The 60,948-nt window shown below is 40.0% G+C and overlaps 1 protein-coding gene across 2 annotated transcripts; it reads left to right on the top strand.

Annotated features, from left to right (window-relative positions):
• The first annotated feature begins 37,091 nt into the window (after positions 1-37,091).
• Positions 37,092-41,151, top strand: CER10 (3-oxo-5-alpha-steroid 4-dehydrogenase family protein). Of its 2 annotated transcripts, none has more exons than XM_087680533.1 (5): positions 37,092-37,110; positions 37,469-37,539; positions 39,549-39,588; positions 39,956-40,704; positions 40,816-41,151. In XM_087680533.1, the coding sequence occupies exons 2-5, from the start codon at positions 37,471-37,473 to the stop codon at positions 40,882-40,884; spliced, it is 927 nt and encodes a 308-aa protein (XP_087536659.1). In that variant the 5' UTR covers positions 37,092-37,110; positions 37,469-37,470; the 3' UTR covers positions 40,885-41,151. The 2 variants fall into 2 exon arrangements, with proteins under 2 accessions (XP_087536659.1, XP_087536653.1); XM_087680527.1 differs by lacking the exon at positions 37,092-37,110 and adding an exon at positions 37,217-37,361.
• The last annotated feature ends 19,797 nt before the right edge of the window (positions 41,152-60,948 follow it).

Genomic DNA, 60,948 nt, shown 5'->3' on the forward strand with positions numbered 1-60,948 from the left:
CTATAGGGATCTCAACAAGATCACAATGAATAATAGGTATCCAATACCTAGAGTTGATGATTTGATTGATGAGCTCAAGGGGGACTAGAATCTTTACCAAGATTGATTTGAGATTCACATATCATCAAATTTGCATGTGAGAGGGTGATGAAGTTCAAATATCATTTCCTAGTGATGCCACTTGGGCTTACTAATACTCCAGCTACCTTCCAGAGTCTAATGACTAAAATTTTGTAGCCTTTCCTCTTCTAGCTTGTCCTAGTCTTCTTTGATGGCATATTGATTTACAATGAGACTCTACATGATAATTTATCATATATGAAGAAGGTTTTTGATGTGTTGAGACATCACAGACTCTTTGTTAAGGAGAAGAAATACTCTTTTATGTAAACTGAAGTAGAGTACTTGGGCCATATTGTTAATGAATGTAATGTGCCCGTTTGTCCAATTGCGGGATACGTCTTATCAGCCCATCGAGAGGGGGATCTAGAAGGCTCTACCTGGCACTCGCAGGGAATGACACAGGATTTGCAATCTAGGTCTTCCCGAGTCTGCCCCGAGCGGAAAAGTCCAGCCGTTCCCACTTGGGATCGACCCGAGGTCAGGGTTCCTTTCCTAACGGCAAAGTCTCAACCTTTCTACTAAATAGCATAGACCCATTCCTTTGTCCTAAAACAGAATGAACCAAAGATTCTACATCCACTGATTAGGTCTTTATTATCTCGATGTTTGAGGAAAGTTCCAAGCTAACCGGGACCACCCTTCCGTAGGACGGACCTAAGTCACGTCCACCGCACTTTCCTCAATTTGATTTAGTTATCTAATTACCTAACACATTACGTTTTGACATGCAAAATCAGCTCCCTTAATTAAACAAATTAATCACGGGTTCCTTCACGTAACTTAGGCACTAACACAAAAACAATGTCAAGCAAGTTCCTTTTTCTCAAGCATATGTTCTTTATTTATCATAATTCCAGATTACATCCAACCTCATGCCCGAAGGCCATCCCAGCAATCCACAAAGATCGCTATTCCAAGTTCCACCCGTAGACTAGTACACGGGTCTCGAGATCCCATCTCGAGTCACGTCGGCCTCTTGTACGGGATCTAGAGGCAAGGGATTTACAATCAGAGCCTCCCCTGGCACCCAAGCATCCTCCCGCTCCATGCAGTACCCACGGAGAAACCTCTCGCGGTGGGTTAGGTCCATATACCCGGTGCGGCTAACAACCCCCTTGGATAGGGTCAGGCAGACAGTCGCAGATAATTGTTTCTGCCTCTCCCTCCAGGCTTTCAACTTGAAGCATTTAAGATTTTTCCTTGAATTAGTTCCTTGATGAAAGAAATCAAATACTGTATCTAAGTACAAGCACGAACATTTTGGAGGTCGTTTGTACGACCGACTGCTAAGGTGTGACTCCTTTTTCCCCGAATGCCCAGCACTCGATCTTGGGTCTTTCCGCGACTTAGCAAAATCCCCATTAATTTCAACATGAGCAAATGGTCTTGGTAAGCTGACTTATACTTTCTCAGGGTATCTTATTCCCTAACTGAAGCACTAGCTGGTCAGTCAAGGCCATGGACATGCCTTATTCGCAACCCAACCAGGGGTCATATAATCTCTAGTTCCAGCCAAGCTCAGTTAACACACATGGCAATACATGATTCCTCATTTAAATTTTCAAGATGCGGTTCAGATGCATGCGTCCCTTCCAATTCTCTTAGTGCGGCTCTATGCAGGAGTTCCCAATCATCATGCACGTTGTGCGTTTAGTATAGTTGTCCCCTAAATAGTTTTTATCTCCCTTTATTCTTGGCAATGAGTACTTATTTCTAATGCACCGGATCACGCGTAACTTGCGTCTATGGAAGTCTAGGGTTTTATTTTCCAATGATGCAAGTGTATCTTATGAATAGAAATTAACATTTCATGTGTTTCTTTTAACCATGATTGTGCAATGTGAATTCAAAATGACTCTTCATGCATTGAACTGGTTAAAAAGCTATCATTTTATGTGAAATAAGGTGATAACCCTATCATTTTATGCGAGTAAAATCTTAGGTGAATTCAACCCACCATTGCATGCAACTTAGTTCTTAGTATAAACAAAACCTTGAGCATGACATTAATCCTTCCATGAGATCTAAGCCCTAAATTATCTTTTTTAATGCTTGGAACCTGGGCTTGATTCGTGTGTGTTGCGTTGGTCGTTCTGCTCGTCCCTCTAGCATTATCGGTGGCTTGAGCGCCTATGCTTCCCGCGACTTTCTTCTTGGGAGCCATTTGCCTCGCGGAGATTGGATAGTGACGGGTTTCAGGTAGATATGTTTGGTTGGGGAAAAACCCACTGAATGGGGTTCGTTGTCGAGAGAGTGGTTCGGGTGGCTCGTTCTGCTCCTTCCTCTTTTCCTTCCTCTATCACTTCTCACCTATCTTCCTCTATCTCCTCTTCTTGTTCCTCTACCTCTCCTTCTTGTTCCTCTTCCTCTCTCCTTTCCCTTCTTCTTCTCCTCTTCCACCTCCTTCTCCTTCTCTACCCACTTCCTCTTTCCTCCTCTTTTTCTTCCCTCCTACTTCTCTCCTCCTTCTACCTCTTATCCTCTCCTTCCTCTACTCCTTACCCTCTCCTCCTTCTTCTCTCTCTTTACTTCTTCTCCTTCACTCCTACTCACTCCTTCTCCTTCTCTGCTTCCTCTCCCTCCTTCTTACTCTTCCACCTCCTCCTTCTTTTCTCACTCTTTCTTCCACTCCTTCATCTCACCTTCTTCTCTTTATCCTCTTCCTCCTCTTCTGTCTCTCTCTCTCACCTTCTTTCTCTTCTCCCACCCTCTTCTTCTTATCCTCTCCTTCTCTCTCTCTCCTCCCTTCTCTTGCTCCTTCTTTTCACCTCCTCCTTCTCCTTCTCTCTCTCTCCTCCCTTCTTCCACCTCCTCCTTCTTTCCACTCCTCCTCCTTCTCTCTCTCTCCTCCCTTCTTCCACCTCCTTCTTTTCTTTTCACTCCTCCTCCTTCTCTCTCTCTCTCCTCCCTTCTTCCACCTCCTCCTCCTTTTCTTTTCACTCCTCCTCCTTCTCTCTCCCTCTTCCCTTCTCTTCTCTCTCTCTTCCTCTTTCCTTCTTCCTCCTCCTTCTCCTTCTCTCTCTCTCCTCCCTTCTTTCACCTCCTCCTTTTCTTTTCACTCCTCCTCCTTCTCTCTCCCTCTTCCCTTCTCTTCTCTCTCTCTCCCTCACCCTCTCCTTCTTATCCTCGCCTTTTACCTTTTCACCCTACGGCAAGAAATATCCTTGGGCGGGGGGGGAGGGAGAAGGTTGACCAAGATCAAAGGCCCCCTGAATGGCCTGCGTCGAGTTGACGGGGGAAAAAAAAGGTGCCACGTGGGAGGGGGAATTGGGTGGTGGAGCAGCCGTCGATAGCGTTCTGCCGCCGCTGTTGCAGACAATCACACCGGGGGGAAAGAAGACCCGTTTGAAAGGGCACAGGGAGGTGGCGATGCCTGCAGTCCTGGCAAAGGGGGGCTGGTGTGTGGACGAGGCCCCAGGGGGGTTGTGAAGCAAGACGGCGGCCGAGTGATGACAACGGCATATCCTTTTGTCCTCGAGAGGGGAGAAGCCCAAGGGGAGGGAATAGCTAGCATGGCTACCCTCCACCTGGAGGGTGCATGCATCCCTTGCCAAACCACCACTCCCACTCCCTCTCTCTTCCCCGACTGCTATCGGCGGGGAGAGAGGGGAAATAAAAAATTTTGAACTAAAATAAAGAAAATTTTCCTTTTAAAATTCTTGGGAGGGTTCCTATGGCCCATTACATCCTCTCCCCCTTAGAGGAATCGAGATGTCCTCATCTCGAGAGGACCTGGGTGTATTGTTGGTTGAGAGTATCTTCGTCTATCCAGGTGGCATCCTCTTTGGGATAATCTTTCCACTGGAGAGGTATTCTCTCAAGGTCCTTGACCTCAAATGCCTTTCCCTGACATCTAGGACTCTATCAAGCCATAGCTCAATGACTCCTTGGCTAGGCATTACAACTTGCCGATCATCAAGTACGTGATTTGGATTAGGTAGATACTTTTTCAATAGGCTAACGTGGAATACATTATGAACTTTTAGGGTTGCGGGCAGCTGTAGTCTGTAAGCATTAGGTCCTAGGCACTTAGTGATCTTATAAGGTCCGTGCTTTAAAGCTTCAACCCTCAAGGTTGGATCCGAGAAGCTCAAAGGAATACAACAATCGTACCCATACAATACTTGGAAAGGGGTCATCTGAATACTTTGTTGGTAAGAAGCATTGTAGGCAAACTCAACCAGTGGCAAATATTGAATCCGCTTTTTGCCCTGAGTATATCTTCAATGACTTAGTTGACTCGTTCCATTTGACCATCAGTTTGGGGATGGTAAGCCGTACTGAAACAGAGCTGAGTCCCAATGGCCTCGAAGATAGCCCTCCAGAGGTGTGATGTGAAGAGAGAGTCATAATCACTAATGATCCTTCTGGGTAACCCATGCAGTTTGAATATCTCCTTGATGAATAATCTTGCAATGTCTAAGGCTTTATAGTTTGTCTTGACAGGGATAAGATATGCAACCTTGGTGAGCATATCTACTACAACCATAATAGAGTTGTATCCTCCCTGAACTTGGGGTAAGCCAACAACAAAGTCCATGCTAATGAATTCCCATTTCATTTGGGGAATGTCAAGTGGTTGCAATTTCCCTGGCATTTTGACATTTTTTGCTTTAATGTGTTGACAAGACAAACATTACGTGACATATTTGAGAACGTCGCCTTTGAGCCTATCCCAATAATAGCTCTTCATGACTGTATTAAGGGTCTTGGCATAGCCAGGATGTCCTAAGAAAGGGGAGTCATGGGCTTCCCAAAGTATCTTCTGCTTGAGAGATTGGCTTGCGGGGATACATAATCTTGTCCTAAAGTAGACAAGTCCACTACTGACAGAGAATTCTTGATACTTTGTCTTTAGCTTCGGGTCTTGACCTTTGATGGGGATCTCCCTTAGCAATTTATGATAGACTAGGTCATGACATGCCTCTTCTCTAGCTAGCTCAAGAATTGGGTTGTTTGGCATTGATACCTTTGTGGCTAGAGATCTTGCTGTTGATGGATCTTGCAAAATCAAAGAATTCAAAAATGCCTTGTGGTGACTGAGTGCATTGGCAACTACATTCTCTTTTCCCAGCCGGTATTTGATTTCAAAATCATATTCTTCCAGCACTTCAATCCATTGATGTTGCCTCATATTGAGCTCATTCTGGGTGAAGTTCCATTTAAGACTTTTGTGGTCCATCGCTAAGGCAAATTTGGTACCCAGCAAGTATGTCTCCAAAGTTTGAGAGCATGGATGATAGCCAACAGCTCCAGATCGTGGGTAGCATAATTCATTTCATGGCTCTTCAATTTCCTTGAAGAGTATGCTACGGGATGACCTTCTTGTATAAGCACACATCCTAAGGCAAGTGTGCTTGCATCTATTACCACTTCAAACTTCTTACTAAGATCAAGAAGTTTCAGGATGGGTGCTGATACCAAGCTTTGCTTTAGTTTGTCAAAGCTGGTCTGTTTAGCAGGTGACCATACAATTGCTACTTGCTTCTTTAGTAGATCAGTCAAAGGCGCTGCAATCAAAGCATAGTTTTTGATAAAGATCATGTACCATCCCATCAACCCAAGAAAACTACGTATTTCTTTGACAGAAGTTAGTGTTGGCCATTCCAGAATGTCTTTGACCTTGGCCGAATCCACTGAAATTCCTTTCGCTGATACAATGAATCCTAGATATTCAATCTGTCGCTTGAAAAATTCACACTTCTTCTTCTTGGCATAAAGCTTGTGTGCTCTCATTGTTTCAAGAACAATGCGAAGCTGGGGTTCATGATCTTTTTCCTGCTTAGAGTAGACTAGGGTATCGTCAAAGAAGACGAGTACGAAGTCATCAAGATAGGGCCTAAAGATATCCTACATTAATCTATTGAAGATAGCAGGAGCATTTGTCAGCCCGAATGACATCACTAGGAATTCAAAGTGTCCATACCTTGTGCTGAATGCAGTCTTCGGGATATCTTCTTCCTTGATCCTTACCCGATAATATCCAGACCTGAGATCTATCTTAGAGAAGATCTTTGCACCTTGGAGACGATCAAGAAGTTCATCTATTCTTGGAATGGGATATTTGTTTTTAATGGTCGATTGATTCAACCCCCTGTAGTCAATGCATAGCCGAAGCGTTCCATCTTTCTTCTTCTAGAACAGCACTGGAGCTCCCCATGGTGAGCTGCTAGGACGGATGTAGCCTTGGTCTAATAGTTGCTTGAGTTGCTCTTTCAGTTCAATTGCTTTCGAGATAGACATCCTATATGGTCTCTTTGCGACTGGTGCAGCTCCTGGCGCCAGCTTGATTTTGTGGTCAACTTCCCTTTGAGGAGGAAGTTTTGTTAGCTCCTCAGGAAATACATCTGTGTATTCCTTTAACCAGGAGGGTTCTTCCTATTGAGAATCTGCCAATCACACCCTATGTATGCCCCTTTGTATGGAACAACTAGGCTAGGAAGATGCAGTTCATTCTAGGAAGAGAGACAGATCCCATAGGCACAGTGATGAAATGTGCTACCAAGCAATCCTATGTAATGATGTACTTGACTATCACTTTCATATGATGATAATGCAATAGTACTTGTCTCTTTGTGTCAAGTCTCTGTGTCATTGTCAGTCCTACACAAGATTGTGTTTATGAGTTCAAGTCTCAATCTTGAAACCTAATTCACTTGTGTAACAAACAGTGTCTTTTCCATCATGAGTCCACACTTCTCCTTCCATCCTCCATAGCTTCCGTCTTTGCCATGCTCTAGATCCCGCATTTCTCACACTTCTCTAGATTCTTGATTTTGATCTAGTTTATTTAGTTTAATCAGATAGATAGGTAGACCCTTTCTAACTCCTTTTATTATTCGTGTTGCTTTTGCTTAGCTGAATTTTTGGCTTACCAGCCTCTCCTTGAGTTGTAACTAGATTCCCTTCAGAATTTCGAAAGGAGACTTGGCCCTTTCCATAGTGGATGTGGGCATCATTGGGTATTAGCCAATCCATTCCGAGCAAACATTCGTGGACACCTAGGTTTATTACCCTGAATCTCACCGAAGTCGGCTTCCCACCATGTAGGAATTTCACCTTAGCAGTTTGCCTGGTACAAGAGACTTCACGACCATTTGCCAATTCCACAAGTAAAGTAGGTGTGTCTATTGTGGCTATCCCTAATCTTTTTGCATAGATCGGTGAAATGAAGGAATGTGTACTGCCACAATCGATTAGGGTTTTGAAGCTTTTACCGTCATAATCCATTGGAGTTTGGATCACCAAGAATTGGCGATTCGGACCCTTCTTATGAAGAGCGGCGTGAACCGTTGCCCTCTCAATGTCAGTTTGGGCTATGGGCGGTTCTTCATTGCCCCGTTTCTTATTGGCAACACTGGAGGTTCTCCCTCTGGCCATGGCGGTGGCTCCTTGGCTATGGGCGGCTCCTTGGAATGGCCCTTGGTGTTGTCCTCTACTAAGCTTGGGATACTGCCTCTTGAAGTGTCCGGGCTCGTTGCAATGGAAGTAACGGAGATTGCAGCCATTACCTTGTGTAGGAACAAAGTTGTTGACATCGTTGGTCCTAGCTTTCTTCCTTTGTCCCTGATTTTGACCTTGCGCCCTCTTAGACTGGGCCCTATACATTCCCTTGTTCTGATCCCTGTAAGACCAAGTCATGTTGTTCCTTGGCTTGGTCTGCACCTCCTGTATTATTGGTGCAGCTCGAATGAGTGCGTCTTGTAAGTCCTTGGGCGCATTGATTCCAAGCGGGTGTTTATGGGGTGGATTTAAACCAACACAAAACTTTGACACCTAATGTGTCATATCCATTTGTGGCGCATACTTTAAGAGAGACGAACTTTGAATAATATGCATCAAGGGATAGTCCAAGATACTTCAATTCATAGAATTCATTCATCTTCTATGTGCGGTAGGCAGGTGGCAGATACCTCCCTCACACAGCTTCCTTAAGCTTCTCCCAAGTGATTGTCCCTTCCGAGATCCCTTGGTCTCTGCACCATTGTTTCCACCAAAGTCTTACTTCACCTATAAGCTTAAGTTTGGCGAGCATAGCTTGGTTAGCAGGTGCAGTCCTGCTACCTCAAAATAGTCCTCCATGAACTCGATCCAGACCTCAGCGTCAGTTTGAACAATCCTTCCCTTACCATCAAATTCAGGTGGCTTGATTTGTTTGAGAAGGAACTTCTTCTCTTGAATTACAACTGTACTTGGTGCAGGGGTCGGACTTGGAATCTGCACTTGGGGTTGCGCCTGGGCGATAAGATTCTTTATGTTAAAACTTACCAAATGTTTCTCACATTACATTAATATGACCAGTACAGCTTTTAGCCAAGTGACCTAATCACTTAACTCCTTTGCCAACATTTATAGCCAAGATAGACAGTAAAAATCTTATTCATTCATGAGGGCATAGCCCTTTTGAGTACATTTATTTTGGGAAAGTAGAACAAGCTGATTGGCACATCAGTTTAGGAAAAATAGGATTGTGTTACATTTGGCTACAAGGACTGAGTAATAATATGGAGAGGGGGCATGGATTTTCAGGAATCGATAGGTCATAGGAAGCTTGGGATATCCCTTCCTTTGATACCCGTTCTTCTCATAACGCCCCAACACTTTGATTCTGTCGGCAGGGATCACCCGAGTCACTTCTTTGTACACATACTTGTTCTGCTTGACTTACCAATCGTCGACATGCAGGGTTGCGTTGGTGTGAGCCTCGACAAAGATGAACAGCTTCATGATCTTTAAATCCTCCATCCACTTGATTCTCTTCAAGTTGGGCTGAAGGTATGCCAGTCGGTGGGCTACTATGTAATATATTCATGATTCTCCCATCCATCTCCATTCCACGTACAGGGGTGAAGGATTGTAGATGCGGTCTAGAATATTCATCATGCCTAGCCTTCATCGATAATCCAAAGCATGCATTGCAGTCATAAACATAACTTGGAACACCAAGAATTTGTTCCATGCTTCGTGACTCTGCAGCGCAACGTCCATAAGTAAGTAAGGAAATATTCTCAACATCAAGCATTGCTCTAATTTTCCTTCCTCCATTAAGTTCCTTTGTAAATATTAGATTCCGTTGGTTTGCTCTAATACCAACTGTAACTTGCCCCTTTGTCCAATTGCGGGACACGTCTTAGCAGCCCATCGGGAGGGGGGGTCTAGAAGGCTCTGCTTCGCACTCGTAGGGAGTGACGCATGATTTGCAATCTAGGTCTTCCCAAGTCTTCCCTGAGCATAAGAGTCTAGCCGTTCCCACTTGGGATCGACCTGAGGTCAGGGTTCCTTTCCTAACGGCAAAGTCTTAGCCTTTTGTCAAACAGCATAGACCCATTCCTTTGTCCTAAAATAGAATAAGCCGAAGATTCTACATCCACTGATTAGGTCTTTATTATCTCGACGTTTGAGGAAAGTTCCCAGCTAACCGGGACCACCCTTCCGTAGGACGGTCCTAAGTCACGTCCATGCACTTTTCTCAATTTGATTTAGTTATCTAATTACCTAACACATTGCGTTTTGACATGCAAAATCAACTCCCTTAATTAAACAAATTAATCACGGGTTCCTTCACGTAACTTAGGCACTAACACAAAAACAATGTCAAGCAAGTTCCTTTTGAAAAGCATATGTTCTTTATTTATCATAATTCCAGATTACATCCAACCTCATGCCCGAAGGCCATCCCAGCAATCCACAAGATTGTTGTTCCAAGTTCCGCTCGTAGACTAGTACACAGGCCTCAAGATCCCATCTCGAGTCACGTTGGCCTCTTGTACGAGATCCGGAGGTAAGGGATTTATAGCCAGAGCCTCCCCTGGCACCCAAGCGTCCTCTCACTCCAAGCAGTTTCCACGGAGAGACCTCTCACAGTGGGTTAGGTCCATATACCCGGTGCGACTAACAACCCCCTTGGATAGGGTCAGGCAGACAGTCGAAGGTAACTCTTTCTGCCTCTCCCTCCAGGCTTTCAACCTAAAGCATTTAAGAGTTTTCCTTGAATTAGTTCCTTGAGGAAAGAAATCAAATACTATATCTAAGTACAAGCACAAACATTTTGGAGGTCGTTTATACGACCGACTGCTAAGGTGTGACTCCTTTTTCCCCGAATGCCCAGCACTCGATCTTGGGTCTTTCCGCGACTTAGCAAAATCCCCATTAATTTCAACATGAGCAAATGGTCTTGGTAAGCTGACTTATACTTTCTCAGGGTATCTTATTCCCTAACTGAAGCACTAGCTGGTCAGTCAAGGCCATGGACATGCCTTATTCGCAACCCAACCAGGGGTCATATAATCTCTAGTTCCAGCCAAGCTCAGTTAACACACATGGCAATACATGATTCCTCATTTAAATTTTCAAGATGCGGTTCAGATGCATGCGATCCTTCCAATTCTCTTAGTGTTGTTCTATGCAGGAGTTCCCAATCATTATGCACGTTGTGCGTTTAGTATAGTTGTCCCCTAAACAGCTTTTATCCCCCTTTATTCTTGGCAATGAGTACTTATTTCTAATGCACGGGATCACACGTAACTTGCGTCTATGGAAGTCTAGGGTTTTATTTTCCAATGATGCAAGTGTATCTTATGAACAGAATTTAACATTTCATGTGTTTCTTTTAACCATGATTGCACAACGTGAATTCAAAATGACTCTTCATGCACTGAACTGGTTAAAAAGCTATCATTTTATGTGAAATAAGGCGATAACCCTATCATTTTATGCGAGTAAAATCTTAGGTGAATTCAACCCACCATTGCATGCAACTTAGCTCTTAGTATCAACAAAACCTTGAGCATGACATTAATCCTTCCATGAGATCTAAGCCCTAAATTAGCTTTTTTAATGCTTAGAACTTGGGCTTGATTTGTGTGTGTTGCATTGGTTGTTCCGCTCGTCCCTCCAGCATTGTCGGTGGCTTGAGTGCCTATGCTTCCCGCGACTTTCTTCTTGGGAGCCATTCGCCTCGCGGAGATTGGGCAGTGACGAGTTTCAAGTAGATATGTTTGATTGGGGAAAAACCCACTGAATGGGGTTCATTGTCGAGAGAGTGGTTCGCGTGGCTCTTTTCCTTCCTCTATCACTTCTCACCTCTCTTCCTCTACCTCCTCTTCTTGTTCCTCTACCTCTCCTTCTTGTTCCTCTTCCTCTCTCCTTTCCCTTCTTCTTCTCCTCTTCTACCTCCTTCTCCTTCTCTACCCACTTCCTCTTTCCTCTTCTTTTGTTCGCTCCTTCTACTTCTCTCCTCCTTCTACCTCTTATCCTCCCCTTCCTCTACTCCTTACCCTCTCCTCCTTCTTCTCTCTCTTTACTTCTTCTCCTTCACTCCTACTCACTCGTTCTCCTTCTCTTCTTCCTCTCCCTCCTTCTTGCTCTTCCACCTCCTCCTTCTTTTCTCACTCTTTCTTCCACTCCTTCCTCTCACCTTCTTCTCTTTATCCTCTTCCTCCTCTTCTCTCTCTCTCTCTCACCTTCTTTCTCTTCTCCCACCCTCTTCTTCTTATCCTCTCCTTCTCCTTCTCCCTCTCTCCTCCCTTCTCTTGCTCCTTCTTCTTTTCACCTTCTCCTTCTCCTTCTCTCTCTCTCTCCTCCCTTCTTCCATCTCCTCCTTCTTTTCTTTTCACTCTTCCTCCTTCTCTCTCCCTCTTCCCTTCTCTTCTCTCTCTCTCCCTCTTCCCTTCTTCTACCTCCTTCTTATTTTCACCTCCTCCTTCTCCTTCTCTCTCTCTCCTCCCTTCTTCCACCTCCTCCTTTTCTTTTCACTCCTCATCCTTCTCTCTCCCTCTTCCCTTCTCTTCTCACTCTCTCCGTCTTCCCTTCTTCCACCTCCTCCTTCTTTTCTTTTCACTCCTCCTCCTTCTCTCTCCCTCTTCCCTTCTCTTCTCTCTCTCTCTCTCCCTCTTCCCTTCTCTTCTCTCTCTCTCTCTCCCTCTTCCCTTCTTCCTCCCAATCCTTCGTTCTCTTCCCTCACCCTCTCCTTCTTATCCTCAGCTTTTACCTTTTCACCCTACGGCAAGAAACATCCTGCGGGCGGAAAACGATTTGTCTAGGCCCAGGGTGGCGGCTCGTTTTGGGGCCCATGGAGGGTCCACGACATCACGAAATGGGGGGGGGAGGTTGACCAGGATCAAAGGCCCCCTGAATGGCCTGCGCGTCGAGTTGACGCGGGGGAAAAAAAGTGCCACGTGGGGGGCAGGGGGGGGATTGGGTGGTGGAGCAGTCATTGACAACATTCTACCGTTGTTGTAGACAGTCACACCGGGGGGGAAAGAAGACCCGTTTGAAAGGGCGCAGGGAGGTGGCGACGCCTGCAATCTTGGTGAAGGGGTGATGGCATGCGGACGAGGCCCCAGGGGGATTATGAAGCAGGACGGCGGTCGGGTGAGACGATGGCGTATCCTTCTGTCCTCGGGAGGGGAGAAGCCGGAGGGAATAGTTGGCATGGCTACCCTCCACCTGGAGGGTGCATGCATCCCTTGCCAAACCACCACTCCCACTCCCTCTCTCTTCCCCGATTGCTGTCAGCGAGGAGAGAGGGGAAATAAAAAATTTGAGCTAAAATAAAGAAAATTTTCCTTTTAAAATTCTTGGGAGATTTCCTATGGCCCATTACAATGAACAAGGGATACATGCTGACCCTAAGAAGGTGCAGTGTGTCAAAAATTGGCCAACACCTACCACCACTACTTCACTTAGAGGGTTTATTGGTCTATCATCATTCTATCACAGATTCATTGAGCATTATGCGGCTATAGTAACTCCTTTGACTAATAGATTGAAGAAGGAAGCTTTATTTTGGGATATATTTGCAAACATTAGCTTCAACCAATTATAGAAAATACTTACTATATGCGATGGCACCATTATTTGCATGACAATCGGTTTAGAGTTCAAAGCGATCACATGGTCCTAAAGTATTTCTTTAGTCAAATATTATCCCTAAGCATAGCACAAGTGGGTAGCTACCTTGCAAAACTATGATTTTGATACCACTCATACAAGGGGCAACAACAATGTGGTAGTTGATCCTCTATCTAGAATGTGGGCATGTCAGATTTCAACTATAACTGAGTTACATGGTGACTAGATTAAGGAGTTAAAGGAAGCTTATCTTTTGGATGATGACCTCAACCATGTACTTCAGAAACTATAGCAAGGTCTTATCGAGGAAAACTTACATTATAAGCTTAAAAACAACCTCATTGGGCTTAATGGCAAGATTGTTATTTCCTCTACTTCTTCTTTTTAGCTGAAAATTATTGAAGAGTTACGTTCTTCGCCCATAGCTAACGCCCATAGCTAAATGCTTTGGAGTGTTTAAGACCTATGATAAAATCAATGAGCTTTCACTAGAAGGGATTGTGGAAAGATGTTAAGTACTATGTCATAAAGTGTATGCCTTGTCAGTAGAACAAGGATAGTACCTATAAGCCAGGTGATTTATTGCAGCCATTGCCTCTTCCAAAAGGCAAATGGACACATATTACCTTGGATTTCATTACCAATCTATCTTTTACCAAAAAGGATTAGAATAGCATTTATGTAGTGGTGGACAAACTCACTAAGGCATCCCATTTCATTCCTATAAAAACTCAGTTCACTACTTCATAAATGGCTAGTCAATTCATGGAGTAGATGTTTAGATAACACGGATTACCGCATGTGATTGTGCATGATAGGGATACTAAGTTTATGAGTAACTCTTGGTAGGCTGTATTTCACTCTATGGATACTGAATTGGCTAATTCTATAGCCTATCATCTGCAAATCGATAGTCAAATAGAAAGGGTTAATAAGTGGTTGGAGACTTGCCTTTGCCATTTCTATCATGATGTATAGCATGCATGGGATTCATAGTTATATTTTTCTGAGTTTGCCTATAATGACTCCACTCATGCTAACATTGGAGTTTTACCTTTTGAGGCTATGTATGGTTGCGAGGTACTTTACCCACAATTATTTTCAGTGAGAAGATTCATCCTCATGGAAAGGAAGAATTGGAAAGAATGCATCCCCTCCTTCAACAATGTAAGATGAATCTTAGAAAAGCTCAAGATTAGATGAAGGTGCCTGCTGATGAGAAGAGGCAACCTTTGGAGTTTCAGGAGGGAGAGTTAGTTCCCTTGAAAGTACCCAAGTCTTGATATTCTGCTCTAAAGGATGGCTCTAGCAACAAACTTGCTCATAGGTTCTATGGGCGTGACACGATCTTGAAGCATATTGGAGACTTGGCATATTGATTGGAACTTTCCTCTTCCATTAAGATTCATAATGTATTTCATGTTAGTCAACTCAAACCCTTTTATGGTATCCAGGTGGAAATAGTTCATGAGCTACCTCTTATGGATGAAGACAGACTTATTTAGTACATTCCTAAGGAGATTATAGATCAGCATGAAAAGAAGCTTTCCTCTTGCTCCATAATTGAGTATTTGATCAAATAGAAGGGTTTAGCACTTGAGAAAGCTTCTTGGAGGCCAAAATCCATTTTGGATGAGTTTTCCTAGCTATGTGATGCATTGGTGGTTGGCTAAGATATAATCACATGGGAGCCAGTTGCACTCTAAATAGGGTTTAGATAGCACAAATTTTACTCTACTTAATTTTCAAAATTTAGCCACCTACATAGGATCAAAGTACTCTTCACTAGAGCTATGTTTTGATATGTTGCATGCTCTATTTGGATACTTCTATCAAACGTTATGGTAGTTTTCTTCAGTATGCCCTATTTTTTTTATAGCAAGCTATCTATTCTTTATAAAGGTTGTTTCTTGAAGATTTAAAGGCTTCAATTCCTTTTGAAGACATCTAGATTATGTTATCTCATGTTTTGTAGAGCTGAAATCAAAATAATACTCTATTTCATCCATCCTTCTTTGCCATTGTAAATTTAATTTTTGTGGACAAAAACCTTTCAGCAAGGATGGATTGTAAGAAGCTCCGAATACACATGTTAGTGAGAGAGAGTAATTATGTCATATTGACACAGGTATAAAAGGTGTGAGACATGTCATTTCTGGCATCTTTTATCAATATACAAATATTGTGTCTCATCTCACCTGCTTGCACTCAGCTTTCATGGCTTCTCTCTCTTATTTTCTATCATTCTAGTATTTCTCTTTCCTCTTTTTTCTCTCTTCTGCACAGTTTCTTTGGTTATACAACTAAAATCGTTATGGCTCTCAAATACATGGAGAGCATTTTAAACTTATAAAAGCAAGGGTACTCAAAGGGCTTTTGAAATTAAAAGAGGTATCAATAATCTTTTGACAATGCAACCACTTGTTTGCAATAATTTTCATTATCACGAACTATAGTGAGATGACTCCTTACTCTCTCAATTACCATTTAACTTTTCTCTCCCTACCATCTCTGTAATATTAAGAGGTGGGCAAGGGGTGGGCCATGTGACATGCGTGGAGCCCTCCTGCGGTGCTACCCTTTCATGTCACCACATGGCACATTCTCCCACTCACCTACACCAACAACATGCACCCCCCACTTCCATGAACAACAAACACACATGGCATGTGCTCTTGCTCAACGAAAGAGGGAGAGAGAGAGAGAGAGAGAGAGAGAGAGAGAGAGAGAGAATATATATGTGTGTATAACAAATTAAAATAACTACTAACATATTTTGTGTGTGTGTGTGTGTGTGTGTGATGCCCTCTCCCCTATGTCACCAAAATGCAAGTCATGACCCCCTAGCCCTCGAAATGCCAAACCAGACCCGAGAGAGAGAGAGAGAGAGAGAGGCATTGAAAGAGAAGATAACAATTTAGAGAGGGAGGGGGCATGTGGCACGCATGGAGCCCCTCCCATGCTTCCCCTCCATGTCACCATATGGCATTTACCCCTGCTCACTTGCACTAACATCACAACCCCCACACATGCTCTTGCTCATCAAAAGAGAGAGAGAGAGAGAGAGAGAGAGAGAGAGAGAATATGCATATTTATATATGTTAATGTATTTATAATATGTAGCATATATATATACATATTTATTTATTTATATTTATAGTTATATTTATATTTATATTTATATTTATATTTATATTTATATTTATATTTATATTTATGTTCTATAATATTATATATTATATAAATGTATTGTTATTACCATATTTTGTGTGTGTGTGTGTGTGTATGTGTGACCTCTCACCAAGCTTAACTCCCTACATAAAAAGGCCAATCTCCCTAAGTTTTGATACCCTCTCTTGTGTGGAGCCCCTACCCCTAAAAGCCCTCTCCTGAGAGAGAGAGAGAGAGAGAGAGAGAGAGAGAGAGAGAGAGAGAGAGAGAGAGAGAGAGAGAGAGAGAGAGAGAGAGAGAGAGAGAGAGAGAGAGAGAGAGGGGAGGAGAGGAAAGAAAAACAAAGATAGATAGATAGAGAGAGGGGGAGAGAGAGAGAGAGAGAGAGAGAGAGAGAGAGGGAGGGAGGGAGGGAGAGAGAGAGAATATAAAAATTAAAGAGATAATAAAAGATGCTTAAAGCATCGAACTAAAGTAAATGTATAGTATTGACGTAACGCCCATGCAAAGCACTAGGAGAATACAAAGAAATCCTTAGCTCACCAAAAACCTTTGCAATCTCTCACAATTAGTTTCTTTGTGACTTATGCATCCACAGATCCTCTTGCCATTTGAAGCATGCCTTCAAATTTCGATGCAAAGCATCAAAGAATACCAATTCTTTGAGAATACCAGTGCAAAGCATGGGGAGAATATTGGCACAAGGCACCGAAAGAAACTAGACATGGAGCACTTAGTCTTTATTTATTTTCAAAATAGCTTTAGGTGGCCTAGCTATGTTTGTACACAAGAACCACCCCTAAACTAAACTATGACAACTTACCTAGCATTGCTTGCCTGAAGTGGCATAGGGTTAGGTGAACTATGTTCATACCTTAGGTTGGTATAATAATAGATAGTTAACATGATAAATTAGTATAGATAATACTATGCTAGAGTAATAGGAGGGTTAGTATGTTACTAGTTACATTTGTAGGTACAATTCTCTTTTCTTGACATGAAGATGCACTCCCTCAACTTGCTCGTTTAGTACAACTACTATATTCTCTTTTTTAGAGAATCCAATTCACTGTCTTAAAGGTATTTTCAAAGGTCTTCAATCTAGAATACATACTCTTAGCTCTAGATCCCCAACCTCTAGGTCATGGAGGAGTTTGTGAGAATCTTTGCCATTCACTCATACTCCATTGAGGAATCCAACATGTCTTAGTTACATTTTCAATAGTAGTTGAAGAATTTTCAAGAGGGAAAGAACCATTAAAAAAGGGCTTGCAATCCTCTATCATCTTGGCATGTAAGTGACAAGTTTAGTCAAACAACATTGCATTCCACAAGGACAACATTCTTAATACAATCATATCAATTATGAACGTATTAACTGACCTCAAATGTGTTTTACCACATGTCCTTTTCATATTGAACAATAAATTACTTTAAACTAGCTCGGTAAATAAATAATCCAATGCCATGTTCACAAGTGTGATTTTTACATGCGTGGTTTTTTTTGTCTTTCACCAATTCACACAGTTTGTGGCAATCCTCAAGAGTGATATTCTAGAACTAAAAGCATTCCTTCACTATCCATACTTCTTAATATTGCAAAACCAAACCATTCAAAAGCACAAGTCTAGTACTTTGATTCTTCAATCTTGATGACATAGCCTTGAAGTTAAAGTGTAGTTTCTTTTGTTTATAGTAATCTCATCTAGTGCTTGTTGGATCAAATGTATTAGAGTCCAAAAGTTTTTTCCTTTCAAACCAAACCTTTCATTTGTAGAATGAACAAGATGTTAGGTTGCATCCTTGTCTATCTCTAGAATAGTTTTGGCAATTACTAATGGAGCCTTCCTTTGTTTTTGAGCAAGAGAGTAGTCTTTCTCCATATCCACATAAAGATTATACATCCTTTTCTTGGTAAACTCCTCTATTCCATTACTAGATTGCAAGTAGCCATTATTGAGCCATTTGACTATAAAAGGCAGAACAATGTCATGAAAGGCCAATTTGGATAGATACCAAATATATGATAACAATGTGATGAAAGTTACTTAAAACACTCAAGGTTTAGTTGCATGCAGATATAACTATGTAAGATGTAGTGGAAATGCTATGGAACATTCAATTTTGATAGTTTGAATATGAGAAACATAGAGAAAATGAGAATTTCTTACATGGCCCCAAATGGCTCCTGAATTCTCCTAATGAGACCATGAGTCATGTAGACCATTGTTGGAGCCAAGTGGATGCATACCAGTTCTTGTTACATCAAATGGTAAGCTTTACATTGCATTCGTAAATGCAAGATAAATTCACTCTAAATGTTTACATGTTGATCAAGTGGGTGAGAAGTGCATGACATCGTGATAGCTCCAGTATTATTAGTGTGATGACTTAACCTAATACTTGGGCTAGATTATGAAAGAAGAAAATGTCTTTAAGTATGCCTTCACTTTGCTCCCAAAATAGCATTGGAACTATTACACCTTCTAAGAACTTACAAACATGTATTTGGATTATTAGAATTTTAGCCATAAGACTTGCAAAATACATGGATATGTTAGCAAGTCCATCCATCTACACTAAAGAGGCAAAGGTATGGAAAATGAGTGATTGAACGAGAGAGAGAGAGAGAGAGAGAGAGGGAGAGAGAGGGAGAGAGAGAGAGAGAGAGAGAGAGAGAGAGAGAGAGAGAGAGAGAGAGAGAGAGAGAGAGAGAGAGAGAGAGAGAGAGAGAGAGAGAGAGAGAGAGAGAGAGAGAGAGAGAGAGAGCTTATGAATCTATTGCATAAAATGAATGGAAAGTCACATTCATGTGGGTGGAGTGTGAGGGGCTATGAAGGAGAAGCACCTCTTGCTTCCATTCTCATCATAATTTTCTCCATCTCTTCCCTTGCATAACACTAATGTTTCTACATCTTGATAAATCATATGAGTGAGAGAAAAATAGTGAGGGAATGAGTAAGAGACCATGAGGAAGAAGCCTATTCTCCTCTTTCTCCATTCTTCTTTTTCTTCACCACTTAGAGAGAAGGGGATAGGTGGGGTTGAATGATGATTGGATCACAATAGAAGAATGCGTACAAATATGGGGCCATCAAGCTCTCTTTAAATGATGGACTCTAATGCAAAGTGTGAATCTAGGTAATCCTAGTACAAACTTTGAGCTTTCTTTGCATTCTTTCTTTCATGGGACTGAGGTAGAGAACAAAAATTCTATTTCATTTTTCATATTTTATGGTCATATTTATATATGATGATTATTTTAGTCGAGTATCTTTTTTTTTATCAAATGCATTAAATTAACATATTTTACAACACAGTTGCATTTGAAGAAAAAACATAATCATGCTTAGAAGTGTAATTTTCTTTATTCAAAATGCAATTTCATTTTGTTGTCTCCATAACAACTTAATATCATATTATTGGAAATAACAATGTGCAAACAAATAAATAAATGCAAACACATAATACATTCAAATACATATTTTGATATTGTTAATCCTACTACCATCTTCTACATATTTTGATATTGTCACCAGTCCTACTACCATCTTCTACTTATAGAAAAGAAAAGAGTTGAAGGTAAACTCCAAAGCAAGGTGAAGCCAACTGATCCTACATGGCCATTGCTCACTTTTTCTTCATTTTTTCTAACAAATATTTTGTCTATATTATTTTGAAATTGGCTAGCATGCCAAAAATAAAAGGTGAGTGATTTCAAAATCAAAACTAGAAAATGGAATGGTGCATTATGCACTTAGTATGATACATGATCCTCTCTCTCTCTCTCTCTCTCTCTCTCTCTCTCTCTCTCTCTCTCTCTCTCTCTCTCTCTCTCTCTCTCTCTCTCTCTCTCTCTCTCTCTCTCTCTCTCTCTCTCTCTCTCTCTCTCTCTCTCTCTCTCTCTCTCTCTCTCTCTCTCTCTCTCTCTCTCTCTCTCTCTCTCTCTCTCTCTCTCTCACACAAATCTCACACACACACAAATACGAGAAAGTGGCACATCTTTTATTTGGTGATAATGGTAGAAGATGAAGCTAATAAGGGTGAGGTAGACAAAAGACAAGACATAGATGAGGAGGGGGCCTCCCCCATAAGGTAGACTTGTTGGTGCAAGTGGCCACCTATGTTGATAATACCCAATGTTCAAAAATGTGGCACATAGGGTGCTAAGAAGCAAAGGAGGGTAGCCTTGCTAAATTCATAAACCATATTTGTCACCCTCATAACATGAGATATCTTCTAGGCAACTTTAAAATTTACTATAGCTTCAAAATAAGTATCTTTAGCACTATAAAGAGTAGCAACAATGCTATTACTCCAACATCATGAACATGTAGCTTGTCATCTTCATTGGGATGCTCCTAGGAGCCAACATAGTTTTCTATGTACATGGTCTTCCAAGTCATAGGATCTCAAACCTTGTTAGACTTGCAACTACACTAGCTTCAAGTAGTTGATTAAGGTACCTAGCTCACAACTATGATAGCTTTATGAAGTTGATTAAGGTAGCCACCACAAGTAGTTCATCCCCATGCACATCCATAAAGCCACCTAAGAGAATAAGGAAAAGTTGAAAGAGTATATTGATAACAAAGAGGGTAGTACGTGAAGTTTGCTCGACTATAGCTCTCTCTCCTCTCTCTCTTTCTCTCTATATGTGTGTGTCTATGTGTGCACGTGTGCGCACAAGTAGCATGACTAGTGAAGGAGAGGTTGTCATGTAGGAGTGCCCACCTACATTTCTTCACCTTGATGGTCTTTTTGTGGCACCATCACCAAAGGGGCACCTACAATGTCTCTTCTTAAAGAGCCTCTACATCATCCACTATTGCTAGCACATTGCTAGCTGAAGTAGGATATGGTTGTTTGAGAGGGAGTCACGAGTGACAATCATCCATAAATGTATGTGGAAGAAGTGGATAACACCAGCTAAGTTATCAAGGTCTGGAGTTGGTTCTAGGGCTGATGCCATTCAACTTGCTATGAAAGGTGGTATGTCAAATAGGGAGGAGGGTGTTGGGGAAGGGCGCTCAGACCGATAAAAAGAACCAAGGATAGAGAAAATGTGGAGGGAAACTTTTGATGATACTACCATGACACATAGGTCAAGGGTAGTGCACACTCGATATTCCATGCCGTCACTATGATAGATAGTGGACTTTCCAGATGGCCTTGCCTTTGCTCTAAAATAGTACTAGTTTTGTTTACATATGTTCTACACAATATCATCATTATCAACATCACCCCTACTAGGCACCAATCTTATGCACAATTGCCATCCCTATTTCACAATGGCTCAAATGTGCAATACTATGCTATTCTTCTCAAGGTATTCATACCTCCTCTCATTAATAGCTCTAGTTATACTAGTAAGCATTCTTAGTTTTCCATATAGTCCAAATATAAGTTGACATAATATATTCTCTATCAAACAATAAATCCTATGAAGGCCCACTATATATTGTTTGCATTCTGAAGTGTCACCCCAAAACTCAAAAGTAAAATATTATTTAAAGTAGACTTCATGGGGTTACTAAGGGGGGATGCATTAAATAAATGGCCTACGGATTCCACTAGTCTATGGCACTATTTGCACAAAGGGTGCCAACGCTTAAACTAGAGGCCTTTTCATTGACCCGAATAGCTTTAAGTAGAGTAAGAAATAGAAGGCTAGAAAATTTGATGGAGGAAGAAAAGGCTTCTAAATACTTCAAAAGTCGTAACAACTTTTTATATGTTAGTTTGTCATCTCAATGGTTTTTAATGATGATCCCCATAGCTGAGTTTGAGGGTTCCCTTGGTGATGGAAGAAGTGCATGTTGGTGAGACCATCAAACTTGATACACCATGGGGGGAAACCTTTGTGTTGAATCACAAAATTTTATGTGAGGCCAAAGGGTAGTTCTAGATAGAATTTAGGGGGAATCACTAAGGGAGATGCAAAATCTATCTACCATTTATTGAGGTAGAAATCCTTTATTTCCCTAGAGAAGAGGCGGAACTACTCATTGATGCAATTTTCTTGAGGCGTGAATGCCATTTGAAGACACCCTTTTATTCCAAATAATATTTGCAAATGAAGGAAGACTACTAACCTGGTGTCTAAGCTGAACTTATGTAGGAGTAGACTCCAATCTACACGAGTATATGACAAGCTTTGAATAATCCATTTGGTGCTTTAGCTTATCTGCCACTTCTTCTAGGTTGGAAATATCTACATTAGACTAGTACACACCCACTAGAATACCTTAACACCTTGGCAATACCCCTAGATTAATTGACAATGGTCCATAATAAGCTTCTTTTCTAGAGCACTTTGGACTCAGAAATGTGGCATTTTGCATGTCTCCAATAGTAAGGAAGTATAAAAGGGAGGGGAAGAGGAAGTGTCTGGTAATGAAGGCCCAAGAACTTTGAAATCAATTGGATCTTTTAATCACATATGTGCAATAGTCAATCCACACTCAAACCATTGGCCTATTACCCCATTCCCATTGGCACTTACTTGTAATCCTACATTGACTTCAAAATTTGCTCACAAATCTTACTACTATATTATTTTTGTTGTAAGTTCGGAAAGCCCCGAGACCTCTAGAGGGCTTTTCGAACCTACCCCCTTTTCCAAACCTCCATTTTTCAATCAAAACCTCCTCCCCTCCCCTCTTTCTCATGTGTAATCTCTCATTTTCTCTTCCCCCTTCCTTTTTCATTAAAAAGCCCCTTTCTCCCCCCCGTGATGCATCTGCACTTGTTACTCTCTCAACATGGCACAGAAAAGGTAACACAATATGTGAGAGCAAGGTATACTCTTGTATTATTCAATCAAAGAAATGGTACAACATAGGCACATCCCAGGACTATACCCTCATGATGTCACACATAAGATGGTTCACCAGTGGGTATAGGGAGTCACATGTAGAGTGGAAACCAAGCAGGGATCAGAGTCACTACTACTCCCTATATAGGTGTTTCCAATGATAACACCATGGTATAGCTACAAAGCCCTTAAATTCACCCCCGCTTACTAGATTAATATCTTCAGCAATCTAACAGTAACATTTATTTGACTCATCCGGGGTCTTAACATAGATTTTGCTAACAAGCTAGCCAATGTCTGCCGGTCTAGGACTTTGGTGAGATGATCGCAAGGTCTTATTACAGTCTATACTATCGAGACTGATCAGTGTCTACTGCAATAGGACTTGGGGGTCTTAACATAGCTTTTTCTAGTAAGTTGGTTAGTGTCTGTCCATCTAGACTTGGTAGGGCTCTTTGAGTTTATTGTTTTTGGGGTTACCATGCGAGTCCACCCTCGACTCAAGTACATTTGAGGAGTGGAGGTGTTATTGGGCCTATGATTGAGAACCATTCGTTTGGGGAGGCTCAAGGGGCATTAGAAGGAGTTGTGGTATTCTCCTTGAGCCAGATGGCGAAGGCATCTTTGACATACTCACGCGTCTCCGCTTCCGAAATCCAAGTGTCTTCCTTGAGGGGACGCCCACGCCACTTGGTGAGATACTCAGGGTATCCTTTTTGTTCCTGGTGTTAGAGGATTGCTTCTACTTCGAAGGGATTGTTGGAATGAAGCATTGGTATGTGCCATCCCCATTAGTTGTCGGGATGATAGAACCTGCGTAGAAGACGAGTATAAAAAGCATTACGAACACGTACACTTTCTAGAAGGTCGAGTTTGTAAGTAACTTCATTCAACACTTGAGTGATGCGGTAGGGTCCATAGTAGTGGTGATTGAACTTGGGGCTCATATTCTTTGGGAGTGACATATTCTTAGAGCTGACTAGGACCATGTTGCCTTTAGTGAACAACACGGCCTTTCTCTTTTTGTTGGCTTGCTCTGTCATGGTGATTTTTCTTTGTTCTAGGCTTTGCTTGGCGACTGCATTCCGATCTCTCCATTTCTTCAAGAATTCCTCTGCATCTTGATCTTTAGCTTTGGTTGCTCGAGCGTTGCTCCAGATGCTAAGGCAAGTGGGGTGATGACTTCTTTTCCCATGGCCAATTCAAAGGGCATGTAACTTGTGGCAGAGTAGATGGAGTTGTTGTAGTGAAATTCCAACACATCAAGGTACAAGGCCCAATCTTTTTGGGCCACTGGGGCGTAACTCCTGAGATAATCTTCAATGCCTTGGTTGACTCGTTCTATCTATCCATCTGTTTCAGGGTGGAAGGATGATGAGAATCTGAACTATGTTTCGAGAGTCTTGAAGAGTTCCTTCCACATGTCACTCATGAATATTCTATCTCTATTTGACACTATGGCTAAGGGTAGGCCATGTAGTTTGAACACACCTGCAAAGAAGAGGCGGGCTACCTCCTTTGGCGTTCAATGGTGGTTTGGCAGGGATGAAGTGGGCTTGCTTAGAGAAATAGTCCACCATTACAAAAATGATGGTGTATCCATGGGACTCAGGGAGCTCTGCAATGAAATCCATACTGATTACATCCCATGGGTAGCTCAGTACGAGCATAGTTGAAGGAATCCCACTGGCTTTGAGCATGGTGCCTTTACAAGTTGGCAAGTAGGGACATGTCTTGATATAGTCAATGACTTCTTCTTTCATGTTGGGCTAAAAGAATTGCTTCCTAAGGCCTTTAGGGTTTTGCTATGGCTGTCCTTTGTGTCCTCCTAGTTTTCCATCATGTATTTCATGTCGGATGAGTTTCTTCAACTCCACACTATTGGGGATATACAATCTCTTTTCTACAAATAGGATTCCCTCCTCCAGGGTGTACATTCCATGTGAGGTCTTGTTAGCTTCCACATCTTGTATTATTTTGTGCATGTCTTGGTCCTATTCTAAGGCTTCCTTCACTAGCTCTATGAAGTTGCTACTGACCACATTGATAGCTTTCAAGTCAGCTTTACGGCTCAAGACATCTCCTATCTTGTTGGTGGAGCCTGGCTTGTGTTTTATCTCCAAGTCAAATTCAGCTAGGAAGTCTAGCTAGCAAGCTTGTTTTGCCGATATCTTAGGTTGGGACTGGAAGTATTTGAGGGAGATGTTGTCAATGAAGACTACTGTGTGCTTGTCTTGAACATAATGCTTCCATTTTTCGAGGCAGTGGATGACTCTGAGCATTTTCTTCTCATGTGTGCCCCACCTAGTTTTAGCATCTATGAACTTCTTGGATTCATAAGCTATGGGTTGGCCTTCTTGCACCGGTACGCCCCTAGTGCCATAATCGAATGCGACTGTGGAGATCTCAAAGGGTTTGGTGAAGTTCGGTACTTTCAAGTCAAGGGTTTGGCTCATGCATTTCTTCATCTATTCAAAAGCTTCTTGTTGCACGCTACCCCATGTAAAGGTGTTATCTTCTTTGGTGAGGTGGGAGAGTGGTGCGGTGATGAGGCTATAATCCTTGATGAACCTTCTACAAAATACTGTGAAGCCGAGGAACTCCCGCACTTCTCTTACAGTCTTCAGTACATGCCATTTTTGGATAGCTTCCGCTTTCTTAGGGTCCACTTTGATACCAGTTGCTCCTACAATGAAGCCTAGAAATTCTAACTCCTTTACTGCAAACTCACATTTTTTGGGTTTGGCATATAGCTTATGTTGCCACAGCTTCTTAAAGACTAAGCATAAGTGTTGCTTGTGTTCTTCTAGGGTATTGCTATAGACTAGTAGATCATCAATGTAGATAATGACAAAGATATCTATTTTGGGTCTAAAGACTCCATCCATGAGGCCACAAAATGTGCCTGGCCCATTGCTTAGATCAAATCCTAAGACTAACCATTTGAAACTAACATATTGGGTATAGAATGCTATTTTAGGAATATCTTCTTATGCTATGCGGATCTGATGGCAACTTGACCTAAGGTCTATGCAACAAGTACTTAGCTCTATGTAGCCTATCTAAGAGATCCTCCACTAGGGGCATGGGATATTTGTTTTTGATGGTGATTTTGTTAAGGGCCCTATAATCTACACATAGTCTAAGTTCCCCATCCTTATTCTTAATAAACAACACTGGGGGACCAAAGGGGATTTGCTGGGGCGGATGAAACCTTGTTCTTCTAATTCATGCAGCAGCTTCTTCAATTCCATGAGTTCGGTGTGATTCATGTGATAGGGTGCTCTGGCTAGGGTGGTTGGGCGGATCCTGGAATAAGAACTCTTCAAGTATCTCTGCCACTTCTGTGCTACTGGTCTGCTGCTTGGGCTCCTTAGTGCCCTCCTGCTCAATTGGTCAAATCATACATAGGTAAACCATGTCTCCTTGCTTAACTGATTTCTCCACTTGCTTGGCATTGCACGTCATGATGCATGGCCTAATAGGGTTCCCTTGACCCGATGTTGCGTGGGTTGACACTCTTGGTTGATTCGAGCTTGACTTCACTATTTGGCATGAGACTCATGGCTTGTTCTCCTTCATTTGCACTTTGATCGGTGTCCTGCCTGGCAACTGCATTCTTTCGCAGGATACTCTAACGCCTTCTCCTTACATATCTAGCATCATCTCATTAAATCCCTTTCCAAACATTGCAATCACATATTTGTTATAGAATTCCAGGCCTAGGATAACTTCAAAATCATCCATGGGGATTACGAAGAAGTTGAGTTTTGCTTTCCATTTTCTGGCTTCTACTTGTACTATAAAGACACGTTTCACTTCTTTGGCCTCTCCTTGTGCGAATATTACTGTTAATCCTTTTGGGTCCTTAGAGACAATTTCAATCCATGTTTGGCTGCGCATTCCGGGGTGATTGTGAGTGGCCCGTGTGTGCATCATAATAGCTTGATTCCCTTCGCTCACTCTGCCTTTGATGTATAGGTGATGGACTGTTGCTACTCGGGCTGTCATGCATTGGGGTCGTGCACACTAACTATTCCCACTCTTGGGTGGTCCATGCTTTCATCACTTCCACTTGGGATTTCTTGAATGTGTGGGGATTGTGGTTCCTCTCCTCCATGCGTGCTAGTGCCGTTCACCCTCGACCCACTTGATGAGACTATATCGTCCATGGGGCATTTATTTTGATAGTGTGGTCACACGCATCTGAAACATTTGATCCTTGTGGTTGGGCCTGGGGGTCTCCACCATGATGTGTTTGATCCTGTGGGGCCATATGATGCACTGGGAGTTGGCCTGTAGTGGTTGTTCCCCATCTGCCTACTGCTCCTCTTGGCACTGATGTGGATTGTGACGCGGCTAGTGTTATGCTGGAAGTTTGGCTCTGTATGTCTGTGAATGGGCCTCTAGGGATATTGGGTCTTGGGGTCCAGGAATTGTTATTGAGGTTGATGTTGAATCTGTTCTGGTTTCCTTATGATATTCTCCTACCTTCCAAGTCCACTAGCCTTTCAGTCATTCTCATGGCCTCTGCTAAGCTGGTTGGCTTCTGCCTCTCTACGTCTCTTCTGGCGCATTCTTGCATCCCAAATAAGACTCCATGTAATTTGGTGTTAGTGTCCATGTTTGGTAATTGCAGCATGATTTGCATGTATTTGCTGACGTACTCCTTCATCTTCCCTTGTATTTGCTTAAGGTTTGTCTATTCATCTCTAACTTTGAATTTCTCCATCTTTGGAATGAAGTAATCTTTGAGTTCCTCTTGGAGTTCTTCCCAAGAAAAGATGGTGTGGCCCTACTCTTGTTCCAATAGGTATCAATTGACAACGTCCTCCTCCAAGTAGATGGTTGCCACCTTTGTCTTCCTATCTTTAGTGATTCGAGCATACTTTAAGTATCTGTCCACCTATGCAATCCACTTCTTCAGGACCATCCCGTCTCTCTCTCCTTTGTACTTGGCGGGTTGGGGCATCTTGAATTTGCTATAGTCGTTTTCTAAGCTGTCACTATCTTTCTATTCTCTATGGTTGTGCTTATTGTCCTTCTTCTTACTTCTTGTTTCTACTACCTTCTCCTTGTCTTTTCTTGTATCTTGTACCCTCCTAGTCCCTTCTCTACCTACTCTATCCATCTCCTCTTACATTTTCTATCTTTTCTCCTCTTCTTATTGCTGAAATACCCATTCTCTGTAGCCCTGCTCCACTTCTAGCTTTCTTCTCCTTTCCTCTTCCTCTTCCTTCATCTACATGTTCCACCAAATTGACTCTAGCATGCCTGACATGCCCTCCAATTGCCTCTTCAATCTGGCTACCTTATCATCTTGGGCTACTCTCCATTCTTACCCTCTAATCTTCTTCCTCTCTTCCATTGTTGGGATGGGTACATTCTCTCTTTCGTCCTCCATGTGGTCGATGGGGTTGTTGGCATGGGGAAGCCACGTTTTGCCTTCGGGTGGTGATCGTGTTGTGGGGAAGCCACGTCACGTTTTCAAATGGTGGATGGTGTCAGGGTCACTGTGATGGGGCATCACGCCGAGGTTGATGCGAAGCGGGGTATCACATGTTGTTGTGTCGAGGCATCATGCCGGGGTTGTCATGTGTTGAGGAGTCACGCCGGGGTCGACGCGACGTGGGGCGACACGACGTGGGTTGTTACGACTTGTTCTCTTCGGGGCACCAGATCTTCTCTCCTACTTCTGTGAGCACTCCTTCACTCCGATCAAGAGTTGCTCTGATACTAAGTGTGATGCACCTGCACTCGTTACTCACTCAACACGGCACAGAAAAGGTAACACGATATGTGAGAGTAAGGTATACTCTTGTATTATTCAATCAAAGAAATGGTACAACATAGGCACATCCCATGACTACAGCCTCGTGACACTGCACATAAGAGGGTTCACCACTGGGTATAAAGAATCACACATAGAGTGGAAACCAAGCAGGGCTCAGAGTCACTGCTACTCCTTATATAGGTATTTTTGATAATAACAACATGGTATAGCTACAAAGCCCTTACACCTCCCTTTTTTAAAATTAAAACCCCCTTCCCTCTCTTTCACCTATAATCTCTCTCTTTCTTTTCCCCCTCCCCTTTTTAATTAAATTCCCCCTCCCTCCCCTCTCTCTCTCATGTGTGGGACCCAGGTTCTCTCTCTCTCTCTCTCTCTCTCTCTCTCCTTTAATTAAATCAAGCTTCTTTTAAAATCAAAAGTTTCTCTTTCTCTCTCTCTCTCTCTCTCTCTCTCTCTCAAAGTTAGATTTAACTTTTTAATTTAAATATTTTTATTTTTTTAAATTTAAAGTTTTTTGAACATAGTTTTTCACACACTTTGAGAGAGAGAGAGAGAGAGAGAGAGAGAGAGAGAGAGAGAGAGAGAGATACGAATAAGAAGAAGAAGAAGAAGAAGAATGATTTTTAAAAAAAGACAGAGAGAGGAGAGGAAAAAGAGGAAATAGAATAGTCTTTTTTAAATTAATTTTTTTTCTCCCCCTTCCCCCTCTCTCTCATGTGTAGGGTATAGGTTTTTTTTCTCTCTCTCTCTCTCTCACAATTAAATTAAACTTTTTAATTTAAACTTTCTTTTCAATTAAATATTAATTTTTTAATTTAAAGTTTTTCGAACATAGCTTTTCATACACTTTGAGAGGGAGATAGAAGAAGAAGATGATGAAGGAGAAGGATAATAAGAAGAAGAAGAAGAAAGAGAAAAAGACAAAGAGAGAGGGAAAAGAGAATAGTCTTTTTTAAAACAAATATTTTTAAATATAGTTTTTGAGTTAGAGAGAGAGAGAGAGACAAATATGAAATATATAATTTGAAAGAGAGAGGAATCAAGGGGAGAGAAAAGGAAAGAGACAAATGAGAAAAATAGAGAGAGAAGAAAAAATATACAGAGAGAAAAGAGACCGAGAGAAAAAAACTTGAAAGAGAAAGAGAAAGGAAAAGAAAAATAAGGGGAGAGAGAGAGAGAGAGAGAGAGAGAGAGAGAGAGAGAGAGAGGAGGAAAGGGAGGGAAAGAGAGGGGAAACAGAGAGAATTATAGTGAGAGGAAATATAAAATTAGAGAGAGGAAAAGAAAAAAGGAAAAGAGAGGAGAGAGGGAGGAGAAGAAAAGGGGGGAGAGAGATAGAGAGAAGAAAATGAGAGAGAGAAAAGAAGAATAGAGAGAATTATAGAGAGAGGAAATATAAAATTTAAAAGAAAGAGAAGAAAAAATTTAAAGAGAAAAGAAGGGAAAAAATGAAAAAAGAGGAGAGAGAATGAAAATAAAGGAGAGGGGGGAGAGAGAAGAAAAGCGAGGAGAGAGAGAATAAAAGGAGAGAGAGAGAGAGAGAGGAGAATAAGAGAGAGAATTATATATAGGGACAAAATAAAATTTACATACTTTAAGAGAGACTGGGAAAAAAGAGAGAGAGAGAAAAAAAATAGAGGAGAGAGAGAGAAGAAAAAGAGAGGAGCAAGAGAGAGAGAGAATGAAAAGAGAGGTGCAAAAGAAAGAGAGAGAGAGAAGAAAAGGTGTGAGAGAGAGAAAAGAAAGAAATATAAAAAGAGAATGAAGAGATAAAAAAGAAGAGAAAAAAGGAAAAAAGAGGAGAGGAAAAGAGAGGAGAGAGGGGGAGAATTAAAGGAGAGAGAGTAAATAAAAAATTTAGAAATAGAGAGGGAAAAGAGGAGAGAGAAAGATGAGAAATGGATTGTTGAGCAAAGTTGTCGTGTTATCGCTTACTGCTTCGGAGCTGCCGTGAAGCGGCCTACGCTAATAGATATTTTATTATGCCTCGGGGATGTGTGACACAAGGTTTGGAACTCATGCACCCACATAACTCAACCCACACTCAAACCACTACACCATGACCCTCTTAGCTTTGACTTCAACATTGACAAGGGGATGAAACTTGAAAGGAGCAAAAGTTGAAACCACCATATAGAAAACCCATAGGTTAGCGGAAAGAGAAGAGAAAGAGGGATAGGCTCCTCGTGCGTGCACGTCGAAGCGTTCCCCTCCTCTTTCGTTCAAGTCGCGGGACGTCTGAGTGCGTGCGACGAAGTGTTCCCCCCCTTCTCTTTCGTTCGAGTGGCGGGACGTCCGAGTGCGCGCACCGAAGCGTTCTCCCTTTTCTTTTTCGTCCGAGTGGTAGGACATCCGAGTGCGCGCGCTAAGGGGTGTTATCGTCCGAGTGGAGGGACGTCCGAGTGCACTGCAGTCTCTTCTGGATGCCTGCGCTGCGCGTCTTCTACATCGAGTTGTCTCTCTCCTGTGAAACTCTATCGCGATGGACCGAGATATCAATATGCAGCACGTAGATTTAAACTCTAAAGCATTCTGGGCGTGGAACAACAATCAGCTCTGTAGGGGAATGGCTGGGTCACTAAATAAATCTTTTGGGAACGTCGTTGGCAACCCATTATTCAATGGTTTATCAGCTCAACAAAATCACCATGGCGTGTGGGGAAGGAGTCAAAGTGGAGGTTTCGGAGGTGGAGGAGGCGAATGGGTCCTGGGAAATGGACCAATCAACATGGGAGGCCCTTCGGACCCACTAGGAAGAAGCGGTGGAGGCAGCCCCTACCTCCAAAGGGAGAGCCTCAAAGAAGCTGAGAGGTCTGACAACCCAGCAGCTTCTGGAGGTCAGCAGAGCTTTCCTCAAAGAATCGAACATCAGGCTGAGGGTGGAACACAAAAAGGGCAATCTGACACCAACGGCATCCCCAAAGCGGGCCAAACTCCCAATAACTCAGAAACAGACTCCACCACCACAGCATGTAACAAAGTACCTCTGTTGGTTCCAGCAGGTGAGTTAAAAAAATGTAATTTGTTGTATTAATCTAGGGCTCTAATTGGATTATGTCATGGTGCCCAACCCCCAATGGAATTTCTAAGGACATGGGTACGAACCAACTGGGAACCAATTGGGGCTAAACCAATAGTCATGCATTATCTCCCCAATAGTTATTTCTTATTCTTGTTTGAGAATGAACAAGCTGCCCTGACCATCTTGAGCTATGGGCAATGGATGCTCAAAAGCTCACCGTTATCTCTGTTCAAATGGGCCCCGGAATTCGACCCTACAGGCCCAAAGCCTACTTGTATACCTGTGTGGGTAGAGTTTTCCAATCTCCTACTGAATTTGTATCCATTCCTTAAGATGTTATCATCCCCAATAGGCAGACTTCTGGGACAAAGACCATACACGGACATCAATCCTAGATGGCACCCCCAGCTATTGATAGAAGTAGATCTCGATAAAAAACTTGTAGAACTTTTGCTAATCTCTAACTCGGAGGGAAATTTTATAAAGGACCAGCCAGTCCTCTATAAAAATCTTCCCAACGCATGTTTTAAATGTCTCAAAATAGGGCACTTCATTAGAAATTGCCCAGAATGGAAAAATAAGGAAAAGTCAGAGCCCCAAAAGGAACAAACCCCTCCTTCAGCTGAGAAAGCCCAGGATGATGGCTTTCAGACAGTAAATAATAAGGGGAAAAATAAGAATCAGTCAGCCCATAAAAACAGTAACCCAACTAAGAGTAAAAACAATAATGCCAATAGATTTTCAGCACTTCTAATGAATATAGAGGAGGAGCCCACTAGTGCATTTGAGAAAGGAGAATCTAATAAAGATAAGGAGAGAAAAACCACGGAATCTGATAATGATGATGTGATTATTGAAGAGACTCAAATGGAGGCCAATGACGAAGGGAAAAATAGGGAGAACCCCATCATAGACCTCAACACTCAGGATGACACTGAACTGACTCAGGCTGAAGAGGAGGAGCTACCAGATGGGGAAGACATCCCCCTAAGTCCACTTTTAGGGGAAAGCCCAAGAAAAGATGGAATTGGGGCACAAAACTCTAAAAGAAGATACTCTAGATGAGGGCAGAGTGCTAGTAACCCATTTGGTCAGGGTAAAGAAGCTAGTAAGAAGGGAAAATCTAAAAAGAACTAGATTTACGATGATGATGGACAAACTGAAAATTATATCTTATAACACAAAAGGGCTGACAGACCCTAAAAGGGCATTAATCATTAGGGAATGGCTAAAAACTGATGCCATTGCCCCTGATATAATATGCCTACAAGAGATTAAAGTCACTGAAACCCCCTACTTAAGAACTTAGATAGAGTATCAAGAGAACACATATGGTTCTCAACCAAACATACAAATAGGAGAGGGGGAGCCTGCATAGGGATCTCATCAAAGCTGAATGACAAACTGCTCAAAGTCACTCATGATGATAATGCTAATTGGGTTGCAGTGCACTTCAAGGATAAAGATGAGTTTGCAATTGTGTCTCTTTATGCACCTAATTCCTCTATGGAGAGAGCTAGAGTTTGGGATACCTTACAGGTAATCAGCTGTCCCATCATTGTGGCTGGAGATTTCAACATGGTGGAAACCTCCAAAGATAGATATTTGGAAAAAGGACATAGTATTTCAGGTAAGGAAAAAGATAAATGGTTAATTACTAAAGCATTTCATGGTCTTACTGATGTCAATGAGGATTTGGGATTCACTTGGGGAAATAATCAAAGTGACTGTCACTTAAGAAAGGCAAGGCTTGACAGGTTTTATGTTTCAGCAGGCTTGCTGGCCTCATATATCAATTGTAGGTCCAAAGTCTTAGATAATATTGTGTTGTCAGACCATAAACCCATTCAGCTTGTCCTGTCCAATTCTGGGCATACCATTAAGGCTGGGTGTTTCATACAGACCCTAGGCTTTTCAAGAACCAGAATGTAAGAGACACTCTTAGCATGATATGGTCTCTATCCTTTCAACAAGAATGGTCACCTGCCCAAGCTTGGACTAGAGCCATTAGAGACACCCAACAATATCTTAAAGAGGTCAAGTTACAACAAGTTAAAAATATAAGGATAAGTAGAGCAAGAAAATATGTTGAATGTTAAACACTTGAATTAAGGGTTGACCAAGGGGAAACATACCTTCAGCCTCAGCTGCTAAGGGTTAAACATGAATTGAGGTTAGCTGAAGAGAAAGAGGCCTCTAGTATTCAACTCTTTATTAGGCAATGGTGGGCTGGAAAGGCTGACAGACCCACCAAAGAAATGTTTCAGATCCTTAAAAAGAAGAAGGACAAAGACACAATCCCCTTGCTTAGAAGGGAGGATGGAACTTATGCCCAGAACAATGTGGAGAACCTCCTTATTGCCAAGGAGTTCTTCTCCAAAATGTTTAGTACTCCTAGGGAGAGCAGTTTGGATGACACTGCAGCTAAAGCCAAGATAGCAAGGGTAAGGAAGAAGGTTGTACCTTCTTGCTTAGCTAGCATCCTAGAGGGGGACATCACAGAAATTGAACTAAAAGACACCATAGATTCTTTAGCAAATGGAAAGAGCCCAGGGCTTGACGGTCTGCCCAATGAATTCTTTAAAGAATTCAAAGACTTCCTTATTCATCCTTTACTAAAAGTGTGGAGAGAGTCTCTCAAGTACGGGGCTTTGCCACATATTATAAATGAAGGAGTAGTAAAACTAATACATAAAAGAGATGAGAAGGAAATCCTAACTAATTGGAGACCCATTACTTGCTTGACCTCAGCTTATAAAGTATTTGCAAAAACTCTAGCTAGAAGATTATCAACCCATCTAGATAAGTGGATCAGAAAGGAACAAAAAGGTTTTATAAAAGGAAGATTTATACTTGATGCTATCATTGCCCTTTGGGAAGGCATTGAGCATGCTCAGAGAGAAAACCATGATTTTGTCTTCTTCAAAATTGATTTTGATAAGGCATATGACAGGTTAGAATGGGATTTCATACTACAATCGCTTCAGGATATGGGACTTGGTAAGAGGTTTATTAAATTTGTTAGCACCCTGTTTGGCAATGCATCCACAAGGATTGCAGTCAATTGACAAATGACAGACTCTTTTCCTCTTAGAAGATCCATTAGGCAAGGTTGCCCCCTGGCTCCACTCCTGTTTGCCATTGCTGCAGACTCTCTAGGGTGGTTAATATAAGATGGAGTTGATAAAGGGAATATTCAAGGAATCAAACTTCCAAATAAAAAGGATATGGTACTTAATTAGTTTGCTGATGATACAAACAGCACAGTCAAGAATGATCCTGTTTCCCTTGTTGCATTTTGGCAATGCCTACAAATTTTTTGTAGAGCTTCAGGGTCAGTCATAAATCCTCAAAAGACAGGAATTAAAACCCTGATAAGTCCCTCTCCCAGGTGGCTGATAGAAGCTGGTTGCAAAGAAATAGAAATTGGTAAAGTTTTCAGGTTGCTAGGTATTCCTATGGGCTTCGATGTGACTATGAAGCAAAGGTGGGACTGGGTGATAGATAAGATAAGCAAAAAATTTGAGAAATGGAAGGGCTGTCAGCTCAATATGGCAGGAAGAGTGCTTGTGCTGAAACACATTCTTATCCCTTCAACAATATATTTTCTTGCATGCTGGAAACCCTCAAAGACAGGGATGAAACAACTTGAGAGGTTGGTGGGTAGAAATTTCTTATGGAGTGGGGATGGGGATAAATTCAAGATACCTAAAGTGTCTTGGAAGATATGTACAACACCCAAAAAGTTGGAAGGGCTTGGTCTTCCTAATCTTCATAGCTTGGCTGAAAAGCTAGCGGCTAAGTGGATTGCAAGAAGCCTGAACAGAGAAGAGGAAGGTTGGACAAACCTTCTGCATGCCGCAACCAAACATTTCCAAGTGTCAATATGCTCCAAGTGGAAGGGACTTGATCCTCTAACAGTAGCAATAAGCCCTGTAAATATAAAAACCAAAAATTGTTCTCAATTAGTCAAAGGAATTTGGGAAGCCTGGTTCAAATACAAGGGTCTCCTTAGGCCTTCTTCCCAAATCAATCTCACACTCCCTTGGAGCTCCAGAGATTCTATCTGGTTCAGCTTCTTTCATGGAACAATAGAAGACCAAGAGGCCAATCTGGCCTATAAACTATATAAAAAGGGGATTAAAACTTGGGGTGACATATGGGACTATAAAGACAAAAACTAGATTCAAGAGGAAAAGATGGGTGAACTGTTTAACCTCAAACAACATGAAATTGATTTTTTAAGGGGAAGGAAAATGTTATGGGACCAACATAGAGCAAAAGGAATAAATCTCAACCAACAATTCAACCACAGAGGGGTGTGTTTGCAAGGAGACAAGACACTACTTCCACTGCCCGATCTTAAGATAAACAATGCTCAACTGTGCTACAAACTTAATGCTAGATGGCATATTAATTGGAATGTAGATCAATGGAACTACAGATTCAACAACCTGTGGTTTGCCTATATTCAGCCTAAAATTTCTTGTCTGATGTGGTTGATCACGGTGAAAGGCCTCTGGACCAATGAGAGGGCTTTGAAAGTTGGCATAGGAAATGGAATATGCCAAATGTGTGGTATCCAGGTAGAATCTATCCCTCATTTGTTTCTTAATTGCTCTCAAAATACTAACATTTTTTTAAAAACTGTAGGTTTTAATCTTGAAGTGGCACCCCACTAAGATCACTTGGAAAGAATTATTGTTAGGGGAAATTTATGGTGTATCCCCCCTGTCTGGAATTGGTTGAGAAGTCTCTATTTATGGAACATATGGATATGCAGGAATAAAATGGTATTTGAAAAGCAAATTGCTGATCCTCTCTGGGGTTTTAAGTTTGAGTTGCTTTTGCAGGATGAAAATGAGGCAAAGAAGATCATTCAACAATGTAAAGACATCAAGAAAGAAGTTCAGGAGATGGAGGTGGCAGCCATGATTGCAGAAATTTAAAAAAAGGCTGCAGAATAGATTCATGAAGAATGAAGAGAAGACACCTTATCTAGGGACTGCAATAATAGAACCAGGTTTAGGAAAATAGATGAAAAGCTAGATCATCCTTTTTTGGACTTGTTCAATGATAAAGATATGGTCTTTTGATCCAGGTTGCTCCCCTGTAATGGAGCCTCAACTACTACATATCTTGTAAATTTTTCATTTAATACATACTTAAAACTTCCTACAAAAAAAAATATAGAAAACCCATGCCACATGGATTCAAGTCATAAATGCAGGCAACTTAAAGGCAATAAATGAAGAGGCTGACTTGGCTATTCTAACCCTGGTCCTCCTCCATTCCATGAAAGCAGGGAATTGAGAGGCAATAAACGAAGAGGTACGTTTACACTGGATATGGGTAATTTCTCAGCTGTCTTGCCTAACCTTGTCCTTCCTTCATTCAAGGCGTCACCCACCTGCCCCCCGGGCACCCCTCCCCCCACCCCCCCCCCCCCCCCCCCCTCTCTCTCTCTCTCTCTCTCTCTCTCTCTGTGTCTGGTGCCTAGAGAGGAGCTAGAGACAGAATTCGTTGTGGGCTCATAGGGTTTTGCTCCCCTCCTCTCCGGGCCTTTCACAGGGAAGCAAGCAGTAAGATCCATTTTCTTGCTCTCACCTCCCAAACCTTGAATTGTGTAGATTGAGGATCTTCCACATTTTCTTTGTAATTTCTGTTTCGGCATATTCAATACTTACAGACATGCTAGTCACTGTGGTCTCCCGGAGCGGCCGCGAGGTTGTGAAGGGCGGCATCGAGCTTCGCGATGGCGTAAGTGCTCTTCAGTTCACGAGATTTCTCAGTGTATCAGCTCTCCTTTTATCTCTTGATGTCCGGTTTTGCGCACGGTATAAGCTCTCGTGGATCACGTAACGTTTGGTTCTTGCACCACCTGCCTAACGTGCGGTCTAATTCGAAAATTAATTGAAGAGAATGTGCATAGTGTGCGCTTACAGATGATTTGCCGGAAGCTTGAGTTTGCAAAGCGATGGCCTTTGCGGGAGTTAAAGCTGGTTATTGGGCATGTTACTCAGAAAAGTTCGATTCCTGCATTTTGAATCAATGCTAAGACGTGTTCTGAATCTGCTAGTACCTATTGTAGGGTGCAAGGGAAGGCCCTCATTGGGATGAGTTTTAGCTCTTATGGTACCTGGTTGTGATCACCTGCTTGAAAATTGGATAATGGTTGTCCGCTGACATAGGTAGGCTGTCTGCGCTAGTCATATTGTTCCTGGAAGCTCGTAAGGAGACATGGGTTGTGGACCATATCAGCAGGAACTGATTATGAAAGTGTAGCACCCGCAGGCTCTTCCTGGCTTTGCATCCTGCACAGAAGGTGCCCCAGAATGGACTTGAGAACTGTATGGAAGCCTGCATGAGGAGGCTTATCTTATCCTGAACTTCATCCACCTGTGGATATAAGAAAAGGCTAAGCTCTGTTAGGTTGGATCCAATGCACCTGTGGACTGCAAACAAGGCTAGCTGCACATAGGCTATTTTGCAGGATTTTTCTTTTGTGACCCCAGCTGTGGTTGTGACTGTTAATAATCTCATTGTGGAGTCTCCTGTTATCACGCATCCGACCTGTATACATTTCGTCCATGGCTTTTCTCATCTTTGTGAACTGACCCAAGGTATAAGTGAATTAATAAGATCATTCTGGATCTGCTGTTTTTATGCATCCAGCCTCTTAATGTTTCTTTCTTGACTTACTTATTTTTGTGAACTCCAATCAAAGGGCATGATTGACGAAGGGGAAACCTTTTTGTGCCTTGTCTATCCTCCTCTGGCAGTGGAGCTCTTTTCAAACCTTCCCTTGTAGCTGTGGCATGCCACATCAGATCCTCATGCTTCTCTTGTCTGCCGTGTGCTTGCCTAATTTCTACTTTATTTTGATTTGCTACTTTTTCCCCCCTCTTTTTATGTCTGCTCTTCTGACCCCCTTCTGATATGCTTTATACTTAATGTGGACTAGCATGAGAGTAGTGGTGGATTATGGTATGTTTAACTATCACTAGGCAACTCCGGAATTGGGTTTTGGATCCACATGCTTTTGTCAATTGGAATTGCGATTGCCTGCTTTCCACTTTACATCATTTGCTGCTTCATCAGCTGTGTATGGCTGCTCTCTGGGCGTCTGACCAGAAGAACCAACAAATTCCCTAGATATCCCTAGAGATTCCTGACTCCCAAACTTGCTACACAATAGCTCTTATATCATTTTATTTTGATGAATAAAGGGGCTATGCTTTTGGGTCTCTACAAGCATTCAAGATGATCTGGAAAAAAGGAAGGACATCTTTCCTTCATTCATTGCAAAGGTTTAGAAAACTGTAGTATTGAATCCTTCACTGGCACCATTGATGGGCTGGTGGCCAATGCGGGTTGTTTGGTGCAGGAGTGGAAAAATACTAAATGGGGAGTCTGAGATGCAGAGAGTGCAAGTTTCTAGCAATATTTGATGCCTTATGAGAAGAGATAAAGAGAGATGCCTGGCTATTTCTATTTGTTAGATGTTCCCCTTTTTTGGTGTTTGGTGCAGATCACCCTCTTTTGAGAAGTCAGATGATTTGCACTAGTCTGTTTGAGCTAGTTGTTAAATAGGGTAGATCAAGGTGAAAATATGTATTACACATAGTTGAGTGTATGCTTTGCACACAATATAAATATTTTGAATAAAGTTGTCATTTGACTGTCTTAGTCAGCTCATAGCAGATAGTGTTGATTTATTTGCAACCTGGAGGGCTTCTTACAGTATTGTTTGCAATTTTTACATTCAGGCTACAGTGCAAGATCTCAAAGCTGCAATCCACAAACGAAGTAAGTGCTGCTTGCGCCTGTGACTTTGGTTGTTTTCAAGTGGATGGTGTAAATAGTAGACGGGTTATTGAACATTAAAATATATGTTATATGTGCTTTTGCACAAGGCACACAGTCATTTTGGGATGTTAACATGAACATATTGTTGCAAGATCTAGTTCAACTTTTTTTCTGTATAATATTGTTTGGTTCTAGTTCAACTTGTGAGAATCCCTTCAGGCACTCTATCCAGTTCAACCTCTGTTCTCTGTGTAATGTGTGGTTCAGTTGACGTAAAAGTCTGGAAAATCTACTGGTGCAGGTGATTCTGAAATTGGTGTTGGTTGGATGGTTGTTGAAAGTGCTGATTCTGATCTTTTTGTTGCAGCTGGAAAGTTTTATCCTGAGAGGCAGCGGCTAACTCTACCTCTGGCATCTGGGCAGACTCGTCCCACTGTTTTAGCTGATGGCAAAAAGCTTAGTGATTACTTTGAACAAGGTTCCGACATCAAAGTGCTTTTCAAGGACTTGGGTCCTCAAGTCAAATACTCAACTCTTTTCTTCTTTGAGTATGTAGGCCCTCTTTTCATCTATCCAGCTTTCTACTTCCTGCCTGTGTACAAATATTTTGGCTTACCAGCCGAGAGAGTGATTCATCCTGTCCAGACATATGCCACAATATACTGGTGCTTCCATTATTTGAAGAGAATTCTTGAGACCTTCTTTGTCCACAGATTTAGTCATGCCACTTCTCCACTGAGCAATGTCTTTAGGAACTGTTTTTACTATTGGTCTTTTGCTGTCTTCATTGCTTACTTTGCAAACCATCCCTACTACACCCCTGTGAGTGAGAAACAGATGTACATTGGGTTTGGACTGGGCATTGTATGCCAGCTGGCCAATTTCTACTGTCACATCATTCTAAAAAATCTAAGGTCTCCTGATGGAAAGGGAGGGTATCAAATACCCAGAGGCTTTCTCTTCAACTTTATCACTTGTGCCAACTATACCACAGAGATCTACCAATGGCTGGGTTATAACATTGCTACACAGACACTGGCAGGATATTCATTTCTTGTGGTGGCTACTCTCATCATGACTGATTGGGCTCTTGGCAAGCATCGTCGCCTAAGAAAGGCAAGTTCTATTGCACTATGTTTAAAAGTTTTGTTGTAGGTGCTTCTTCTTGACTGATATGTTGTTGTATAGCTAGATAATTTTCTTACAGTACACCTTATCTTGTAACAGATCTTTGATGGGAAGGAGGGACGACCAAAATATCCACGTCGCTTTGTGATTCTTCCTCCTTTTCTGTAGTTATAGTAAGAACACACTGCCAATCAGCTGGATTCAATGTCTCTAGCAAAGGTGTTTAGAACTTATTCTCTAACCAGGTCTATTCAACACATCTTAGCTGTTTCATTCTTATTAACTCAACAGAAGCATGAGGCTTACATGGATCAGAGCTGCAGACACTGAGTTTAGGCTGCCTCCTAGCTGTAGCTACTATTTTGTTTCCACTGATACATTATTTTGTTTTACATCAATGAAACATACAGTCTCATCAGTATGGCATTGTTCCTAGATGTCTTTGGTTTCATCAAGGTGTGGATTTCAACTAGTCAGGAGCAAAGGGGTAAATTTGATTGCATGTCAGTTACATTCTTTTATTTCAGAAACAGAATTTGCCAGATGTTAATGAATTTAATGTGCTAAAAGTCACTGCATCGACAATGTTAATGTAGTGTTTGATTGATTTAAAGTGGAGCTGATCCACTCAACATCACTTGCCTCAGAAGAGCGAGCCTCAAATATGAACTTTTGATGCAGCTTCCAGATTTTTTTCCTTAGGCCTGTAGTACTTATGGTGTGGCACTCTTTGTGCATAAAAAGTCGCTTACTTTATAGATAAACCAAAAGCAGCCACACGTGACGTTGTGTGAAAGTTACTACTTTCACAATTTCATGATAAACTTTGATATTACAAACAGTTTTTTGTGCTCTGGAAATGGGTATGGTTGGCTTATAACCAGCTGTCCGTGAGAGGTACGAAAGCAATCTTCTGACTGAGACCGCTTGACTGGGCAGATTGACTGCTAGAACTCTGACATAATGTGTACATTTGTCTTCCAAATTGTGAACAACTAAAACTAGAATTCTACCAAAAATAAATTTAGGGGCCCTCTTTTTTGATAATTTGATAGTGGGTATTAGCCTATCATCTTATGGTAAGGGTCTTGCAAGTTGTAAAATGGCAGAGTTTGAAATTAAGTTGCGAATGGTGTATGTTCAAGGCCCCTCTCCATTTAGGTCAAGGCCTTTCATCGGTATACAATAACTTGGGCATCTTTTTAGCTTTGATGTTTCCTATTGAGGGTACTCTTCATAACGAGATGTCAGGGCAATTTTCTGTCAATGTCTCAGCCTGATTTTGCCATTTGATCTCTAAGAGCCATCTATCTCCATGTGTGTGCAAACGTGTAACTTTATTATCCAGACTCTCTCAACAGTAAACACATGGTGTGTGTGCAGACACTCAGTCTGGAACAGTATCTTCTCAAAGGAGCAGGTTTACACAAACCTAGGGATTGGCCATGGTGGGATGAAGTGAACGTGCAGGTTTCAGATTGAGTGTGCAGACACTCAGACTGAATCGATATCTTCTCAAGGGAGCAGGTTTCAGACTGAGTGTACAGACACATAGTCTGAAATGGTATCTTCTCAAAGGAGCAAGTTTACACTAACTTAGGGATTGGCCTTGGTGGTGTGAAGTGAATGTGAGTGCCTTGCACCCATGGTGAACATGTAGATAGACATGTAAGGTATGCACTTAGTGTGTGCACAAATGGAGCCCATGAGATGTGCACTCCTTTTTTTAAAGCAGCATCTAGAATTGTGTGGTTTAGTACATGACTAACACAATAGGGGCGAGAGCTCTAGGCGCATGATGCCTGGGCTTGATTGAGGCAATGTGCGGCCATTGATCTTGCAACATCTGCTCCATAGCTACATTGAATATCTTTGCATTAAGATTGAGCACGTCTACATTCTTATCCTCTGCCAATACCAGAGTACATTTGGATGGGTGGTCCATGGTCTTTTTTGCACCTTGTATGCAATGATATGGTTCCCTGGAGTATTATGGCTGTGCATCATCTAATCTTGCACCTTGTATGCAAATGACATATTGCCCTTGGGATCTCTAGAAGGTCATTGCTCTCATCTTCTATCACATTCATATTGTGCTAAAATGCACATATAGCAAATATTGAGGTATATAAATCAATGATATTGTAATGTTCATCTGAAGTACTTACATGTTAATCTTACAATTTATTATGTGCATGTGATGATGTGTCCAATTAGGTAGTGAAAGAAAATTGAGGAATACTGCCCCATACAGACAAAGACCATGTATGATATTGTGCAGCTCTCTATTGGAGGAGTGCTAAACAAGCAGTGGTATAATACGATTAGAGAAAGAGCCAATGTACAATATGAAACACGGGAGACTGGTCAGGAACATGAATTTGGTATGGGAACAGAAGAGCTCATTGTTGAGTGCAAGCCTCCACACTCCACATGCTCTCTCTCCATGCCAAACATATGTAAAATACATGATTGAATGATTGCTGCCCAACATGGGTAGACACCTATAGATTGGGATATGGGCTATTGTGAATTGCCCTCTCTTAGAGCGCATGTGAGCACCTATAGATTGGGATATGGGCTATTGTGAATTGCCCTCTCTTAGAGCGCATGTGAACAAGTAAAGAACAAGAGCACCCAACTGTGCCTTGGATAATCTAGTACATGTGCATGTCTTTTGGGTCCCCTAATGAGGGATAATCTAGTACATGTGCATGTCTTTTGGGTCCCCTAATGAGAGATCGCATGAACGCATCATGTTATTAAATGTCCTATAATGAATTTGGCACTACACATGCCAATCCAAGGTTAGGAGCTGCTGGAATGTGGACTTGGATGATGCACATCAAACACACTAGACAAGAAAGAGTATCGACATAGCCTCTCCCACCTTGCAATTGCCTTGTCTGGCCAGGAGCATGAGGGTGTGGAATATCACTAGGGCTAAGAACCAATATGATGTGGATTGACGTGATCTTGTGCTCCAACAAGCATGACCATGATTGCCCTTGTAAGGAGCAACATCTTTTGCATCTTCATTCTCTTTAAATGCAATACTATTCCACACCATTTCTTCTCTTCCCTTTCACATGCAATGAATGCCACCTGCTAGTGGCCATATTGTGATGGAAGTAGACTCTTTCAAAAGCTGAAGCAATCTAACAGTCTTTCTATGAAGCACGAGGAAGCATCACATCACTGGAGAAGAGTAGTAAAAAATCCACTTGTGTGGTATTGCAGTTAGGAGAGTAGTAGAGGGAGTGAATTGAATACAAAGAATCTAATGATGCAAGGACAATTAAAAAAAACTCTATAGCACCTTGCAATGTCAAAATTCATGTTGCCATTACATAGGAGATGATGACAAAGCAATCCCCAATCATCCATTGTGTTTGACAATTCCAAAACATATCCAAGTTGATAACATAGTTCATTGCTACCAATTCTTTTGCAAAACACACAAGGTCTATTCATGTACAACACCAACAATTAGATATAAGAGTGCAAACATGTTTGATAAATCTTGAAATATTGGATCTTATCTTTGAAATTAGGAGGCATTCAGGGAGTTTAGAGGTTTTGAAACATGTAACTAATCCTAGAGAAAATGTGGCAAAAAAATCACATCATGATCATTCAAAAAGTGTTGATAAATAAGCATGTTTAACATCATGAGACATCATAATCATAATATGTTTGTGGCTTAAATCAATCTTAGAAATCTAAGCCTCCGTAGAAGTGACAATTATTGAACAATTAAGATACTACTTTTCATAATAAAAGTGAATGAATATTTAATTTGTTTCTTTCCCACTTTTGATTGTCTCTCCATTCTTATTGCCTTTTTCCTTTCTCCTCCTCCTTGACAGTGCATTTCTCATTTTTCTTCTTTTTCAAATTCACACAATTTTCTCAGAGCTGCTTTAAAACACATCCTTGCTATGGATTAATCATTCAATAATCTATGTATTATTGATCAATGAGCTATTTATCATTTTCATATTGAGCTAGAAAGTGAGTATGAACCAATTTGAAAAAGAAAAAAATCCAACAATGTTCTGAAGTCTGTGAAGCATGTGTTGAGATTTCAAGGTAAGAAACAACTTGATGTTTGGTTGGATGAAAGCCCGTATCCCAAAGATCTTATAAAAAATAGCACCACTTTTTTATAACTACTTATTCACTGACGATTTCTTTACAATTATTATAATTTTTTAAAGGTAGACACTCAATCTTGTTGTAAAGAGAGATGTTTTAAGATTTGAGAATCATTTATTAATGAAACATAAGGATGAGTTATCATAGAAACTACACGATTATCAAGAGGAAGATCCATTCACTTTCAAATTATATGAGCAAAAACAACTTCAAGACTAACAAAAAAACTCCTAAGAATATTGAAAATCTCAAACACAGAAGAGGTTTTTTCACTAAAAGAATCTGAGTAGTAAAGTACTCTTTACATAAAAAAGGTTCAATATGGCTTGTTTTGAATGATACTTGATTCGTGATATTGGTCTTGAATGACACTTGATTTGTGATATTGGTCTTGTTTAGGTTTCTTTTTCAATGAAATATTTGAGAGGGATGGTTTAAAAGCATATTACATTTCACCTTCTATCTTTAATATTTCCAAAGAATATTATCGAGGGGAATAAATTCAAAACCGCAAAGAGATAATGCTTGAATTCTTTTTTTAAGCATTATTCTTTGGATAGTGAGTAGATAACAAAGGCTTTGGAAAGCTATTTTATCTTTATATAAGGTTTTCTTGGAAGCTTCAACCCTTGTCAACTAGCAAGGATCCTATAACCAAGATTGAGCAACTTTTATCTTCAATTGGTTTGCATGGAGGCATTGTTGTCATTGAATTAAATCTTCAAAAGTCTAAGAATGGAAGCCATATTCCAAAAACCATCTATTGTTGGGATAAAGGCTAGGAAATATTTCAACTTGCACAGAAAACTTGGTAAGATAAACTCTAAAGGAGATGGCTCAACTATCAAGTACAATCAATGGAAATCTTTGCATAATGCAATTAAAGATCATGACGAGATAGGCTTGAAATAGAAAAGCTAACATTTGGAAAACATTAGACAAGATATTCTTTTATTGCAAAAAATATATACGACAAGATTGTGATATCAAAGACTTTAAAGACCAATTACAACTTTTCAAAAAGGTCATGGAAAAAGCCTACTAAAATACATGGTACTAGACGTTGTGCTACAAGCATGTGTAAGGAACTATATCCCATAAGCAAAAGGAGGAAATTGTGTCCTAAAAAGCTATAAAAGAATGTAATTGCAACCATCAAATCAATCAAGTCTCTTTCATATTGCAAGGGTTTCATTCTTGTATTTTTACTTTCCCTATAGTCTACTCTTATCTCCTTATCTAAACCATGTTTTGGACATGGTATTAGAGCCTCTTTCCTAGATGTTGTGGGAGTTTCCAAAGCTACGGGAGCTCAAGAATTGGAAGTATTGTTGTACAAGAAGTTTGGGAGTGAAGATTGAATGTTGGGAGGTGCAAAGCCCATTAAATGCATCTTCAAACAAGGTATAGCTCTTCATTGTGCTTATTATCCCCTCTCTTTTTTGAAGGTTTTCATTATCAAGAGGAGGTGGAAGTGCAACCATTGAAAGGCTTGGCTTAAAGTTCAATCGATTCCAATATTGTTGGTTACTTGTATTTCAAGCAAGGGGCTATCTTGCAAAGAAGAAAAGGGCTTGCTTAAGCAAGGGCCCAACCAACTCAAGCTCAGGGGCTGCTTAGCACATGGTCTACTTGTCCCCTTAATTGGGGGGTAGCTTGTGGAAGAGGCAGGGGGCATTCTTTCTGTGGAGCAAAGAGAGAGAGAGAGAGAGAGAGAGAGAGAGAGAGAGAGAGAGAGAGAGAGAGAGAGAGAGAGAGAGAGAGATTTAGCCAAAGATCTGAAGCATTGAAGCTTCATCTTGATCTCTCCAGTACACGAGGATGTCTTTTTCAACATCGATCTCATCATCGATATCTTGAAGGCTTGTGTCATTTGTCGCCATTCAGAAACAACATGGTTGTTGCATACAATTTTTTACATAAGCTTATTTATTCTAAGGTGAAAAAAAGATCCCTTTGAACTCTTGGTTCACACTATATGCAAACCAAACTAGCTAGCCTAAAGCCTTGTTCACATTGTTGGGTATAAACAGGCTTTTGCAAAGTTGTGTTCACACCACCAAATTCAAATTTGGTTCATTTTAAAGGTTGTTCACACCATCACATTAAAAGGCCTAAAGAGCTATGGTTGTATGTAGATTTTCATTTCACATTGTTGGGTATAAACTAGCTTCTACAAAGTTGTATTCGCACTACCAAATTCAAATTTGGTTCATTTTAAAGGTTGTCAAGGCCTAAAGAGCTATGGTTGTATGTGGATTTTCATTTCTTAAGTACTGATTGTAATCTCATCTACCCCTTGTAATTCGAGTTAGATACTACTATGCGAGTCATTGGTAGGGCCTCTTCATTTCCAAAATATATGAAATAGTAGTAAAAATATATAACAAAAAATAGTTTGCATACATGGAAAATGAAACCCATGTATCATTTGATGAGGAAAGACCTTTGGGAGATTTTCGAAGAACCCACAGATCCTAATGAGCCAATGTGGAGAAGGAAAAATAACAAGGCTCTTGGGATAATTGTATGAGTTCCATCTAATAATGTTCTCCACCACATTTCAAGAATTAAAAGTACAAAGGAACCCTTGAAGGTGCTAGATAAGGTATTTGTCTCTTAATCAAAGAACCTCAAAGTTAATCCTTTAATGAAATTCTTCAGGCTAAATCTGAATTGGTTGATATCATTAATTTAAAAAAAGTCCGAAAGTGCAACTATCTTCCATAGTCAAAGACATTAAAGAGGATAAAACAATTGTAGTGATGCTCAATAGTGTGGATTGGGTAAACCTAACATAGGGTATGAACAAGTGGTAGCAACGTTAAGAAATGTGCTAGATAGAAAGCTCAATGCAGTGAAAGTTATTTTATATGAGAAAGAGAGAAAAATCAAAGAGAAGGCCCAAGAGTTTACATTGAGCTCCATAACAACCACATTCTACAACAAAGGTTCATCTTCAAAGGTTACTTGCAAGGTATGTGGGAGAAATGGACATAAAGAGTAATATTACTGGAAGGAAGGAAAACCAAGATGCAAAAACTATAGCCATTAGGATAAATTTGAGGTTAAAAACTGGTCTTGTAAGGGAGTTTTGACCGAAAGATTCCCTCAAAAAAGGGGCCAACGTAAAATTTTTGCAAATGAACTTGAAACTTGTTGGAGATTGTATTTTTAGAACTTTTGAAGAGCTTTCCATTGATATATGGGTTACTAGGGTTTGGAAGTGGGATAATGAAGTTATACTAAAGATTCATTTTTGCAAAGAAAGGATTCACATCAACAATTTGGAAGTGGAACAATGAAGTTATACTAAAGATTCATTTTTTCCTAGAAAAAGTTTACATCAATGAAAGGCTCTTGAAAAGTAGGTTCTAAAAATTCAATCTTGGACAAGTTTCGAGTTTATTTGTGAAAATTTTATTGTGGCCCTATTTTTTGAGAAAATATTTTGGTCAAACTCCCTTACAAGGCCATTTTTTGACCTCAAGTCTTCCCTAATGAAGTTTGGGCACACCAACAAAGATTGTTGGAATCAAAAGGCAAACATTGTACAAGAAATTTCACCATCTTGTGAAGAATGTTATGAAAGTGTTTTGTAAAATTTACCTATATTATGGTTGATATTGCATGAGCTAGAGGCCTTGCATGCATTTAGGGGGCGAACCTACATCCTTAGGTGCACTTTTCTAGAGGGTAAGTGAGCACTAAGGGGGGTGTTGAAATATATGGTGCTGCAAGCATGTGTAAGAGATTGTAACCTAGAAGTAAAAAGAGGAAAGTGTATCCAAGCTAAAAAGCTATTAAAAAATATACTTGCAACCATCAAATTATTCAAGTGTCTTTCATGCTACCATGGTTTCATTCTTGTACTTGTAGTTTCCTCCATATTCTACTCTTATTTTCTTATCTAAGCCATGTTTTGCAATAAAGCTTGGGGTAATCAACACTTGACTCACTATAGGAAACTTACATTGTGATGTGTCTTTATTGACTAAATCGTGCAATAATTTCAATTAACTTTTGCCATTGATTAAGTGTGGTAGGATATTTTATACAACCATGCTCCATATTTCATCAACATGGGAGTCTCTCTATATGGTTGACTCAAGATATGAAAAAACCACATTATTAGGCAAGAACATAATGTTTTAGACATATAAGACATGGAGGTGGAAGAATCAATGATACCTTTCAATGATCTTATTGATAAATTTGGGTGAAACCTCAAGCCTAAAGACAAAATCACATCATGCAATACATCTTCTTTGGCAAAAACTATACAAATAGCAACTTAGAAAAGAAAAAGGGGATATGTAAACTCTTGTGCAAGGTAGAGCTTTTTACAATGGCAACAAATAACTTAGAGAGGGTGAAAGATGGGTTTTAAGGAAACCCTTGACTTCTTGATGACTCTTCTGAATCCAATGTAGAGGAGTTTTTAGTTTCAATCCACTCAATAAGGCATCTACATTTCAAAACTCTTGTTTTCTATATCCCTGAATATGATTCAAATCTTTTATGCTTCTTGCATGCAAGAGTATATAGATTTTGAAATTCCAAAGTAAATTGCTCTTGATTTCATCCCATTAGTGAAAGGCTTAGATCTAATCATCGTGGAAATGACTTTTAAGGTCATAATTAGCAAAGTTGGAGGACTAGACAACTTATTGTGATAAACTACAATAGTTTCTTTGTTCAAATCTAATGTAGTATCCAAAACCTTAAACTTTTTTCAAGCTTGATTGTCCTGGAACCCTTTAACTCTTTTTAAGAAATTATCAAGGTCTTCAATTTCAATTTGCATAGAATCAAAAAAAATTTTCTTTTTCAATGAATGAAAATTTACGTAACTCTCTTATATATTATGCATAATAATAATAATCTTAAAATCTCCTCCTTACCTTGAGATTTTCATTTTCTTCAAGAAGGCTTTCATCATTAAGGTTGATTGAGCTATTTAACTTCTCCTCTATTGGAGGCTTCACTTTATCTTCATACCCAATTTTTTAATACCAAGTCTTTTTAGAACCTCTAATAACTCTTTCGAGGGAATACCTTCTTTTCATAATCCACAATCAAATTAAGACGCGAGGATAATGCTATTGAACTATCTTGAAAAATTTCCCCTCCACATTAAGAGCTGCAAGTGAACATGAGTGATAACTAATGAAATCCTTGTCATTTCAAACCCACCTTATAAGGATAGCCAAGCAATAATCTTATTTGAGGTTGAAAAGATGTTAAATATCATTGATCAATACATATCATGTTTTATTTATAAGGTAACTTGGAAATGTTGGAACACATAAAAAAGGGCCCTCTTCAACCTATCTATATCTTTGTCCTCTACTTTTGTAATGATGTCAATCTTAAACTAAGAAACATCAAAGCATTGAACCAATTGTTTCTCAATCTCTTCTTGAAATATCATTGTCTTCTCTTCAATCTCTTCATTAGGATATGTAACTCTTTATTTTTTCTCATGTACTTATTTTCCATATATTGAAGAAACATAAGAAATCTTAAATCCTTCTCAATAAGAAGATATTTTTTTGTAGAAGCTATCGAGTGTAAGAGGATTGAGAGAGAGAAACACACAAGAGAGTTATGGGTATAATAATGGTACCCTTATTCTTTATTATATTTGATTATATATGAATATACAATGTGTACTTACACAAGGAGAGTTTGCCCCAACTATTACCATTGACCTTTACCCAAACAACCTCCCACTTTTGTTTTTTACCTGTTAAACATGCCTAGGTTTGTCTAAGGCCCTCAAGTTGACAAGAACATGATCATGACTAGACTCTTATTTGCCAAATATGATTGCAATTGATTGAACCCTAGCCACAATTGACTAGCATTGACCACAACTAGATGGACTTGACCCTGACTTGCAATTTACTTACTACCTCCATAATTTATCAAAATTGGCTACAGATTGATTGCAACTAGCTAGAAATCACATGATTTTCCCAAAACTTGACCATGGATCTTACCATAATTACCTATATTTGGCCATCACCACTACCATGATTTAGAAACAACCTTATCTTGTCACAATTTGACCCACATGAAGCCCATAAGTGCCACCATGATTGATAGAGTGTCCACAAATTATGAGAAGATTGATCATGAATCTATTTTAGAACAAAAACACATATATTTTACACCACAAGTTGACCACAACTGATTGAGTAGACACAAAGAGAGGCTACATACCTGTTTGTGTTTGGTAAGTTTGTAAGAAAGAGAGATTAGAGGGAGTGATCGATAGAAAGCAAGTGTAAGAAGATAAGTGGAACTATTTCATTCCTATAAAGGATGAGAACATAGGAAAAATAAGAGATCTACAACAAAAGAAGAAAATTACATAGTATCTACACTGGTGACTTAAAGTATGACTTGAACACTCTCTTTTTGATCAAGTAGCCATGGATGTGTGAAGTGAGTGGATTCCTTTCTTCACCGCATCTCCTCTATATCTCTTAGGCACATTTTCTATCTAAAAATAGACAAGAGGAAAGAGAGATAAGAGACCAAGAGCACACACACAAAAGTAATGGAGACTTGAGCACATAGAGAGATATGACTGAAATCTTCTTCTTCTTCTTTCACACACAAAAGAACTAAGTCTACAACATAATAAAATACTAATATGAAAGTAGAATGTATGTATATGCGGTTATTAAGTGTGAATTGGCTAAGAAAAGAAGATATGGAATAATAAATATGCCATAACCAATGGTGGATTACGTGGGTGCATTCCACATGTAGAATCATTTGTGTATCCTTATGTTGGTCACCTAAAATGCCAGTGAATAATATCCTACCACATCACCAAGGCACATAGTGGATGCTAGCTCATGTAGAGCTCGACATCTCAACACTCCTCAACCTTAGGATATGTGGCCTTGCTAGGATTGCCACATTTTATATGCACCATAAATGGAAGAAAAAATGTGAGAAAATTTGTGCATTAGTATCCCTAATACCATCAATATATCAGTCGGTATTAATGTCATTATGTGTATCACTATATAGTGACACACATAGCAATGCAAATACCGATGGTATTAGCGACGTAAATAGCGGTGGCATACTATGGTAACAAAAAAGTTATGAACATGGAGCATGGAAATTTTGTTTTGTAAAATGAGAGAGAGAGAGAGAGAGAGAGAGAGAGAGAGAGAGAGAGAGAGAGAGAGAGAGAGAGAGAGAGAGAGAGAGAGAGAGAGAGAGAGAGAGAGAGAGAGAGAGAGAGAGAGAGAGAGAGAGAGAGAGAGAGAGAGAGAGAGAGAGAGAGAGAGAGAGAGAGAGAGAGAGAGAGAGAGAGAGAGAGAGAGAGCATAATAGATGATTACCTTCTTATTTGCATACATCCCCAAATCACCAAGTAGCTTGCGTAACCAAGCTACCTCACATGCTACAATTACAACACCTCTGTACTAGACAATGCAAATGTCAATGGTTTCTTGCTACTCGAAGTAACAATAGCATTGTCCCAAAGGAAAACGTAAAACCAATGGTAGACCACATATCTAAATAATTACCGGTCCAATCTGCATCTCTGTAACCGTGCAAGTCTAATGGTACACTTGCAGCATACAATAAGGCATAGCCCAATGTGGACTTGACATAACACGATGTGTGCTACATGAATCCAAATGTGACTTATGTGGAAGCTACATAAATTGACTCTCCAAACCAACTATAGTTTAGGTCTGGCCTAGTGATTGTCAAATAGATAAGGCTATCCACAATCTTTTGGTACATAATGACATCCTCAATCAAGTCACCCTCATGTGCACTAAGCTTAGCATTAACATACAAAGGTATAGAAATCGGCTTACAATAAGCCATACCATACTTCTTCAACATATCCAATGCATATTGCCTCAATGACAACCGTATACCTTTTAGAGTCCTAATTATCTCTATGTCAAGAAAATAACATAGTTCTTCCAAATCATTCATCTTAAATTCAATTTGGAGGAGACCCTTCACATGGTCAATCTCTGTCTCACTATCACCCACAATGATCAGATCATCCACATAGATAGTAATGATCACAATATTTGCATCACTCTCATAGATATAGATGAGTGATCAGCTTGTGCACTGCAAAATCCAATGCTTATAAGGTATTCTATAATCATATCATGCCATGCTCTGGATGCTTGATTTAGGCCATATAAGGCCTTACGAAGCCTACATACATGATTTGGATGACTCTCATGTACATAACTAGGTGGTTGCTTCACATAAACTTCCTCTTGTAACTCCCCTTGCAAGAAGGTATTCTTAACATCCATTTGATGTATGATCCAACCCTTTGATGTAGCCATTGCTATGATAGCCCTTACACTGGCCATTTTAGCCACCCCAAACTCCTCATCCAAGGTCTGCTTAAAGCCATTTGAATTAACATCAACATGAGATAAACCTGATGACATATTTGTCATAGTAGGTGAGTCGCCATTACCTTTTCGTGATATCTATGATGTACTTGCTGGAGTAACTTGTGATCTCAATCTACCATTCTAAGGTCTAGCAATAGAACCATGTCTAGAAGGCTCTTGTGGTCTACTTAATGTTTATGACTACTGACCTATTTTGTGCATAGCCACACTCACATGCTCATCAACCCCAACATTCTACACATTACTATACCAGCTACTCATTTTATCAAAAGCAATATCCCTGCTAACTCTCAGCTCACGTGTAACAGGGTTATAACATCTATATCCATTTTACTCAAGAGAATATCCCATGAATATATTATTTTCCGCTTTGAAATCCAATTTTTTGCACAACTGATAAGAAATATATACATTAGCAATACATCCGAATACTTTCAGACATGGAACATATATGGCTTTCTACATGTAAACTTCTCTTTGGATGTTATATAGCGTACATCAATAGTGGTGTCGTATTCATAATGCATACAACAATAGTAACTGCTTCATCCCAATAGTAATGAGACAAGTTTCTTTTTGACATCAATGTATAAGCCACCTTTACAATATGCATATTTTTCCATTCAGCAACTCCATTTTGCTATGGAGTATATTTTGTATGTATACTATCTTTGTATACCATTTTTCTGCAATAAATTAAAAAACTCATTGGAGAGATATTCTTCCCCTCCATCTAACCTTAGGCATTTAATATGCAACCATGTCTCCTTCTCAACCAAAGCTTTAAAGCTTCTAAATTGAGTGAACACCTCACTTTTCTCACACATAAAATAAATCTATACTTTGTGATGAGTATGATTATCAATGAAAGAAACATAATACTTGCAATCACTCAAAGTTGTAGTCTTTGTAGGACCCCACACATCAGAATGTATCAATTCAAGTGGCTTCTTATATACATGCTTTTCATGTGAAAATACATGTCTTGCTTGCTTTTCAAATTGATATGTTTCACATACTTTATACATATCATCAACTCTAAACTTGGGCAAACTATCTATAATTTGTTTTGACACAAAGTCTTTTAGCCACTGCACATTCACATGACCAATTCTCTTATGCCAAATTTCAATATAAGCTCCAATACCTAAACCTTGTGTAAACATGACAGCATTCATTTCAGACAAACTTACACCAAAAGCAAACAATCTGCTAGCATGTTTTTCTTTTGCAATCAACTTGCAATAATTTTTAAGATATTGTTTATAATAACCATTAGATGTGAACCGAATCTATAATCCCTATTTTACCATTTGACTAATAGAAACCATTTTTTTTCGTAATATTTGATGCATGCAGTACATTAATCAAGTACTTAGTTTGCCCATTCTACACACTCAAAGGAACATTTCCAATATGAGTAATGGGGCGAGTTGTATCATCCTACACACTCAAAGGAACATGTCCAACATGAGTAATGGGGTGACTTGTATCATCCTTTGTCTCCACATAGCCTAGAGACTTTGGACTACGCATCTCTCTAAACCACTCTCTATGAGAAGTTATGTGGTTAGAGGCACCTGAGTTTACATACCATGCATCATTCTTTAATAAACCATTAGCAATCATAGTATTCATAAAGTGCTACATAACAAAAACCTGTTCACTTCATTATTTCTATTGTTAGATGCATAATTACCCTGCTACTTTTTTCCATTTCGAATTTCAACCTTTTATTTGAAGAAATTCTTTTAAAAAAGTGGCCTTTCTAACCATAATGCCAACACTCTTTGCTATCATCAAAATTTTGTTGCGTATTAGAATCTCTACAGCTTACCCTCTTTGACTCCCCCTTCCTCGGGATTGTCCTTGTCCATTTTGTTGTGTATCATAATCATAACCATCACCTTAGCCTCTACCATGACCTCTACCTCTGGTAATAGAGTAAAACACCTATTTAGACCCATTCTTGCTTTGAGAAGAAGGTTTTTCTCCTCAAGTATTAGCATAGAAATAAAGTTTGCAAAATCAGGGATATCATCCCCTATATTCATAGATGATAAGAAGTTATTGTATTCATCTCCAAGTCCATCTAAGCATGCATGCACAATATCATTATCGTCAACTGTCACACTGATAGATCCAAGAGCTCCCACAATACTCTTAATCTTCAAGGCATAATCATTAATGAACAAGTTCTCTCTTTTCACTTGGTTCAGCTCTTTGACTTGAGTTACAACTTTCTCACCTTTGTGTTTACTTTGAAAAACCTTGCCAGATTCATTCATGCAATAACAAGATTTTTAGATTCTTGTAAATAGCCCATCATGCTATCTATAACAGTAACAAACAACCAATGCATGACTTTACTTTGTGTCTACTTCCAATCTTTCTTAGTCCTTTATTTGTTATGCATTTTATGCAGGAACTTCAAGTATTACTGCCACGTCTCCTTTAATGTAATTCCAAACACCTTTACCCTTCAAGAAAATTGTCATCTTGAACTTTCATGCATGATAATTGTTCTTATTAAGCTTCTTGCTAACAATCTTGTTGAAGTTGTCAAATATTTTGATAAAACAAACAACTTGCAAAAAGCTGCAATCTGTGATGAGCAAGTTGATACCAAGTGCACCACAACTAAATGAAAGATAGAGCCTGAGTGGAAGCACACAATCAAAAGAAAGAACTATGGTAGATGGAGCAAGAGAGAGAGACATTATATCTGGAAACTCCAACAATCACAATGTGTGACTTGCATTCCCTTATTCAAATGTCATTGAAAGAATAAAAAATACAGTGATATTGATGGGAATATGCCACTTACAATGTACAAGTACGTAGATACTGTCAGTGTAATGAATACATGGGCGATTAGGCACATGTGCCTTTACCCCCCATAACCTTCCAATTAAAGGTAAATGTACCCCTAGTGAGGAGAGAATAAGAAAAAAATGAAAGGACAATTGTACATAAAGTACAATAAGATGAGGAAAGATGTCCTCTTATCCACAAACACCCATCAACTTTCTAAGGAAGGCAAAACACTCTGCTAAGAGACTTTTAGTGAGTAAAACTACATGATTTTGGTGAGTTGAGATATTGACAAGCTCAATGGACTTGTCCTCAATGACCTCTCGGATAAAGTGGTAACACACCTCAATATGTTTTGTCTTCATATGGAAGACTGGATTCTTGGCCAATTGAATAGTACTCATAGAATTTGAATACAATGTAGGCACCACATCAGTAATTCCAAGGTCTTCCACTAAACAACCTAACCACTAGAGTACCTTCGTGCTAGTCTTAGTGGCTATAATATACTTTGACTCTATGGTGATAGGGCCATGCATTTTTGCACCTTGGATATCCAAGAAACAACACCTCTAGCAAAGGTGAAGACATAGCCAGAGGTGGACTTCTCACCATTTGTATGTCCTACATAATTAGAGTCAATGTATCCCACAACTCCTATATCTTAGCCACCATAACATATGTATATATTTATAATGCCTTTAATTAAGGTACATCATGATATCCTTCAAACCTCTCCTTTTGTGGTAGATGAAGAGCTTTGACAATCTATGGATGGATATAATGATATGTAGGTCCTGTATCAAAATGAATGAGAACATGTTGATTAGTAATCTTACCCCAAGCCATAAAAAGCTTCATTTTCTTTGATAGAGTTTCATCCTATTTGCAAGGATTTCTTTGGTACATCATTTGCTTGTGGTGTATTTTGGGGTCAATTTTTCTTCTTTATCTTATTAGGACATTGACCAGCTATGTGTCATTTTCCTCCACAAGAGAAACATCATCCTTCTCTTGTATATTTTGGTGTAGTGCTAATATGTTAGCTTCTTTTTGGATGGCAAAGATGATGTACCTCCATCCTTATACTTTGGTTCTTGTTCATCTGACTTCTTTTTATCAAACATCTTGGTCTTATTTCTTTGTGGTTCTTCTTTTGAGGCTCTACCAAGCATCCATGTCATATGTAGTCCTTTAGTTTCTAAGGCCACATCTTGGGTTGCTTCCAAACTATCAGGCTTTGTCATCCTCACAGCTCATTGTACCATCAAATATAATCCATGGATAAACTTTCTCATCTCCATATTGGAAGGAACATTAAGAGATGTAAATTTAAGAGAAACAGTTGTAAACATGTTGATATATGTTTTAACATTGTCTCCATGGCTTTGGTTCAACTAATCCCATTCTTATTGCATATTGACTTCAAAGAATGAAGGCAAAAACTTCTTGTTGAACGTCTCCTTAAACTCTTTTCAAGTCTCGGATTTCTTTTTCTCGAACAACTTTGATTCATCAATTTAAAGCAATATCCTTTAGATGCATTTTAACTATCTCAATTTTTTATTTTTCTATATAATCTTCACCACCAAAAACAATATCAGATTGTTTAATAAAAGACACATATTTTTGAGAATCTCTCTTACCATAGAAAACATAGTTGGAAAATGATAGCCACCTATGGAGGAGAGAAAAGAGAGACAATGATACTGTGTTGAAGTAAAAGAGTAGAGTGTACTTGCTGAACTAAAAGAATGAGAATGAAAGGTACAAGATAGGTCTAAGATAGACCTAGCAACGAGAGTTAACTTGCTCTAAGTCTAACTCTAAGAGTGGTGACACAACTTATAGCTTTAATTGTGTTCATACTAAGAACTAAAAAAGAGCTAAAGACTAAAACATTGGGCATTGCCCATAGAATTGGCAAATTCTAGCACCCCCCTACAGTGCCAATGTGATAAAGTATAGGAATGATCAATCACCAAAGGGTAGCAAGTTTAAGGACTTGTGAAAAGCCTCAAACTTCTCACAAGGTAGTGCCTTGGTGAAAATGTTGCAATCTTGTGTAGGAACATGCATTAGATTGATACCACCCCCCTACAGTGCCAATGTGGTAAAGTACATGAATGATCAATCACCAAAGGGTAGCAAGTTTAAGGACTTGTGAAAAGCCTCAAACTTCTCACAAGGTAGTGCCTTGGTGAAAATGTTGCAATCCTGTGTAGGAACATACATCAGATGATCTCTCCTGCATAGCATCTCTCTCTGGCATAATGGTAATGCACCTCAATATGTTTCATGCGAGCATGAAACATAGGATTTTGTGCCACTACAATAGCACTCTATAAGAAAGAATGGGTATAAAATCCTCCAATGGTAAATGTAGATTAGCCCCACCAATAATTTGCGCAACCATATACACTCCACTATTGTTGTGAAGCCTGCTAGTCTCACAGGACGAGGTAGTCATTGTAGGCTGTTTCTTACTCAGCCATGAAATGCATGAATGGCCCAAAAAGAAATAATGTCCACTAGTAGACTATCTAGTGTTTGCATCACCAACCCAATCTGAATCACTGCAAGCCTATAATTGCAAGTCTCCCCTCTTGGGAAATAATATTGCATGTGACTAAGTAGCTTGCAAGTATTTGAAGATTTGCTTAACAACTTATTAATATATAGTCCATGGGCTATATATATATATCTACTCACTTGAGATACTATATATTGAATGCCAGAGCATGTATTGCAAAGATAAATAAGATAGCCAACAACCTGGCTGTGAATTGCAACATTAGACATCTCTTCAATATCATGCATAGACATCTATAAGCCTGGCTCCATAGGAGTATACATAGATTTATAATCTTGCATATTAAACCTATGTAACAACTTATCCACATACTGTGACTATGACATGATGATACTATGCTGATTTTGGGTGAATTGAATCCCCAAATAATAGTGTAGACAAACCATATTTGTCATAGCAAATGCGTGTTTTAATTTAGCCTTGAAATTCACAATTTTTGATTCTAAAGGACTAGTGAGCAACATGTCATCTACATAAAGAATGATAATCAACAAGTCCCCCCCTTTATTCTTAATGATAGAGTGGGATGCTAACCTTCAGTTTCTTGCCATGCCAAGCTTCAAATGGGGTGATCGTCTTTAGTGTCTTAGTGGGTGCACAATTCAACACATTATTTGTAGACTGAAGGCCTTCTAACCAAAATTTATGAGACAAGCCCTTGCTTTTGAGCATACAATGAGTCATCTCCATAAGAGTGCGATTCTGCCTTTCAACAACATTCTGCTGAGGAGTCATTCTAACACTAACTTGATTTGTAATGCTATGATTAAGCAAATATGTCTCAAAAGCACGAGGCATACACTCCCCCCCTATTTGTGCAAAGTATCTACACTTTCAAGCTAATTTTAGCCTCGTGCTTTGCAACAAGATGTTTAAAATGCATAAACACATTAGATTTTTCTTTCAACCTATCACCCATGTATATTGAGAGTAGTCATCAATAAATGTAGCAAAGTAAAGATGACCTCCAAGTGCACATGTCCTCATGGGACCACAAATATTAGAGTGAATAAGCTACAATTTTTGGATAGTAGATTGCACCATCCTTAAGGCAAATCTATGCATCTTGCCCAAAATACATCCCTCGCATACATGATGAGGTGGAGTCTCCATTGAAGGCAATGCATCTACCATATGACACCTCTACAAGGTCACTAAACTTCCAAAACTCATGTCCATAGCGGACATACCATAACTCTACATATTGCATGGCGGGTGATAAAGTAGTAGCTGCTAGAGCATCACGAGACTATGCACCATAGGTATCCAACAAAAACAAACCCTTATACAAGGTCCTAGATAGCATGGGTATATAATCCATCTCTCTGTCTCTAACAATGCATTTGTCACCCTCAAAGATGACCTAAAAGCCATGCTGATTAAAATCAGAGATAGGCAATAAGTTCTTTGCAATGTCAATCACAAACAAGACATCTAGAAGCATGAAGTTAGAATCATATGTAGCAGTAATAGTGACTACTCTAATGCCACAAATATCATAATTCCTACTGTTCGCACATGTAACATGCTTCCCAACAAGGGCTAAATGCAAAGAGAAAAACAAATATTTCCTAAAAGGATGTGCTTTGAAGCTCCACTGTCAAAATATCATGCTTGCCGTGTTTCAATAGTATTAAATGTTGAATTAGCCATTTATGAATCATAACTACACGTCAGAAATACATAGTGCTTATTCACAATAAGTTGGTTGAGGCATCATTATCAATAGATTTATTGGCTGATGTTTGTTGGACAACCAAAAGAAGTTCTTTTTCTTCTCTTTGGCTAATCTCTTAGGCATTCACCATATAGTGACTTGGCTTACTGCAATAATGACATTTCTTTTTTTTAAAAGACTTTTCTATGTCTTGGACAACCTTATTCGATGGATGTCCAGCATCATCCTTTTGTTGATTTTCATGCAAATCCTGTATGTAAGATGATTTGTCATGCTATCACCCTCATCCATATCCACATTGACCAACTCTCTACAAAGGTAAGATATTTTAGTCTCATTATATGCTGCAAACATATGCTCAAGTACATCCTATACTAATTTGAGATCTTACAAGACCGAATGTGTGGAATGATCAATCTTTTCAGTGATGACAAGGCAATCAAAGAAAGTGCATGTGTATCTTTTAAGTACCATCTTCTCTGATTCTCGATAGGAGGGGGAGAAGGGGAAGCAACACTAGCAGCATGTCCTCTAGCTTTACACTAAGGTGTTTAAAATGT

This window comes from Lygodium microphyllum, chromosome 1 (genome assembly GCF_053477565.2).
Source record: "Lygodium microphyllum isolate KBCC chromosome 1, Lygodium_microphyllum_v1.1.10, whole genome shotgun sequence".
Taxonomy (NCBI): Eukaryota; Viridiplantae; Streptophyta; class Polypodiopsida; order Schizaeales; family Lygodiaceae; genus Lygodium; species Lygodium microphyllum.

Coding starts and splice junctions, on each gene's coding strand:
- CER10 (XM_087680533.1), top strand. CDS start 37,471: ATGCTAGTCACTGTGGTCTCCCGGAGCGGCCGCGAGGTTGTGAAGGGC. Junction 37,540..39,548: donor GCATCGAGCTTCGCGATGGC/GTAAGTGCTCTT, acceptor TTTTACATTCAG/GCTACAGTGCAAGATCTCAA. Junction 40,705..40,815: donor AGCATCGTCGCCTAAGAAAG/GCAAGTTCTATT, acceptor ATCTTGTAACAG/ATCTTTGATGGGAAGGAGGG.